At 35.7% G+C, this 72,089-nt stretch overlaps 4 protein-coding genes and 4 non-coding genes across 11 annotated transcripts in view; 1 reads left to right on the top strand and 7 right to left on the bottom strand.

The window, feature by feature from the left end:
* The first annotated feature begins 37,918 nt into the window (after positions 1 to 37,918).
* Positions 37,919 to 61,565, top strand: LOC129281999 (degenerin mec-10-like). Of its 3 annotated transcripts, none has more exons than XM_054917931.2 (12): positions 37,919 to 38,252; positions 43,114 to 43,189; positions 44,044 to 44,392; positions 49,475 to 50,174; positions 51,660 to 51,766; positions 53,219 to 53,382; positions 54,189 to 54,396; positions 55,272 to 55,344; positions 55,837 to 55,894; positions 56,588 to 56,661; positions 57,120 to 57,195; positions 58,678 to 61,565. In XM_054917931.2, exons 1-12 carry the CDS (start codon positions 38,224 to 38,226, stop codon positions 58,834 to 58,836), a joined length of 2,073 nt encoding a protein of 690 aa, XP_054773906.2. In that variant the 5' UTR covers positions 37,919 to 38,223; the 3' UTR covers positions 58,837 to 61,565. The 3 variants fall into 3 exon arrangements, 2 of the variants coding, with proteins under 2 accessions (XP_054773906.2, XP_063968852.1); XR_010296426.1 differs by having other exon boundaries at positions 38,026 to 38,252; positions 57,120 to 57,643; positions 58,534 to 59,512; XM_064112782.1 differs by having other exon boundaries at positions 38,026 to 38,479; positions 58,678 to 60,297.
* TRNAP-UGG (transfer RNA proline (anticodon UGG)) lies at positions 38,567 to 38,638 on the bottom strand. The gene has a single exon. It is a non-coding gene; the product is annotated as a tRNA-Pro (tRNA).
* TRNAP-AGG (transfer RNA proline (anticodon AGG)) lies at positions 38,961 to 39,032 on the bottom strand. The gene has a single exon. It is a non-coding gene; the product is annotated as a tRNA-Pro (tRNA).
* TRNAP-AGG (transfer RNA proline (anticodon AGG)) lies at positions 40,040 to 40,111 on the bottom strand. Its single transcript has one exon. It is a non-coding gene; the product is annotated as a tRNA-Pro (tRNA).
* Positions 41,198 to 41,269, bottom strand: TRNAP-AGG (transfer RNA proline (anticodon AGG)). Its single transcript has one exon. It is a non-coding gene; the product is annotated as a tRNA-Pro (tRNA).
* LOC129281202 (lysoplasmalogenase TMEM86A-like) lies at positions 44,664 to 46,185 on the bottom strand. The gene is made up of 2 exons (XM_064112787.1): positions 46,103 to 46,185; positions 44,664 to 45,437 (listed from the first exon to the last, which is right to left on the bottom strand). The coding sequence occupies exons 1-2, from the start codon at positions 46,103 to 46,105 to the stop codon at positions 44,760 to 44,762; spliced, it is 681 nt and encodes a 226-aa protein (XP_063968857.1). The 5' UTR covers positions 46,106 to 46,185; the 3' UTR covers positions 44,664 to 44,759.
* Positions 46,425 to 48,151, bottom strand: LOC129281201 (lysoplasmalogenase TMEM86A-like). The gene is made up of 2 exons (XM_054917143.2): positions 48,061 to 48,151; positions 46,425 to 47,852 (listed from the first exon to the last, which is right to left on the bottom strand). Exons 1-2 carry the CDS (start codon positions 48,061 to 48,063, stop codon positions 47,163 to 47,165), a joined length of 693 nt encoding a protein of 230 aa, XP_054773118.2. The 5' UTR covers positions 48,064 to 48,151; the 3' UTR covers positions 46,425 to 47,162.
* A 5,524-nt stretch (positions 61,566 to 67,089) lies between the features above and the next one.
* LOC129282098 (thioredoxin domain-containing protein 15-like) overlaps positions 67,090 to 72,089 on the bottom strand; it is a 20,397-nt gene continuing 15,397 nt past the window's right edge. For both annotated transcript variants that reach the window (XM_064112784.1, XM_064112783.1), the window contains exon 4: positions 67,090 to 70,566. In XM_064112784.1, the coding sequence (XP_063968854.1) occupies positions 70,277 to 70,566 (290 nt within the window). In that variant the 3' untranslated portion in view covers positions 67,090 to 70,276. The remainder of the gene's footprint in view (positions 70,567 to 72,089) is intronic.

Genomic DNA, 72,089 nt, shown 5'->3' with positions numbered 1-72,089 from the left:
TCACTGCTGGGACACCATCGTTGCTGATTAGGCAATTGATGAACGCTATTCGCGATAAATCTATTCGCATGTATAAAGTTGACTTTCGCACGTGTTTATGTTTTGACCAAGGCGGAAGTGGAACGCTAATTGCATTATGGACTGACGTCATGAATAAATTACCCCGAGTCCAATCTCGAGTGCGTCTGCACCTACGAATTAGCGGGATAATTCGTAAAATAATGCGCTATTTTGCAAATAAACCCAAGTTGACTTGGGATTGCAATCTCGAGATTAATCCTACGAACTAGCGCGATAATTGCGTCTCCACTGCAAACTATCTCGAGATTTTTCAGATCGGGATAATTTGCCGGATCAGAAATAGCGCGCTAATTTGAAAACTCGGGATGGTGCAGACGGCCCTAAAGGGAAGTTAGTGTAAGTAAGGCCAAGAGGGATTAAGATAATGAGGCAGGCAACATAATTATCTATATCAAACCTCAAATTAGGTGGTTTCAAACCGCCTCGATCACAATAATCCCCGTTAAATTACGAGAACATTTTTAGGCTAAAAAATACCCATTAATTATTCCTGCATTCACACCGCCCCGAAACATACCCTTCGGGATAAATTCCCGAAGTTAGGAGCATGCGCAGTATGGTCGAATAAGCAGGCAAGGCGCGAGATTCAAAACCACTAGCCCAGCAGCCACCCACAGCACCCGCGCCCAACGACACGCTGGACTAAAAGTTCCCGTAAATTGCTTTCACATCGCCAAAATACCTGCGACCTTGGAAAAATCCCAGCGAAAGTTCTCGTAATTTCGCCAAGTACCTACTATTTAGCGGGTATTTTCTTTCGGGGAAATTACGCGTAGTTTGCTTTCACATTACCAAAATACCTGGTATTTTCTGATCGGGGTAAACTTCCCGATCAGAGAATACCTGGAACTGACGAACTTCGAGGCGGTCTGAAACCACCTAAAGATTCAGAATTCAATGTTCAAAGGCTAACATTGCACATAGCATCTAGGCCCATGATATAAAGTATCATGTACAGACATTCAGTGTACATCAATTCAAAACATTTATTTTCACGATAGATTTGCCCTTTAAAGAGACCTGTAAAGAGCTCCCCAAGATCACACAACAAAAAGTCATGATCAAACACATCCTGTCACCATGGACAGCAGATGAATAAGAATAGTACTCTGACCACCTGATTGTCTAGCTGACCGACAAAACTATAATCATCGGCCAAGATGTAAATTGGAATGATTTTGAGGATCAGTGTGTAATATAGCAAAATAAGTTTGAAGGAGCAGAGTTTTGGGGTATGCAATGCACAAAATCCTGAAAGTTTCAAGTGAGCAAAGCAAGCGAACAAAAAGTAAAGGGCTGAGGGGGGAAAAGTTATGGGGAATATAGTGTATCATTTCCTAATATTTGCGAGTAAGCGACGCATGTGAACAAAAAAATACACATCTCTTAAACCATTGACCATGATTTGACTTCAGAAATAATGCCTATTTTTATACTGTATACTCTTGCTGGAATTACAATGTATCTCTGGCACTGGAATCAAAATAAGTAATTAGTTCTGTCATATATATGGCACCTAAACTTATAACCAATATCAAAAGAAATTCAATATGAAATATCATGTTGAAATATGTTTTGTCAGCACACACAACTGATTTGTTAAATATTTGAAATAAATAAATAAATAAATAAATTTGTTCTTATGGTCCAACAATGCTCCATCATCAGCTTTACACCAGTGTACTCAGATGTTGAGAAGAAGTTCAAAACTCACCCTCTTTTTACCCTTATCTTGCCTGATTTCAAACGAACAATACACCTTTTTCACCTGCAGGGCTTAAAAAACTGTTATATTTACCATATATATTTTGGTCTGTCAATCAACTATACACTTACACTGCTAGAATTGGAAATAATGGCAGGGCTTTTCCTTTTAAAATGGATAATGAGGGAAATCTCCTTCCTAATCCTATCACTTCAATGGCCTTCATAGTAAATCTGTGATTAGTTGACACAGATTAGCATGCATAAAATAGTCACTATTCTCCTTGTAAAAGAGATATTGTTTGCATTGGGCGATAGGTTAGCTTTCCAAATAGGATATAAGTGTTACGAGAGTTATTCTAGTTCATCCTTCACTGAACTTAAATATAATTTTTGATATCATGCCAACTTGAGCTTATTAAAGTGACACCAAGTGAACTTGTTGTAATTACAGTATGTTCTACAGCTGTAGCACTTTTCTACCAGTAAATCAACAGCCCACTGATGGGCCTCTGCAGTTTCCCAGGAGGGCCAGAGGTCAACCAAATATCGTTTTGAAATTCAACAATGAAAATTGTTTCTGATATTTAAAAAACAAGAATAACAAATGGATCCATTCAGTGCTTTTTACAAAAGGATAGAAAGTGCTTCTTGAAGCATAAAGCAAGTTAATAAAAGTGTTTTCAGATGTCGTTTGCAAGTTTGTACAACATACCTAAAGTTGGATTCAACACATCAACTAGAATTTTATTTTACCTTAAAAATGGAATTGACGATTTGGGATACTAATTAAGTTATCATTGAGTTAAGATAAGACTCGCTTTTCTCCCCCCCCCCCTTTCCCTTGCTCCCTCTCTCTCTTTCTTTCTTCCTCTTCACTATCGAGCCCCTAATCTGTCTTTTAACCCTACATGTATCTCTCTCTCTTCCTTTTTACTGATCTTGTCTTGTTACCCACCCAACAGGAAGGAACTCACTGTCAGCCAGCTAATTTGCAAGTGTTGGTGGTTGTCGCATCAACCATCTACTTCAGAAAGGGTCGAAGACATCGTTTGGCGGCCCTCGTTCAGTAATGAGGTTGTGACGAGGAGATCGCAGGAAGAATGTGTCCATTTCTATAACAGGAAGATGCCTTATGAGACAGAAGCTCCTGTTCGATCTCGAGATGTAAGATTAATGTCCTCTCAGAACATTTCCTTCATTAATTTTCAATTTTGAGTCCCTAGATGTGGCCTATTTTACTGTGAGCTCCTCACTTTCTCCCCCCCCCCCCCTCCTAGTCTGCTGGGCAAACCCTTCACTCGAGTTAAGGGTCTGAATGTGCAGCCTACTCATGCCTTGTGTACTGAAGGCTCTGAACAGCAAGTTTTGTATGTGCTAGTCTTTGCGTGGAGGCAAACTTATTGATCAAAGTTCCAAACAGGGTCTGTGCCTTCAGACTACTCCCCTCCTGCCCCTCCCCATTCTCCTCCCTATTTTCCAAAGCCTCCTCCTCTTCCTCCTTTTCTCATTCTCCATCTCTCGAGTCTATTGCCCTCCTCTCTTTCTTTTCATTTGAGCTACCTCACTTCTAAACATCAATCCATATTCATCTGCACAATGTCCCTTCACATATCAACCTCTAAGAATTTGTCTATAATAATGTACACATTTAATTGTCTGTCTCTGTTTCTGTTGAAGTAAATCTCTCATAGGAACTCAGCTCATATATCTAAATCTTTATATATCAATCAAACTTGATTTCTATCTACATATCTTTTTACCAGATGGATTGATCTTTATATATCAATCAATCTTGATTTCTATCTACATATCTTTCTACCAGTCTTTCTATTCATCTATTTATCTACCCATTTATTTTGTATCCATATCTATCTGGTAATATATATCCTGTAAATGTATCCATTAATTTATGTATCAACATCATTATCTATTATTCCTATCTCGGTGTAATTTTTTCACCTATCCAGTTATCTATCATACCACCAATCTGGTTAACTCACTTATCTGTCAATCTTTTCATATCTCTTTCTATGCAACTGTTTAGTTTTGCATAGGTCTATGGGACGATCTTCCTTTTTTTGCCCTCCAAGCAAGCTTGATGTATATATAGTGAATCACTATATTAATAGCCTGTAACAATCATGACTAAACAATCTGACATTTAAAGGCGAAAGCACAGACACAAGCACCACAAAAACATCAAATTTTATTGATGGTGATCAATAAATCTAAATACAATCTGCGCCTTGTTTATAACTACAGAGTGTCTCTCAATTACAACATACTTGCAGAAATAGATATCCTACATGCTTGAGAGAGATTTTATTATTCCATGAAGTAAACTAGAAAAGATAAAACATCAATTTTGTCTTGGCAACTGAGAAGTATAAACAGGTTACTTGGCTATTGGCATGAGAGTGACGTCAAAATCAGGATTTCCTCTGCCAAATCACATTGAGGTAATTTGATAAAAAGCACAACGGATGTCTTCTTTCCGTAACATTAAGGAAGAGATGTCTGGTGATGATTTCCATGCATTTATCTCATCGTTGTTTTAAAAGTTTTGCATCCAAATGCTAAGATTTTTACAGCAAATAGTAGGGTTAATTTTATATTGTTGAGGTGCAATTCTTATGAGGAACATTTCTGTCATACTATCTTTGTTGCCAACATTACTGACACCATTAACATCATCATCATTATCATCATCATCAGTATCGTCATCATCAGTATCGTCATCATCAGTCATCAATATCACCGCCACCATCATCATGTTCATTATCATTATCATCATCATCATCATCACCATTATCATTAATCAACATAATCACCACCATCATCATCAACATCATCATATCTTAATTTGTATTCAATCCTTGCCCCTCCTTGTTTCATTTATGAAAGCTGAATGAGAAAAAGACATTTCCTATATGTATTGATAAGGGTATTCCCCAAAATGCCAAAATGATGCAAATCTATTGTTAATCAATGTACTTTGTGGTAATACATGGCCAAGATTTAAAACCATCTCTTTTACATGAGAGATGGAATCTAAATAAAGTTATCTTGTATTTTATAAAGAGTGAAAAAAAATCTCATCTATGGAAAGCCAGATTTCATAATCTAGAACATGTTTATACTCTCAAAAGACAACACAAAAGCATGTTTCACTACTATCCTCAACTATTCAGTATGCTCATTTCATCTTTACAAAGGAACAGCATGTACATGTATGCAATCAAGAAACAAGAAAACAAATTATGACTAGAGCGGCTTTCCATAGTTTTAGGCACCATTTCATGAAGCTTATACTACATGTAGCGCTGACAGGTTGTCATTCACTGAAAACAGTTAAGGGATTGGTTTATCTTAAGCCAATCAAAACCAAGGATTTCACTGACATTGTCAGTGAGCTGACAACTTTCATGAAACACTCCTGATTCATCGGAATCAATCACAACTCTTTTAGGTATCAAAGCCCAGATCAATCAAATCTAATTAGATCTGTGCCCTCCTTTTAAATCCATATTAACAAAGCCTAAGCTTGTAGGAAGGAGTCTACCCGTTCTGATGTTAAATGGGATATAGGCTGTTGGCCGAAAATCCTAAACGGTCAGGACATAGTCTCTCTGGACTATATAATTTCCTTTCATAATCCACCATGCAACCCTGCCAGAATTTATAATGGATTTGTTTTTGAACATGTATGGATTGGAGGTTAACCAGAAACCAATATCATTTTTATTCTCTGCTGTTAACCTGAGAGGGGTCAGGTGTCTTTTTTTTATTATAGATTATTATCCATAATTATGAGGAAAACATGAAAACAGATGGAGGGGGAGTCTCATAAAGCCCTGGTGTACATCATCTAAAATTCTGAATGTATGACACCACAAAACAGGAAAGTTAATATAACCAGATGATTAAAAACAAACAACATGAAAATAAGGAAAAATATCATACTGTCATCAACTTCAGAAATTATATAAAATGTGGGGGGGGGTCCTCAAAGAGGTAAACATACCATCCAACATCTAAGAAGTTCCTGGAAATGATAAAATAAAGCCAATACTTTCTACATCACCTACATATCGCATACATTCGTAATTCCGAAGCTTCGTTATTCCGAAAGTTCGGATATTCCGAAGGTTCGTTATTCCGAAGGTTCGTATTTCCGAAGGTTCTTAATTCCGAAGGTTCGTTAGTCCGAAAACGAAGTGAGGTTCGTAATTCCGAAGGTTCGTTAATCCGAAAAAGAAATGAGGTTCGTAATTCCGAAAGTTCGTTAGTCCGAAAACTAAATGATTAACTAACCTTATTTCGTTTTCGGACTAACGAACCTTATTTCGTTTTCGGATTAACGAACCTTCGGAACAACGAACCTTATTTCGTTTTCGTATTAACGAACCTTCGGAACATCGAACCTTATTTCGTTTTCGGATTATCGAACCTTCGGAATAACGAACCTTCGGAATAACGCCACAAATGTTCGGATTAACGAACCCTTTTACGTTTTCGGATAAACGAACATCGAGGTATAGGCAATTTGCGTGTTTCGGAATTACGAAGTGTAACCCCTACATATATGCTAATCCTCATTATGATTGGATTTCAAGTCTGTATTTTTCACCAAAAACTCAGCTGGGTTTATGAGCAGCTCAACATGACACCAATATCAAGCAGAAGATATGAGTGTTATGGGGATTCAGATCCTTGAGACTGTCTGGGAATAATTCATATATTTTAGTTGAAACATTACACATAAAACCTAGTTAAAATTCGAGTAGAGAACTCTGACAGCTTCATAAACAAAACTCTGAAATTGATAGCCGGCCACAGCCAAACCACATAAACCAATTTTTTTGTGTGAAATTGTCTACTCTAGAAACTATTATTTCTGGAGGTGTAGACTACGTCATACCTTCATTTACTCATTATATTCCCCTGGGCATCCATTAACAGCCCCATTAAGCCTGTATCCTAGGCTTTCATTACAAGATCTGTCATGGGATGATGATGTCTGTGTAATAACAGTTTGCATTAATGGAACCTCAATTGGGACCGGAGGAATCAGCGAAGAACAAAGGGACGGAGGAAGATTCTCTAGAGTCAAGATGAGATGAATGAATGGACAAATAATATCTTTTTAATTAGATCCCCCGACTGGGAGTGCAAATATTACCGTTGTCTGGGAGCCTGTGAGGCTTTTATCTTCCTTGTTTGTAAACTGAGCATTGTTTGAGATGGGATGCTGTATTGTTATCATATCTCTTAATGGATGACAGAGGAATTTAAATAAAGAAGAATGTGGTGAATAGGAAATCCAAAGTATTTTTCAAAATTAAGATAATGAAAAATGCCTTTAGGGCCGTCTGCACCATCCCGAGTTTTCAAATTAGCGCGCTATTTCTGATCCGGCAAATTATCCCGATCTGAAAAATCTCGAGATAGTTGGCGGTGCAGACGCAATTATCGCGCTAGTTCGTAGGATTAATCTCGAGATTGCAATCCCAAGTCAACTCGGGTTTATTTGCAAAATAGCGCACTATTTTACGAATTATCCCGCTAATTCGTCGGTGCAGACGCACTCGAGATTGGACTCGGGGTAATTTATTCATGACGTCAGTCCATAATGCAATTCGCGTTCCACTTCCGCCTTGGTCAAAACATAAACACGTGCGGAAGTCAACTTTATACATGCGAATAGCGTTCATAAGCAACGATGGTGTCCCACCAGTGAATGGATTTTGGGAGAGACCAGACCGAAGGGGGAGGCGCTCATCGACGATGGTCATATTCAATAACAACACTGACAGCAGTGTTGTCTTCCTTCGCAAAATGTGAGCAAATAGCATTTCTTTCCTCCTTCTCTCCCCCTCTCTCTCTCTCTGTCGTTGCCTCCTACTCCGCCATCATATTTAACGAAGAATACATCACTTCTTCACTCGCTGAGCTGAGAGGATTGTTGCATAACACCGGTTGAATTCGGCGAAAGTGCTAGTGAAAGGAGTACATTGCTTGCATATCGCGGGAAGTTATTCAAAAGCGCGGGCCGTTGAAACTCCAAGATCCGAAAGTGCGCATGCTCGTAATATCGGGCTTGTTGCCTCGCTCGAGCCATAGACCTATTTCGTAATAGGTCTATGCTCGAGCAGGAATCGCTCTTCGTGGGATGGTGCAGACGGGGTTTCTTGAATCTCGAGATTAATCGCGAAGAGGGCTGATCGGGCTAAAATCTCGAGATTGAGCAAACTCGGGATGGTGCAGCATGGCCTATGGACAGCATCTTGTCAAGGATATTTGATGCGAAAACAAATTAAGGGAAAACAGTCAAGTCTTTGGATCATATATCGGTTCTAAATGCAAAAAAGTCTCCGCCATGACAGAGGATTACATGTAAAGATAGTGGTGAATACTAAATAGTAAGCATAGGGTGATTTTGCTTAATAAAACAAATATAACAAAAATTTCAATCCAACAATGCCTTTGGAAAAATCTTTCCAAGGATAATCATTAAAAAAAATAAATACAAGATTCTTTCTGTCTTTCCCCTCTATTACTACCACTTTCCTACGTCTCTCTACTAAATAATTTCTCTCTTTCTATTTTGTTTTCATTTAAAGTACAAGCTACAGTGTACATGTACAGGCAAAATACCATTTACTCTCATAAAATACACCAAATTACCCCATCATGTTACATAAAAATCCATTGCACAACCTGACAGAATCGTTCTAAAGACATTACAAGTGCACTGACAGCACAAATGCCTCTAAAATGCTTCTACAACATTCCCCTCTTTATTTTACAGTGCAGTTCAACAATGTTCTCAAATTATCCCGATATCCATCTTGGCTCACTTCAGACGTCTACGAGCTGATGTCTAAAGAGGGAGCGATGAACTTGCAAATTTGAGAAAATGCTTTAACGAGGGCTGAAGAAAGAAAGAAAAATCATGGTATCAAATGTCAACACGACTCCTTGAAACGACCATTATCCACTCCCTACATGTACACCAGGGGCATGGAAAATCATAAAGACGACAGAGTAAAAATCACAGGACTTCCCTCGAACAGAACACACAGAATAACACGTTCCTTTTGTATTCTTTGTTTGCCTACAACAATTCGAGGTACTATTTCTCTCTCCATAGCAAAAATTTTCACACAAAATGGCCTAGACCTCAAAAAAGCCCCAGTTCAAAAGACAAAAAAAAATCTTTGGAAATGTACTCATTGTTCTTTTTTGTGAAGACATTTTACGATTCTAAGGCCTAGTGGCAAGGATGAAGGCTAAAGTTATCGATCATGATGTTCACAATCCTTTTCCACAAATTCCCCAATACTAAACTGATAAAAATTAAAATATACCAAAGAGGAACTACTAATTCTTAATGTACGAAAAAATATATGAATTGCAGTCACGTAAAACTTGCCATATCATTTTTTAAAGATTCGACACATAAATAAGTTTATAATTCATATCAAAGATATTGTTATGACACACATCATTGGTTCTGTCAAATTAACACCATGTTTCATTTCATTTGAACAAAAGTAAATTTTAAATATTTTGATCACAATTATTGTATTTTTTAATTGAAAGTCTTCCTTCATAGATAGCCAAAAGTTCCATATTTAGTATCCATGGTGTACTATATGAGTCAATCAATTTTGAGGGGCAGAATAGCGTAAGGAGAAAAATTAACGATAGTTGCAAGCTAGTGAAGCGAGCAAGCAAAAATATAATTTTTTTCTTTTTCATATGAAAATCTACTTTTTAGACAGATTACAACAAACATGTACCAGTAATATAAAAACAATAATTTATATTTCTTTCTTTTTGACTTGGTCTCTGAAATTTGGGGGATCAGGAGCCCCCCCCCCCCATCTGTATGCCAGCATGTATAGATAGACAATACATCTGTAAAAAAAAAAGGGAGCACAAAAATGCACGCATAAGACATCACTCCACACCACTTGTTCACGTTTTCAGTAACAAGTCATAATCTGTAAATTCTGGAATTAGGTCACTTGTTGCATCAAATCACGGTATACTTTTGACGATTCTAACAAGCACAACTCAAATCTCAAAGCAAGCTATTTTAGAAATCCGTCATTATCTAAAACTGAGCAAATTCTGACACGTTGCCTCAGGTCATTCACACTATAAATAAAATATACTGTATGGATGTGTCAAGAAAAACCTCCTACCCTATGAACAATAACAAAATCTCAGTCTGAAAGTTGAAAATTGTGCTCATTTCAACTGATCTCTATCCCTACTTCACACTACAGTGATAATATTTTGATAATGATTTTCAAGATATTCATTTATTTAATTTGTTTCCCTCATTCATTCTTACTGCAGCAATCAGTTATACAACATCCCTCCTTGGAATTTATATACAGTATCCCTTTCAGTTGCTACCACCAGACTCTTACAAAACAGAAGAATAAGAATTGTTTGAGTCATTCATTGTTCATTACACCACTTTGGCACAACAATGAGTAGATCAAAAGTACTATTAAGTGTCATTGATTTATTCCATTTAATTTCATTCGTCTAAACTGAACAACATACAGCTCCTCATGCCGATTGTTAGAATGAATCAGAGTCTGTCTTTCATTACTTATTAAGTTGACTCACTTTGATATCAAATAAGATTTCCCCTCCACGTAAACTTTGTTCAACTTTCTAAAGTGAGCATCCTGAAGACGATCCACGGCCATAGACAGATATCAATTCCACAGCAAGTAATAAATTGGAAGTTGAACAGGAATCGTAGGCGGATGGAAGCAGGGAACGTAACAAGGAATCAATTTTTTATTGAACTTTGGCTACAGGAACAGTATGAACCTGAGCGTCTGATAGATTATCAAAAAAGCTTTTAATTTATGATAAATGTTATCATAATCATCACCATCATCATTTATGTCATCAAACTCTAACTATCAGCATTACACAGCAGCAGATCCAAGATAACCCAGAATGGGGCAAAAAAAGAATCTGACTAGCCCTCTCCCCCAAAAAATAATAAATAAACAAACAAATGGATGGATGGATGGATAAATAAATAAATAAATAAATAAATAATATGGGCATGTGCCCCCTTACCATCCCCCCCCCCCCCTGATCCATACCTATCCCAAACATTTAGAGTTAGCAATCGTACCCCATGCTCTTCATCTCTTGGAGACTGAAGAATAGGGGTGTGTCAGATTCAAGCACAACACCATCAAGCAATAAAGCTGTCCTGAAACGGATCATATTGCAAGTTGACCAAGGTCCAGAACTTCTACAGGATCACCTAAGCCCCTAAGGATTAGTATGGGCGTGTCCATAACTATAATCATTTTGTTGAATCACAGTTAGCACACCTGGACTGAGTATCAATGCTATGTTCATGTATTTATCACCTGATCAGAGTCAGAGGGGAGTTAGAATCATTCATGTTTTTTTCTTGGGAGAGATGATATCTTGAACAATGCAGACATATCCCGACAAGACTTCACAACTGAGAATTTCTACGACCGAGCGTAAGCATGCTGAGACCCACATCTTTCTAAAATTCACCAAGGAAATGCTTCACTCAAAAAATATATATCATACAAAAAAGTTTACTTAAAAGATTTTTGTGCTTTAAAAGTACCATACATCAGTCAGAACAATAGCAACATTGCATCATACAATTATACGGGTTCTTTTATCTAAACTCAAATAATTGATCTAATTTTTATTTGACTATCTGTTCAGCTAATATCATACAATTACAAACAGTTTAAATTTAGTAATCATGAGTAATTTAATTTCCAGCTGATGAAAAAAACATTCTGTGACCTTACAAAACAATTCAATCTTCATAAAACTCTCCAGAGATTCAGCAAACAAAACTAACCAAAAGAAACAAGAAAAGAAAAAGAACTAATGAAAAGAGACAGACACAAAGAGAAGGCCTCATTACAAAAATCAAATATTATTTCAGCATTGTCAAACTCGGCAACTCCCACTTCAAACAATGTTCATTACATCAGACAAATATAAATCTGACTTTTGTTATCCATTTTCTACCAGAATGAAAATAAATATATTTTCCTTTCAGAAACAGTTTAAATGCTCTTCTATGGATTTGTGATTTTGATTGTTACTTGGAGGCTTGATAATTTGAAGCTTGGTAATTAGTGATCAAAAGATGTATTCTCTCATTGTATACCTGTACATAATTATACTTAGCCCTACATTATTATCTGGTTTACATTCATTCATTGATAATTTTCAAGCCCTTGAATTATCATATTTACATTCTCATTCTGCACATAAACATGAGTCACATGAAATATTTACATAGGGGTTTCCTGAGGCAAATAACATTGTTGAGTTTGAGCTGTTTTTCATGTACCTGAAAGACTTTTGAATAAGAATGTGACGGAGGGAAACCATAAATCAAACACCAACGGGAGCTCAACCATGACTGGCTATTGTCTGACAATGTCAAATTACCTATAATCAATATCACTAGTACTGTCAATCCATGCTTTTGGAATTCTCATGAGCAGCTTGCAGCACGTTTATGATGAGAAATACCGATATTAAAGGAGAATGAAACTCTTGGAGCAAGTTAGCTTTTGTGAAAGTAGAAAAATCAAAGAAAAAGATCAACAAAACTTTGAGTAAAATAGGACTAGCAATAAAAGAGTTATGAGCATTTGAATGTCGAGATCACTAATGCTATGGAGATCCTCCCATTGGCAATGCGACCAAGATCTGTGATGTCACACACGTACAACTCTCCCATTTGGACACTGAAAATATACCCCAAAACATCTCTTTTTGCTCATTCTAATCATATGACAAACGATTCATCAATGATATAATGTTGTGAAACCTCTGTACTTGTCATCTCATAAAGAGAACACCTCACCTTGTGATAGACTCTATAAAAGTGAGAATATAAGTGAAATAAGTACTAAAGTAATGAGGGAGTTGTACGTGTGTGATATCACAGATCTTGGTCGCATTGCCGTTGGGAGGATCTACATGGCACTAGTGATCTCAATATTCGAATGCTCATAACTTTCTTATTATTCATTCAATCTTCCTCAAACTTTCAACAATAAGTTTCTTTGATTTTTCTCTTTGATATGGATTCAGCTGGTTTCAAGGGTTTCATTCTCCTTTAAAGTACAGCAGCCCAGTACTGAGATTTCATCTGATGTGAAAATTGTTACATCTGATAGCAATGTGTTTTATAGCAACCAGACAGACATAAGGTATTGGTTTGGTTTCATATTTTGACATCCTGTGAACCAATAACATAGGAATTATTATCTTTATTTTGAGATGGAACTTCATTGAAACTCTCCACTGTATATGAAAGAATAGATTAAAATGACACTGTACAATGTTGTGATAATACCTACTTCCTCTTAAAGATTTGAAGGATTAAAATTAGAAAAATAATGGAAGAACCATGAAGAATCTTTTTTCAAATTTTAGATGGGATAGGAGGAAAAAAAATATGTCAACAGTCATTTCAGTTTTAGCAGTAGTTTAAGATCTTACGAAGTTCCATTGAGTACTTACAGCAATAATAATCATATACACATCAACAGCACTTTTTTACATTAAAATCTACAGACTATGACACAAAGCCATGCCAAAAAATGAGTTTAAAAAATGCAGAATATTATCTTTTCAACTCCCTATCATTCAGAGAAAATGACAATAAAGACAAATAAAAAAGAAATTGATTACTTCTCGACTTGTCAATTTAACATCAAGGTACACTTATATATATTTTTCTGTTTATGTAGAATATGAAACTACATCATCAAATTAAGATGGAGACACATGCACTCTTGGAAATGTTTTGACCCACTTATCAGGTTCATGCGCCAAGCAACCTAATATTTTTACTGAGACTTCATTGATGACCTAATTTGCCAATTAAAAATATTATATTAAAACAATACAAATTGATAAAATCAATTAACTTGAAGAAACACTCACCAAAAGAAAGTACAAAAGATCTTCCCACCTCGGACAATTATCTCCCAAACCGCAAAATGTAAATAGAAGTCACGAGATGAAACAAGGATACTGAAATCAAAACTACGACAGCGCCCCTTCACTCCAGAGTCTACAGAGACAAATTTTATGAATCACAGATTTACTTCTGCCAATTCCAATTCTCACCAACTAGGGACCACAGGATCTCCAGCGGGCCAAGTCAAGTATTGTTTTAATCCAAAAGTATTGATCCAGATTGCGGCAGGACTTTTGCAAAAAAAAGGAGACAAGAAGCCGTGTGAGGACCATAAAGACTGAAGTAAATCTAAACAGAGTTCCTTCGCAAAGCAAATCAAATCTCCTTTTAAAGTGACGTTTGTGGGTAATTAGATGATGGTGGCAGACTAAAAATAAGTAGGGTGTACTGAGTCAACTTTGAGAAAATAGTAAATCTGGGAGAATCATAGGGATGACTGAATCATTACAAAAGAAGATGACAGTTCTGGATGGTTGGTTGGAGAACTCAGTGTTTCATTCATGATTACTCTGGCAACAACAAAAATCCATATCTGTGATTCACCAAGTGTGCGGGGTTTATGAAATTCTAGTATGTCTTTCTGAAGAGAATCCCAAGTGTAATGAGGGAAGAAGTTCAACTCTTTGGCACTCGCTTCATATTGACGCCGGTGTTGGCAAAGAACAATTTCTGACAGTTTTGACTGCAAAAGTTTATCACTTGAGCAACTTTGTTCTTCGGAGTGAATGTTGTTTTCAAGAGAAGAGACTGTAACGATTAACAGTGCATATGGCAAATGTAGTCGTGTAATATTCTTCCAAATTTGCTCACGAATGTTATCAATTATTGACTTTGTACAAAAGAAAATTATTTCCTCCTTTCAAATTTTACGTCAAACCATGTAAGTCAAACATCAAATAGGTGCCTAGAAATGTTCACATTACAAAATGTCATTTCAATATTTCAGTTTGAGTCCTAAAAAATCCAAGATCAAAATCTGATCAATTAGCTGATGAAGTTGTTGGAACAAATATTTCAGATGGCACCGTATCTAAAAACAATTATTCAGAAGTGAAGCAAGAAAAGCAGCAGAATAGAAGCAAATATATCCAATTTAGTCACAAAGTGAAAAAGTATTCAAAAGTGAAAACTACATATCCAGATATCCAGATCTATGAAACAATGCTGGTAATGCTTTCATTTGAGAAAACTACATATTGCCACAAGTTGAGCTATTGTAACACCAAGGAGCCTGCAATGTTTAACTATTTCAGTTTTCAAACAGAATAATTATGATCCAAAGTAAAATGAATAAAAATAGAACAATATTCCTCCACTTGGCTTGCTTCCAAAGTCTATTTCACAGGACAACTGCAGAGACTCTCAAAAATTAGATAGGAAATTGCTTTATATTCCATATAAATGGTTTGTCCAAACTGGTGAATGAATCACTCATAATACTCACAAAAGAAAAAGTATAGCCTCAAGTTGACCAGAATAGAATCTCAGATCTTGTGGACTCAGAGTCACTTAAAAGTTTATTTTAACGATATTTCACCATCTGAATGCTTCCTTTTCTTGACAAATTCGGTGCAAACTCTGCTCTCTCGTTAAATGGTGAAGTAAAACTTGCCAATCCTAGAGCTTACTAAATCAGTATAACAACTACTCATTCGAGGAGACAAGACCCTATATCACAATGTTATATAGCTCTGTGAAAATGATCCTTTCCTTCAAGGAAACTTTAAATGTCACTATAAATTTCGAATTTTTCATTATATCAGAATCCCTCCTGCATCTTCTGCCGGTAGACTGGCTGCCAAGACAGGTCTGATAAAGTAAAAGCAACACTGATGAATCAATCCTTGTGCTAAAAAAGCACTAAGTTTTATAAATCAATTGCCTCAAAAAGTGTCTGAGCAGATCCTCAGAGGTCCTGGGAAAACATTCCTCTTTCTTCTGGGGAAACGAATCCAGAGTCACCTGGACGTGTAGGCTATATTCCTCTCTCAGGATCCTTCAGATGTGTGTCTCACCGACAGATCGACAGATCCGCTACTGAGTACCTCTCAGAAGCTGCAATGTCCAGTACATTACACTGCAGGACAGGAGAGGGATATCTGCAAATAGACCCCTCTCAATCTTGTGTAGTGTAGTCTTGCAATACAGACCTACTGGCCTGTGCTCAAGAAGAGGAATGATGATAGAGTCGCTGACCGGCAATCGGTAGATGAGAGGTTCATATCCCGCTGGTTAGGCCTACAAGATTTTTTTCTGATTTACTTTGCAGATCGAATATACAATGTACTGGGTGCAAGCCTAAAATTTGAATCAAGGAATGATATTGATGAGAACATTTTGAAGTCAAATTTCAAAATCATCATAACACAATAACTTCAATATGAATTAGCTGCTGGTTTGAATAAATTGTTTCTTTTTATTAAGCGAAGTAGGATTAAAAAGAAAAGGTAAGAACATGAGCAAAAAGTAGCATGTTTTTTCCATGGAATCATGTAACAATTATTGTACTTTACATAAACTATGTTTATCTGTTTGAATTCCAGCTCACAGTATGACCCATGTAAGTTATTCATACCACCATTCCAAACAGTCTGATTAGGAAAAGTATTTATCACCTCATTCTACAGTTTAAAAAAATATATGTTATAACACTCACAAGTTATACCTATCCAACTTGATTTTATGAGACAGGGAATAAAATAAAGTCTGTTTTATTTGCCTTTATTTTTCAGACCTAATCGTTATAAAGTTATATTTATTTATTTTGATTTTTATTTTTATTTTGATTTATTTATTTATTTCCGTTCAAACAAAAGATATAATCCAAGTACAGTGTAAATACATGTTCAAAATAATACATACTCAAAATAATACATACAGTTCTATAACATTTCATAACAAATATTGAAGATAAAATTATCTGAACGGAGGGACTTGCCAAGAAAAGCAGAGCTTGTAAAAATGGCTTATATGGCTTCAAACAATTAAGGTATACAGTGTAAGTCTTAAAAACTACCTACGTCAATGCAGACATTAAAACCTGATAACAAAACACCACATCCATAGCAATTCAATTAATTGTAATCATGTGTGCATTGCTTAAGGTGTTCAAATACAATTAATTTTACAGCAACAGTGTTCAATAAATGTGTTCAATAAATTTGATTTACAAACTTAATAATTATACCAACTCTGCTTAATTAATTTCAATGTTTAATCTCAAACAATTATTTCAAGGAATGTTATTGAAATTATGACAAAAGTGCAGTGCCAGTTTGTGTCAACAGAAACAAATAGTATGTAAACCACAGCACATGAAATCAATTATAAAACACCTACACAGTCTTTGTACACAATGAGCAATGTATTGTACAAACATAATTCATTTGGTGTCCCAATTGTTCTTTAAATAGTATTTTTTTGTCATTTTATGTATTGAAGCAAATTGTAAGCAAAGAGCAATCCTTACCCTATACCACACTGACACACCTTTGTGGCCAATTTACACATAGGTGTAGTGATAACAAATTTGTACAACTTAAAAATTTATAATTTTCATACATATCATAACTTGGATTTCTTTCAAATTTTCACCTTTCTGCATCGCCGATTTGTTTATTTTCTTTAAAAAAATCATATTGGTTGCATTCCTATTTGAAATTAAAGGAGAATGAAACTCTTGGAGCAAGTTAGCTTTTGTGAAAGCAGAAAAATCAAAGAATAAGATCAACAAAAGTTTGAGTAAAATAGGACTAGCAATAGAAGAGTTATGAGCATTTGAATGTCGAGATCACTAATGCTATGGAGATCCTCCCATTGGCAATGCGACCAAGATCTATGATGTCACAGATGAACAACTCTCCCCTTTTGGACACTGAAAATATACCCCAAATAATCTCTTTTTGCTCAATCTAATCATATGACAAACGATTCATCAATGATATAATGTTGTGAAACCTCTGTACTTGTCCTCTCATAAAGAGAACACCTCACATTGTGATAGACTCTATAAAAGTGAGAATATAAGTGAAATAAGTACTAAAGTAATGAGGGAGTTGTACGTGTGTGACATCACAGATCTTGGTCGCATTGCCAATGGGAGGAACTACATGGCATTAGTGATCTCAATATTCAAATGCTCATAACTTTCTTATTATTCATTCAATCTTCCTCAAACTTTCAACAATATGTTTCTTTGATTTTTCTCTTTGACATGGATTCAGCTGGTTTCAATGGTTTCATTCTCCTTTAAATTGCATTAAAATTGGATCCATGTTGTAACCAATATTAGCCAACTATTAATACCATCATGGGTGTAGGGAAAAAATGGCAATTGATTATCAAATCAGAGTCTGTTAACAAGACTACCACTGCAATTACTGCACATGTGCATAGTAGTCTGATCTGCAAACCCTTCACTTGAGTTAAGGGTCTGAATGTGCAGCCTATAATGCCTTGTGAACTGAAGGCCCTATCGAACAGCAAGTTAGGCTTTGCGTGGAGACCCACTTGTTGATAGTTTCAATCAGGGTCTGTGCCTACAGAGACTATGCGCATAGAAAGATCTAGACACAGAGAAAAAGAGCGAAAGAGGTGCAATCAAGTAACAGCTGTCTATAGTGACTTTGAGAGGACATTGAACGCCAATACATCATCATTTATTTCATTTCTATATTTATGCACAGCAGGACAACACCAAATGGCTTGTTGTGTTAAAAGCTCCATGCTTGTACCAATATGAGTCAAAGAATAGAGCCAGCCATGAATATGTGTGAAAGCCACTCCCAAACTCTTTGAAAAGAAAAAAAAAAGACAGACAACATTTTGATTTCATTCATTTTTTCACTTCTGACTACGGCATGAATTGATTTCAAAAGGTTAAGAAAGAATTTTTTTCAATCCAGGACTCAATAAGATGAAAGTGTTAGCAATCGATCACATTGCAATGGCCAATAAAAACTTGCCGTGATGTGCATTTCAAGTTCATTGCTTAGAAATTGCAATCAATTGCAAGTCTTTATATTGTGGGACCAGATGCTAGATATGTACACTAGGGTGAGAAATGGTAGATGTAATTTGAGCAGTAGACATATGAAATCTCTACTGCTCAACACTCAGGTAATGCAGACACACCACTACCACACTAAAACAATATATATATATTCTACCTTGATGCATTCATTCAAATTAAGATTTGAATTGTGGAATTGTCTTCCACAGTAAAAGTTACAATTAATTATGATACCATTGCCATCCATGAACTCCTTGACGTGGCTGTTCAGATGAGCATTGCTACAATATAGTAACTGTATTGAACTTTACAGCTATATACCTTCTTCAGATTGCCTTAAAATTTTCATTATTTTCATCATTCCCAGAATCACAAACAAACATTATTTTTAGTGTTTCATCTTTCAATCTCATCAGTGCCTTTAAATGTAAAAAATTAGACATTTGTGTTTATAAAGTCCTGGATTAGTGGGGACAAGATAACTAAAACTGACGAAAACATAACTTCAGTGAAATTCATAATTTAATGAAATGAATGATTAGGAAGATGCTAAAACTGATCAGTAATTCTTCAATTTCTATTTTGCTACTAAGCTAACTACTACTACTATGACGACGACTACTACTACTATTACGATGGCGACAACGACAACAACTACTACTACTACTACTACTTCTACATGTACTACTACTACTACTACTAATACTGCTGCTACTACTACTACTGCTACTACTACTTCTACTACTACTACTCCTACTACTACTGCTACTACTACTACTACTTCTACTACTACTTCTACTACTACTACTACTTCTACTACTTCTTCTTCTTCTACAACTGCCATACTACTACTCCTTTTTTAACACTAAAAAATGTCATACAAGAACTCTCTAAAACCAATAAGTAAATTAGTCCTTGCCTTGTTCCAATTTGGATGGGTTATGTATACTTCCCCTTCCCCCTATAAAAATCAAAGAATACATGTAAATAAATCAGAAATCTGGAACAAGACCTTCCTTCTGCACTGAATCAAATTTCATTCAAATGTCTCACAATTCATATCCCCTGACAACGCACTCTAGTAGAAGAAACCCCAATTATGCAGCCCCGTTGCTCAGGGACTATCATCATATCACCATGGAAACAAGTCGGAGTTCGCAAATGATGAAAATGGGCATCTGAGCATGCTCAGTGGGGGATTACGTGAGTGGAAGTAAAATGAGCCAATTATAAAGGTGTACTGTTATTGATTTTATATAAACACATGCATCAAGAAGTAGTGATACTTAATGAAGGTTCAATAAGTGGAGATTGCTAAGGGCAAATAAATTATAACATGATTTACATTTAAAGGGAAATTGCACCCTGACATAATAATAAAATTAGTGGAAATATTGAATATGGTTTATAAATTAAATCAAAAGATATATCTATAATTTATTTTAAGTTTATATTTTGTGTATTCACTTATTTTATAGTAGCTCCCACATACATGTCATCATGTAATATAAATATGATAAATAAATCCGGGGACATAATATTACTGTACATGATACATGTATGGGGAGCTTGCAGCTGTTCAAAAATAAGACATCATAAGTTTATGATTTATCATTGCATAGCAATTTAAAATTTTGATTAAAAAAAAACATACTGCTTCCTCCAAATGTCCATTTGTTTTATCTGGTTTTATAAAAGTATGTGTGACATTAGGGTACATTCCCTGTTAAGATTCTGATCTAGTTCTTGACTAGGTATGCAATTATGTATTGATATTATGTTGAATTTTGAGTAAAAATATAAAATGAATATCACTGATACATAATTCATAATTTTTGATAAATCTCAACAAAATGTTTAATCATCACGGTTACATTTAATTACATGATTGTAAAGGAAATTTAAGTCAACCGTTATCAGATACCTGGATCTGATATTGGAAAGCCAGCCTGTCTTACATAACATCAAGGAACCTGGATACAGTAGGGAGTAATTTCACGAAGTGTCTTGTCATTGATTTTACTGACAAATGTGCTACCAGCCAATCGGATGCAAGGATTTCAGTAGCTTGTGACAGATGTCAACGAAAAATCAACGGCAAATAGCTTCATGTAACATTCCCCCACAACTCCTTCTGCCGCTCAACAGACCATAGTTTTAACGGGCATTTCCAGCGGTGAGTCACAACAAAGGAAGGTGACGAATGAACGAGGGTCAGTCCCATTGTATGCAATTCATAGCTTTGTGACAGCGGTTATACAACTGTCTACGGCACGTTCCCATAATTTCAATATCTGATTGCACACAAAAGATCCATAGACAATGCAAAAAGACATTACTGTGTCACAGGTCAGTGATTCTGGGAGATGCAACAAAGAAAAAATTAGATTAATTATTGATCCAAGAAGGGTGCTAATTTGTAGCAATTGTTACTTTTGACCTTTGACATCACGCTGATCAATTCCATTCTTGACAAACTAACTGATCAAATTTAAAAAAAAGTAGCTACTGACAATGAGATATATTGATATGTTTAATATTTCATTATTTGAATACTTCTCTGCTGGTGACAGAGTTAACATGTATTCCAAAAAACCTGCTCATAATGAATGAGCAAACTTCAATGCATTAGACTCAAATCTACACACATTGCTGCAATGTCTGGCTAGATTCTGACAAGCTTCCAGGTCGTCCCCAAAACCATTGCTTGAAATAATTATTAGTACTCACAGAAGATTTTGGGGCACTTACGTTAGCCACAAAAGTCGGAAAAGACTGCCTGCTCCACAAAGGAAGACTTCACTGAACATAGTAAAGTGGTATCAAAGAGAATGTTGCCTCTTCATGAATATGAGGACAATATAAGTATATGTATCTCTTTTTATCATCATTGTTTGACTTTGCTTCTAATGTGTTCTTGTGTTTAGCTAATCATTATCATTATATACTTGGCAAGATCATGATGGAAGTTTATTCTGAATCTCAGAAGAACAATGGATTAGAATGGAATCATATACAGTTCACCTCTGTAATTCTAAAAAGAACTATTCAGCCAATTAATTAATACTCTTTAGAAGTCTTAAGTAGTCAATGGACTCTTTGGTCAGTGATTACATTAGTACTAACTGGGTCTGTTCAGACTGCCTAGAAACTTGTCAGTTCCAGGTATATTCTGATCGTGAAATTCGCCCTGATCAGAAAATACCTGGTAATTTTGGCAGTGTGAAAGCAAATTATGAATAATATTCCCGAAAGAAAATACCCGCTAAATAGTAGGTTCTTGTCAAACGACGAAAACTTTCGTGGGGATTTTTCCAAGGTCGCATGTAATTTGCAGTGGGAAAGCAAATTACAGGAACTTTCTGAGTTGGGTGTGGGCGCCGCAGGTTGCTGCTGAGCTAGCAATTTTGAATCTCGCACCTTGTCTGCTTATCAGACCATACTGCGCATGCTTGTAACTTTGTTTCAGGGAGGTGTGGATATTTTTTAGCCTGAAAAAGATCTCGTAATTTAACAAGGATTCTTGTAATCGAGGCAGTTTAAAGCCACCTACTATGCATCCTCTACTCTCTTTCTTACCATCCATCCCTTCCTCCCTCTCTCTCTCTCTCTCTCTTCCACTTTGTCACTACCATCGTTCCTTTCTAGTCTTCTGCCTTCCATCATTTCACATCCCTTCACCATCTAACTTTACTCCCTTCGTCCCTTCATTCCTAATTCCTCCCTCCCTTCACCCTTCCTTCATCCATCCCTTTTCCCTTCCCTTCATATCCCTCCCTCATTCTATCAAAGTCTGATGATTGACACAGTAGTTGGTATTAATTGTATCAACTTTATCAGAAGTAGGCCTACCACTACCACTATTATCATCATCATCATCATCATCATTGATCATCACCACCACCACCACTGATCATCACCACCACCACCATCACTACAACTATCATTATCATCAACACCATCATCATCAAAACCACCACCACCATCACCATCATCATCATCACCGCCACTACTACCACCACCACCACCACCATTATCATCATCATCACCATCAACATCATCATCATCATAACCACCACCACCACCATCATCATCACCATGCACCAACATTATCATCATCATCACAATCACGACCACAACCACCACCACCATCATCATCATCATCATAATCACGACCACAACCACCACTATCATCATTATAATCATCATCATCACCATCATCATCATCACAACCACCACCACCACCATCATCATCACCATCATCATCAATCATCATCACCATAACCACCACCATCACCATCATAATCATCACCAGGTCAACCACCACCACCACCATCATCATCACCTCCACTACCACCATCATCATTATCATCATCATCATCATCATCATCAATCATCATCACCATAACCACCACCACCATCATCATCATCACCAGGTCAACCACCACCACCACCATCATCATCACCACCACCACTACCACCACCATCATCATCATCATCATCACAACCATCAGACTAGAAGCAATATGCATCCTTTACTGCACAATAATTATCAGATGGAGATCTATATTTTCCCCCTGATTAAACACCCGTGATTAAACATAATTAGAGCATTAGACTATACTTTAGTCAGTCTACAACTCCATTCAAATCTGTGTATTAAAACAGAGATTAATCTCAGCATGGCCTGTGATCCGAACCAAAGGCAAAGGCATGTTTGATAAACCTACTAGTGGTTTTACTTTGTAAAGAGATGCTACGACCATGGATTTGTTAGTGAGAATTCTCTGCTAGAACGAAATGTTTCTCAATTCTATTATACAAATCGTACAAGCAGTGAACGTAAATCGCTCAATAGCTCGCGCTGTACGCAGCCAGCGAAATTTATATCAGGAAACTGCCGGGCGCCACATCATGAACATCACGGCCCTTCACCGGTCTCTTCTTCTCACACTTGACAGTCACAAATTACCCCAAATCATGTTACTAAGATGCAGGTATTCACTTTCAATCACAAAATATGTATGGATTTTCATCTTACCTTCGCTCATTTTCGATTGGTATTTTATCCTCCGCGTAAATCCAAATGTAGAAAGTTTCTCCCGGCTGCTGCAGTCCTCTTGTCGTCTGCAATTTGTTTACACCTGCGCAAATAATTTGAGCACGTTTATTTGAGCTAGACTGATTACCAGGGGTTCGGTGTAATTATTCAGATAATGCCTATGTTGAGCTTGATCGAATACGCAAGTCAATTCAGTTAATAAACCTGATAAAGGCTAATACAATAATTTCGTGCTTTGAAAGTGCACGATGCATCTACGTATGATGCATCCACCCAATTCAGAATTAATTATCAACAATTTTAGGTGGATGAAATATCATTAAAATCAGGCTTGACTCCCTATAAAGTGAATTAAAAAGAATAATTACGATCAGATATGAAACTTTAGTTATGAAACGTTAGAGATTAGAGATTTATAATGTGTCACTGTGGATAGGGCTATCCTTTGAATAGTGTTGTAAGTCGTTTGCCTTGAACCCCAAAATACAATCAGAAATCAAATCAAACTTCAAAAAGTATACATGGCACTTTTTGCCAAATTGAAATGCAGGGGAAGAATGAGACATTGGAGATGGAATGGTAAGGCCAGATCGCAACTCACAAGTGATTCCCCCCTTCAGATTTTATATTTGGTTGGGCAAATGTCACATTGTGGGATCCGATGGAAAATCTGCACGTTAAGCCAAACATAAAGCCTAATCTCCAAAACTAAATAAACCCTAATCCTTATCTTCACATTATTCTGAATAAAAAACTCTATTACAATCCTAACTCTATCCCTATGCCCTCTGAGATATTAAAACCGGAGTAATTGTCGCAGGAGCATATGTCGTGTCACCGTGTCACCGACATGATAGTCCTATCTTGTAAACAAAATAATTTAGTAAAGAATAAAAATTCGGTTATGCTCAGACAAGTAAACTGAATGCCCTAGATATGTATAGGGGCCGCAAAACGGTTTTGAAAGTGGCGGGGCTGACCCTGCCCCCCCCCCCCAAAAAAAAAAAAAAAAAAAAAAAATTAGATGGTAAGTTGTTTACATTTTTGGACAGGTTTATGGGTTTTGAAGCCCTCCGATTACGCGGCCCCCTACCATGATAATACTTCAATACAATATATGTATACGATCGATGAACAGGCACTCAACAGGCACTCAACTCAAGCCTACAGCATCGTGGACTTAAAGTAAAGTAAAGTAAAGTAAAGTATAAGTCATAAACCTCACCCCTCAGGGGGAGTGAGAACGGGAACGATTTTTAAAGAGGGAGTGCTGGTTTGCTAACAACCAAAAAACAAAAAAACAAAAAAAAAAAAAGGGGGTGTTCATTCCGAAATGAAGGTGATTTTGGGGGAAAAAAATCTTTATAAACCTAAACGACGACATGAAAACACCACAAAGAGGCACAAACACTGTAATGAGCGCTATCAGCATCATATCAAAATGTAAAGTGTTGCTAAACAGGGCACGGATTGTCCTCTCAGTAAACGCAGATGGCGCTGCTCTTAAAAGATAAACACTGACGATTAGCTTCGATCTGCAAAGAATGGTGACAGAGATAGCACCCAATATTATTTGCCAAATAGTGAAAAGGGGATGGAATTGGAAAAGAGGGCAAGCAGCAAGGAAGGTATAAGAAAAAAGTGGGTCATTCAACTCTGTGATCACAAAATGTAGATGAGTTTGGAAATTATTATTATTTATTTATTCATTTATTTTGTTTTATTTATTTCATACTGCAGGGTAGGCCTGTTCAGTTCTTAAAACTGCTTTACAACGGCGCCCTGCAGTTTAAATTACATGTCAAGATAACTATGAACAACAACAACAACAAACAACATCAAAAATACAAAATACAAAATATCTAACATCAGAAACAATTAACACCAAAATATAGAATGGGAAGTGACAATTTAAACATACATAGCATTGTAAATCAATGGAATACCATTATTATTATATTATCATTATTATTATTATTATTATTATATCAAAATATATATCACAAATCTAGTTCTTCATTTAAAAAAAAGGCTGAAATTGTTGTTTCGTCGCAAACAAACAAACTAGAATATATCAGCTTGTACGGCTTTTTCAAGCTCATTTTAATTTAAAAATGCAACTTATCAGGCTATCGTGAACGAATAAAACAAAAATCGGAGGAAATGGAAAATGGATGAAATGTGTATTTTTTATATTATTATTATTATTATTATTATATCAAAATATCTATCACAAATTTAAATATTCATTCAAAAAGGGCTGAAGTTTGTGCTTGATTGCTTCGCTCGCAAACGACAATTTTAAGAATTTAAAGCTGGAGGTAACAATAGCAACGCTTTGTATCCTCAGTCAAAAAGCGCTATATAAATCCAGCAATTATTACATGCCATGTTTCCCTCTCATTATCTTGGCTCATTACACCACTGATTCTGGAATGATGTGACATCAATATCAACTCCCTGTATTAGCATTATTAGAACATCAATTACAAACACTTTAGTCACACCGAAAAGTGTATTCATGGCCACATTCTGGCATGAATATCGACCGATGATGCAAACAATACATTGATCGATGTAACCAATCGATTTATTACAGAACAAATAAAAAAGATTCGGTTTTTGTAGTTTCTTCTTTTTTTTCTTTTGCCTTGGTTTCTTTTCTTTTCTTTTTTGTTTTCATTTGTTTTATTATATTTTTCTTTTCTTTCTTTTCTTTTCATTCCTTTCATTTTCTTTTTATGTTTGTTTATTCTTCTACTCTCTTTTCTCTTCCCCTTTAATTCATGTTTAATTCATTAATCCCTCTTTCATTGTTCTTCCTTATTTACTGTATAAGTATTATGGTATAGTATTTTTAATTTACATATATGTAGTAATGATGGTGTTAATATTGAAATTTGACGGAATGTCTTAATTCATTTCAGAATATGCATGTAAATCGTAAAAGGTTGGACTGCACGATAGTTTTACACATTCTCCACTCCGGGTGTATTATTAGGTATGCACAACGACAACTCGTTAATGTATCGAGTAAGCTTGTCGCAACCGCGGTCTAGATTCGAACCCTTGACCTTATAAAGGAGATGCAGACATTGCCATGCGCACAATTTTTCTTACAGAGGCAAAAATAGGTGACTTATTCGAGAAAAAATACGCTAGGGAAAAAGGTGACGAAAACTTTTTTTTTTTGGGGGGGGGGGCAAATTCCAAAGGAATACATATTGGGAAATATTTGTTGTTGTTGAGAAATAGCAATTTGAATGAAAAAAAACGGCTTTGAGAATAACTAAAAGGGACGGCCCTACGTCCATCCTTGCCCTGCGCTCGGCTTTGGATTAGTAGGGCGCTGTGAAGACTGTTTGATTTTATTAATCTTTTGATCAGATTAAAAGCCTCTTCACCACTTGTGATTTGGTATCCCGCCTCCCCCCCAAAAAAAGTCCCCGATCCTTTCGACAGAATTACTTTATTATTAAAAAGCCCCGGGGGGCCCTGACTGCAGATATCAACAAACACAATTGGTTTGGGTCAAAAGAAAAACGAGAGAGAATCGATTGGAAATAATTTTTGGATTCTTTGGATCTTTGAACCTTTGTCATTTCGATTTTCCGATCAATTTTAGGGCTTGTTAAGATCCGCCCATGAATAGATGTCAAACTTTGTTTTGTGAATCACATCGCAATAGGTCTCAAGGGTCTAAAAACATTTCCCGTAGACTCGCGTGTTAAACTGGCACTTAAAAAATCATAACAAACAAGGATGAAATTCGGGGGTCGATTGTTTGATACCGATGGATAGGATACATATCTGACAATCCATATCTGACCAGAAAAGGGCCCCTCGACCGGCTCATTTTAAAAGTCAAATCGGCATTTATGAAGACATCTCTTGAGGGATCAAATTCATCACCTGAAAATTTAAAATAGCCCTAATCCTTCCGCAAGTATAGATATAGTTACAAGATTTGTGATATTTCTTCCCAATTTGGGGAAAAGAAGCTCAGTAGTTACCAACTATAGATTCTGTGTTAGATGGACAGTCATATTCATACACTTTGTCAATCAGCTATATCAAAATAAATAAAATTGAGAATGGGTTGGCTCGAATGGATATCTTTTGCCTTTCCATTGTTATTAGGCCCGTGCAACCACTAGTGTAGAGTGTCTTGTAGATTTTGGTATTACTTCGTGCATATGAATTGATTGGCCAGGGTGGTATTGATTAGATTTGCACAAAAGAACATCAGAAACATTTGTAATTTTCTTTCTGTTATCGATTGAGAAGCACAAGAAAGTAATTCCGACGACATCGGACAAAACTATACCATAATCATGATAATGAAGGCATACATCCCATATTTCCTTCTGTAGGGATAACTGAGAGTTGGGTCCCTCCTCGATTGATGGCCGATAAGACAGACCACCCCTTCTCCCTCTCCTTCTCCCCCACGCCTTGAATAAGAAAGGTAAGGTGCAGTGTTTGGCATGCCAATATGTTGGGTAGGGATATACCAGCATCAAGGAAACGCTCAAAGATGATGATGATGATGGTGATGGTGATGATGATGTTGGTGGTGGTGGTGATGATGATGATGATGATGATGACGATGATTTTGATGACGATGATGATAATGTCAAAGCTGATTATGATGTATGACGATGACTGATAATAACTGCAATAAATTGTGACGACTGATGATGAAAAACGAGTACGAGGGGTAAAAGATGAATGAGAAGAAAAGAAAGCGACAAGAAAACATTTTGTTTCGTTAAACAAAAACAAACAAACATTATGTCAACTTGTAATGCCGCTTCAAGCTTATTTTTATTAAAAATGCAACTTATCAGTCTATTTTTAACGAAGAAATAAAATCGTCCTTGCCCCTTCCCAAACTCTCCATGCAGACACTGGTGCATGGCCTTCATTACAAAATGATTTCCTTTTCATCACCTTCTTTCAGCATCAGCATCCCCAATAAACTAACTGCGCAGATGCGCCTTTCAGAAGAGGCGAGGGGTGTATTGATTACCCCTAAATTTACACCCAGTCCGCTTTGGTGTGGTGACCACGCAGTCAACCACAAATTCTAAAATATCCTGTCCGGGGCCGCCCACGTCAGGATTTCGGGGATATTTCTTTGGAATTTCAACTTGAACTTTGCGACCACCACCTAATTGAGGCGGTTCAAGGTCATGTAAGTATGAACATTAATGAATAAATCAATTTCAAGGGCAGGAGCAGTTCGGAAAGCAAGGAATGATACGACAGAGTAGGAACTGTTGCCTTCTTAAAAAATACACCTTAATTTCGACCGCTCTGAGACGCCACTCACCCTTAATGGACGCCATTTCCTCGTATGAAATCATACCGATATGCGTTTAACTTTTGTAAACAAAACTGCTATGGTTACGATGACATAAAAACGTTGTACAACTTTGGAAATGCAACTTTCCAATTTTAGGCATTCAAAATACTTCTGTAAACTCTTTGTTGAAAGGAAGCTGTATTATACGCATATTCATATATTGGTGAAAACTGCAACTTTAGCTGCTCGTATTTGGTGAAATCATATTTGATTTTGGCAATGTGCTAAAATTATGGGAAGATGAAAGTGTAAAAAATTTTGCATTTCTTATGTGGTCTTTCCTTATGCTTTGATAAATATAAAGTATTTACTTGGATAAGGAAAGGTATTTATTTTCCCCACACAGTTATCATGGTTATAAATTATTCCATCGTTTTATTCATTACTATGTACACTCTGAAAAATATTGGGAAAATGATCCATAAGGGTAATTATATGTCCAACCAACATTGAGAATTTGTTTTGGGCATTTTTATTCATCCAGTGTGATGAAAATTTTACCTATTTTTTAACCATACTGGACAATAATGCTTCACACGTTTGGTAAAATTGGTTGGACTCATAATTACCCTCGTGCTGGTTAAAATTTTACCCAATATCTTTCACAGTGTAGTTTACCAAGATTTCCGTCAGCTAATCAAATCACGGTATTGGACCAGAGTTTAGAATTAGAATATGGGCCAATACATATTGATCCAATTTCTTAAAATGATTTTGAAGTATTTTTTTAAAGAGAAGTGGAAAATTTGCAAACTTTGAATAATTATAGATGTTGATGTTCACAGCGACCTCTTGTTCTATTTCCATGAAAAATTTCCAAGATATTCTTTCTTTGAGTTAAAGGACCTAGAATTACATACAAGCTATGATCCAAATGTAGATTTTTTTTCTTCTTTTAATGTTATTTCATCTTAATACGGTAACCATCATCATCCGAAATTAAATCACGCAATTTTTTGGAAGCCGCATTTAAATAATAAGTAATGAGTTTAAAAGTGGGTAGAATTTAAATTCTAAATGTTTGAGTAGAAATATTATTTTCACTCTTCCTTGGACTGATAGGAAGAAGAACCTCGAAGGGAGAAAATTCAAAATGACTATGGGCTGAATTTCAATATTCATTCTCAGTTAACTCCTCTTCGAGTGCTTCTCCACATCACTCTGCACTGTAAAAACTGTGGTGTTAAAACTGACACCAGCTGCCAGTTGGTGTCTATTGGTGTCAGTTGGTGTCACCCTGAGGTGTTAAAATTACACCCTAGTGATTGAACATAATGCCAAAGAGTGTAAAAGTAACAACCAAAGGTGTTGTAATAACACCTATAGGTCTTAAACTAACACTGTCAATTTAACACCGGTGTAAAATAACGGGTGTGGTCATATATGTATCACGGTTAACACCACGGTTTTTGCTGTGTGAAAAGGAGAGAAATTATCTTTCCAAAATACTTAATTCCATTGCACAGTAAATTCACTCTTAAACGATATCATATTCTCATCTTTGATTTGGGGAATTTATGCATTGTTTTGTAATGTTTCATCAAAAATTGTGGTAACATAGTTTGTTTCTATCTTTGTTTCATATACTGTATGCCTCCGCTGCTTACGGAATTCAGCCGTTATAGATCAATGTTGAGCAAATTTGATCCATCGAATCTGTACGTTTTGCCCAATATGTCCGTTAAAGAAATAGATAACAATTATTTAAAAAACGAATAAGATCTACGTCTGATGTTCCAAGCTTATGTCACTTTACGAGAAAAAAAAAACTATTTAAGGTAGTTGCACGTTTAGGGTTAAGGGGTTGTGAGTAGTGAGTTATAGTAAGACCCCCAACAAGCAAACGATATCTCGATTAATAAACCATTTGTTGTCAGTCATGGAAAACAAGTATTTGCCATGGGTTTTTTTTTTTGTTATTACTATCAGTAATGTCCAAAAGTTAATACACTAGTTCTATTCTAAAATTCACGCTGGTGTGCCTGGTTCATTTTGGTAAAACGTGGATTTAAACAAAAAAGTTGAAATGTTTTAAATATATACACACATTAAAACAAAGTAGTTAAGATAATGACACGTGTGTCAGTAGTGTTCTTAACATTCAAAAGTCAGTCAGCTTTTATACGAAAAAATACAATATTGTGAGATGAGTTTAAACTAATCAATGCGAACCAATATGAACTAAAAAGTAGACAAATAAACACTCTGTGAATTGTGGACTTTCATTTAGAAAAACAAACTGCCAGCTCACGAAGCAAAATTCATCGATTAAAAATCGTGAGAGAAAAAGAACAAGAACATGTAAAAAAAACGAAATTAAATAAGTAGAATAAGAAGAGGAAAGATGAGGAGCAGGAGGAAAAGAAGAAAAAAAAAGAAAAAGGAAAAGAATAAGAATAAGAAGAAAAAATAACAACAAAAACATCATCAACAACACGAAAGGAGGAGGAGTAAGAGCAGCAGGAGAAAAAGAAAAGGAAGAACAAGAACAAGATACAGACAAAAGAAGACAAAACTGTAGGGACGCCAGTTTCGAGTTTAAGTTTCTATCAACCTGAACATACCTACCTACTTCCAATTGTTGAAATAAAATCATTGTTTTGTTTGTACAATTAACTAAATCAGTCTTAACCTTATAATATGTAATAGTTTAATCAAGAAATTGTTGCCACTAAAGAATAGTCAATGTGACTAGATATATTCATTGTCAGCTGAGTGTAATTCATAATCGAGTCCCATATCATCTCGTCAGAAATAAGTGTGCTATCTGATATTATTGCAAGCAAAATATATTTGTGACATATACATGTATATTATTATTAAAAAAAAAATGAATATCCATATTTTATTGTTCGAAAAAAAATCTGAAAGTAGAAATATCCTGAAAATTATTTTTGCCTAATTGATCGTTGGCCTGTCAGCCACTGTGCAGCGCCAGATCGATGTAGCTCTATCCTTTGAATTGTTGAATGCAAAACAGGGTAGCAGCAAGTCCCATCTTTATGGTTTGACGTGACCGGGGCTTGAACTCCCAACCTCCCGATTGTGACACGGACGCTATTACCAACTGAGCCAACACACCGGTTAACCTAATTAGAAGTTGCAATTAGGAGACCTTTTTATCTTGTCATTTTCAACAAGCTCCAAAATAACAGCTATTAAATGAACACTTTCTAAACATAGAATTTTCACTTGTTAGTAACAGTTTTATAATAAATATAAGAAATATACAAATTTCACGACATTAGTAATATTCATAAACTTTAATACTGATAAGAATGGTAAGGATCTCGACCTCATTATATTCTTATGATCAGATGATCTATTAAAGTGTATCAGTCTTGAGATAAAATCAATAACTTATTCCATCCTTTTCAAAATTCCCATTCGTGCCCCCAGCCCCTCCTCCACAACGTACATAATTGCACTGTAAACAGAAAAGGCAAACAAAAGATCCCATTCGCTCAAAGTTTTCAGTAGGCGCAGAGCATCCTTGACTACTTGACTATTACTTCCATTCATGACTCTCAACCGGGGGCGCCTCACTAAATGACGGGATGGATAAAATTTTGCGTTTCTTCGCAAGGGTGTGTGTTATTGTTTTATTTTAAGTATTTGTTTCGTGTGTTTATATGTAATATGTATTCCTTGTTTACACATATTCAATTGATTTACGAGAAGTAGTGAAAATATATTCAGGGAAACAGAATATGAAAACAAAAGTCATCATCTTACACACACAATTATACTCTGTTAGTACTCAAGTCACATTTGCAGTGACCAGAGATTATACACATACACTGTCATATGCTTTCCAGACTACAATGAAGGATTTTTACCACCGAGCAGGTTGACTAAATATATAGGATCATATATTTGTCGGTATAGTTTTATATAAATTATTTCGTATACATGTACCAAAAGTGAACTTACCGATTGATGGTAAGATCAAAAATCCTCATCGGCTTACATGCAATTTCATTTGACGAATATATACTGGGATAGGGTCATGTTTGTTTGTTAGTGGTGGATCTGGGGGTGTCCCCCATCCCTAAAATACAGAGAGGGCCTCAGTATTTTTAAACATGGGGTATTAATCCAAATGTTTTTTTTCCTTCTAAATATTAAATATAGTTTTTAAAACTACTTTCAGAAATTAAAGATGAGTATACGGAATAACCTTTCCCATAAAAATAACCCCCAAAATAGTGACAGCTGTAAAGGATGATTTCAGCGGCCAAACTGTCTCCCTCTCTCTCTCGGTTCCATCTGAAATAAATCTGAAAACCACTTCCCCCTCGTCGCGGATCCAGCTGGACACAAAGTTTATAGAGGCCGACTTTTGTGCAAAACAATATATGGCCCCTAAAATGGTATTGTGTTTGATCCGTATGGATCCGCGCCTGCCCCCCTCCCCCCCATCTTCCCCGGTCTTGTCCGGTCCCATTCCTCTTCCATTTTGTCTCTTCTTCCCCATTCGTACTTGAACAAAGGCATTGCGACGTAAGAACCAACTGCGTGAATAATTGAATTATCGGACTGAAAAAAAGACAAACGTTACAATAATATTGCAAAAAGGGTCTCGAACAACACACACACAAAAAAAAAAAATCGAAGTTCATTTCATTAGAATGAGCAAGTAAGGCTAAGATTTCAAAGAGAACTTCGAGGGAAGTGGGACGTCTTGAATAATTCATCATGATATCTTACTCCAAGGAGTAGTGAATATACTGTCCTTGTTATTTTCCAATTGCCAATTCTAAAGTTTTTATAAAAAATATATTCTAGTGTCTAGTGTTCGAATGCAAATCGACAAAGAATATGTAGACTTAGACTCAGTGGCGGATCAATGGGCGGGGCTCGCCCCGGAGGAAAATTCTGAGAAAAAACAATGGTGGGGTGTATTTGGGGTGGTATTTCTTCTGGGGCCCTTTTCATCCCTAAAAAAAAAATCGACGGAAAATTGGCAAATATGCTGACCTTCTACTTTCTATTGCTTGTCACAAATTTTTAAGAGAAAAATAACCCATCCCGCTCCAAAAATAATGGATCTGCCAATGACTGTTTTATAGAAAATGTTTTTAATAACACATCCTCTTTGAAGAGTCTCTACATTCGAAGTTAATTTCATTGGAATAAAAATTCGACTTAATACTGTAAACATCCCAAAGAAAACTTCAATTATCTACAAACCAACAAAGATATTATTTTCTTTGATAACAGCCTCTTCATATATTATTTTTAATTAGAATTTTCCCAGAAAGATAAGGCGTCTGTATCTTTTGAAGATATAATGTGTGAGATATATAAAACTTTCACATTTCGTGAATAGACCGCTGTCATAAAAATATGAATCATTTCAACATTTAACGCTAAAATTGCAAATGGTCTCGTTAAACCTTTTCAGTTAACGCCCCACCACACAATTACGATGGTTGGCTGATTAAAGACTATCAAGGGGGTCTTCCGTATTATTGATTTTGCTCTCGTATATATCTTTTCAGATAGTGATCCTATATTTAACATGTATAAGATGTAAATCGTGACACGAGATACACCCAGTATATTATTTATACCATTATTATTTCATTCGAGCGAGAGTCGGAGCAGATTTGGTCACTTCGCTATTTCAAATGGGACACTCAATGAATCTGATGAAAACATGTTTATACACTTGCTCATTCCCGTTAATTAATTAATTTATCAATGATTCATTTAATATATCAGTTTAATTATTTCTTGAATTATCTATTCATCTACTGAATTGTCCAAAACGAGTATTTCAGAAGGATTAGGGGAAGGGCGAAGGTGGTGATTTAGAGTAAGCAAAACTGTATTGTCTTCTTAAAGGACAAGTCCACCCCAACATTAAGTTGATTTGAATAAAAAGAGGAAAATCCAACAAGCAGAACACTGAAAATTTCATCAAAATCGGATGTAAAATAAGAAAGATATGACATTTTAAAGTTTCGCTTAATTTCACAAAACAGTCATCTTGGCTGGTATGCAAATGAGGAGACTATGACGTCATCCACTCACTATTTCTTTTGTATTTTATTATATGAAATATTATAATTTTCTTCTCATTGTCAAGTGATACAACGATAAATTCCTCCCTGAACATGTGGAATTAGCATTGTTTAATACTATATGGTTTAGTCAAGTTGGTCCTTATTGTTATATATACACAACAAAAAAAGTAAGTCCCCCCTAAATCAAATTGCTGTAACTTTTGAACGGAATTATTTTGAGATATGATATTTCGTAGGTGTTTTACTACACTCATTAAGCAACCTCTGGGGAAAAATGAGATTGATCGGTTTAGTCATGCATGAGTAATTACAGATTGAATTAAAAATGACCATTTTTGAAAGTCACAAGAGTCGTTTTTCAGATTGTGCAAATACAAAGCTGGGCAAAAGTTGTTTTTAGGTGAATTTTATGGTGTTAATGCTGTTTTACTATCCATCATTTAGCCACTCCACACACAATTTTGATATCGTATGTTCATGGTTGAGTGAGCACAATAATGCAGGGGCCGCGGGGGGGGGGGGGGCTCAGCCCCCCACTTTTTTCCAAAAGCATGTACAAAAATGTAAAAATGACCATACGATTGTGATTTTTTGCATGGTCAGCCCCCCCCCCCCACTTTGAAAACCGTTCCGCGGCCCCTGTATAGTTACGTATCATCAAAGGGGTTTATGGTAGTATCCTCTACAACTTGTTAGATCATGTTAAAATTTGAAAATGTTGGTGGTTCCCACGATTATAGGCCCCTCCCCCATTTTAAAATTCTGGATCCACCACTGATTTGTCCATAAATTAAACTGATCATGAGAATTTGTAAGAAAAAATACATTTATGCAGTATAAAGAGTATTCATTCCTAAGTTTTCGAATGTGCTCGCTCAACCATGAAAATTTTAAAACTTCGGAAAGTGTGTGGTGATAGAAATGATGGATGATAAAAACAACAGCAATTAAAGTCACATTTGAAACCGAATTTGCCCCCAATATTCACTTTATTACCATTTAAAATGGGTCTGTGACATTGAAAATACCAAATTTCCCACTTTGATGTGTGCTCACTCATCCATAGATAAACATATCGCTTTCATTTTGGCACAGAATTCTGCCCATAGGTTGATTAACATTACTGCCAAATGACATTGCTAAAGACAGCCTTGAAAAAAAGTTCCACCACATTGAATAGGGGGTTACTTATTCTTAAACATATGCACCCATAATGTACACAAGTCTATGAGAGAGGAAGTCAACATTTTAACAAATATGAAATGAGGGTTTTTTTCATGGACGGTTTTTGTTACTTCTGCCAACAGTTATTTCATGAAACTTCGCACATGGCTTCAGTGTAACACTATCCAAAATATGCGCACACCAAAATAACCATTTGATACGGCACAGAGTGGGGCCAGGGCCTTGAACTTTCTTCTCATTTGCATAATTTTCGAATATTGTGTGCTCACTGATGCATTAAACATCGGGATTTTCATAAAAATCAAATCAAATCAACCACGCAAGGAGGTTTGTGATAGATATCCATAGTTACAAATTGCATTTTTTCCAATAACGTAAAAAAAGAGCTGATCACATTCCACATGTTCATTCAAGCGTGAATGTTTAATTAAACACCTTTGAATCATTGAAGCATGTTAATTGGTCATGAACTTAACGAAAAAGTTGAGAAAAGATCATTTTCAGTTACCAAAATGAAACAATACTTGCCTATGATATTTGAAAATCGTATCTTTTGTTTTCAATAAATGTTCATTGAACCGTGAAACAATTAATATTGTTGAAGATACTCTTCCCAAAAATAACTGTCATCATATTCTATCATTTTTATTGATAGAAATGTGTAAAAAATCTAATTATAGCAAATTTGGACTTGTGTTCATTCAACCGTGAAATTTAGCCAGAAAAGTTGTATCGTCTTTAAGAAAGTACCTTTTACAAGCCTTCTGACTATTTTTCATGATGAGAATGTGGAATTAGTTCCAATAAAAATGGAATCAAAGTCATGATATTTGGCTTGTGACTTTTGAAAAGTGACATTTTTGCCTTCTGACGGTGCTCACTGAAGCATGACGTAAAATACGTCCATAACATTTACTCAGAGGGTAGCCTATAAAATTACCTACACGCTTATGTAAAAATATATTAAAAACTCGCATTGGTTCGGAAATTATAGATGTTTGTTTAAGGGGGGACTTACTTTTTTTGTTGTGTATAGATAAAAAATGAAATACTGTATAATTCAAACAATAAAAAACAAAAGAAATAGTGAGCGATGGACATCACCGACTGACTCACCTAGTTGTGCAAATCACTGTTTTGTAAAAAAAAATAAGCGAAACTTTAAAATGTCATAACTTTCTTATTTTACATCCGATTTTGATGAAATTTTCAGCACTATGCTAGTTAGATTTTCCTCTATTTATTAAAGTCAGCATTTTCCTGGGATGGACTTGACCTTTAAATAAATAAAGGGGAGCAATGAATGCAACCGGTTCCTAAATCATATTTCGAAGTTAACACGTCCCCCAACCCTTCAACTACAATGAGACCGACCGAATTCTTTATTGAAATATCCCTTTTACTATTCGGAACATGATTACATAATATTCAAGAAAGCAGCATCGAACTTGCTAGTTATTTGCTTAACCACATTGATAGAAAGGGGCAAGAAAATCGATTTCAAACAAAAAAGAAAGTCTCACAACTTGGTGCGTCAGTGTCCGCCATATTGTCGAAGGTATGGTTACAACCAAAACAAGTCTCTGCGAACCATTCCTACTATATATTTTCATACAAGGAGAGGAAATCAGAATGATATTTGAATATGGATACAACTATGACTAGAGTAAACTACAGGTGCTAGGAATATAGAGTTGCTTGAAATGCTTGGTTGGGTGCGTCTTGCATGAAATGATGGACTATAGCAACGATCAATATCCGTAAGTTCTCTTACACCCTGTCAGCAAAGAAAGTAACTAACAATATCAAATGACAACTGAATTTCGTTAATTATTAAATAAGTTGTACGCGAAACAACAGTGAACAATGTAATTCGCTCTCAGTAACCCATCATTTGTTGTAGTAGTATAGTAGTAATACTATAGTAGTAGACTAGTAGTAGAAATTGCACATGGAAAACATAGCCTTTCGTCCACTAATAATGTTGGTAAGTAGCGAAGTCGGTACGTTTCAGGAGATTCCAATGGGTCAGATCAAACTGATCTAAACTAATAATCAAAAATAAATTTCGTTTGGGCTTGTCCGGGAATCGAACCCGGGACCTCTCGCACCCAAAGCGAGAATCATGCCACTAGACCAACAAGCCTCAACTGTTTGTGTTATTTTCATTATTATTATTTTCCTTTTCATTACTACGTTGTAATGGTGTTACAGTTGAAGTTAAAAGAACGAAACTTCAAGAATCTTTTACCGCTGCTTGAATGTTTGAAGGGCTGTGCAGCCAATCTCGAAGATGAAAAATAACTTGCCTGCTCTAAAAACAGTATCATAAAGTTGGTCAGAGCGTTTTAGACAAAACGACTTAACAATTTGATTTAAAAAAATGGAGATTATGTCTCTGAGAAAACGATTTTTTAAAAATAAAAAACACAGAATTTGAACACAGACTTTAAGAAAATGGTCTAATGGGGCTTGTCCGGGAGTCGAACCCGGGACCTCTCGCACCCTAAGCGAGAATCATGCCACTAGACCAACAAGCCTCACTTCATTTAAAGTGTTTATCATACGTTTGATTTCAATTCAGGTACGAATATTATGTAGACAACTTTCCCTAGTAACGCTTGACGCTGTAAAAGGGGCAGTACTCTGGAATGTTGCCACTTCAGCTGTATTAAAAATCATTACTCCGAACATGGACCTATAGGTCCATGCTCCGAACTACGGTATATACCACGTTATATACGTCCTGATATTAACCCAAAAGACCAACATTTAGTCTTTTCCTTGATAATAATCCATATGCTCTATATGAGTAGTCTCTTAATATTTTCATAGTTGGCTACATCTATATGTAGAGAGTGTTCGATGTAGAAACACCAAAGGGCAATTTATACTACATGATAAGTGTATGAATGCAAATAAATTGGAAATGGGATCTCAAATCTTCTCAGTCGTTTTGTCTAAAGCGCTTTGTGTGAATAGCTTTGCATTTGTTCAGTAATTATGTTTACATCAATATGATTTCGACCTTTTTGTTCCTTCTCTTTTTTCTTTCCTGTAAATATACACGCATATATGAATAAGTCGACAATATTTTCTTCATCTCCAAGGGGGATCCACACTTTACAAGCTTTGCTTTTCAGTGAACCCCCTCATTTCCATTTATGTTCAATATTATACTGTTTTTTGTTTTACGAAGTAAGAATGCTCGTCTGTAAAATTGTACTTGATTTGTATTACTGTATTAACGGAAATGGAATAAAGAATTGAATTTAATTGAAAAAAATATTCATAAAGATGAAAAAAATCTTTATCGACATTGTACTTCCATTAAAAAGCCGTAGTGATGTAGGCCAACATCCAGTTGAATTTCCGAGAGCGATATTTTTATTCTAAAAATGTTTCTATCGCATGAGAAAAGATTTCTACAAACAACTTAATTTTGATTTTTTTTTTCGAAATCAAAGATAGGTCACGAAGATAAGATACATTTGAAACCAAACAGAACCAGGAGTGGGGACAGCTTGAGAGAACAAAATAAATGCAAGGACTTGTCCGGGAGTCGAACCCGGGACCTCTCGCACCCTAAGCGAGAATCATGCCACTAGACCAACAAGCCTCTGTTGATTATGGTTACTATGTCAGTCTGATTAAGCTCAGGTTCGATTTTTCTAACAAGGCGACGAACGACGTTTTTAACAATAACAATAATACTTAATTGCTTATATAGCGCATATCACTGCCAAATGCGTCCATATGCGCTCAATTAGAAATTATTACCCTTGCTTTAGCACCACAGCCTTTTACAACGCGGTGGCATTTCAAGGAATAAATTCCTGCCAGGTACCTATTTATCTCACCTGGGTGTAGTGCAGCACAACGTGGATAAATTTCTTGCCGCAGGAAATTACACCATGACTGGGATTTGAACCCACGACCCTCTGTTTCAAAGTCAGAAGACTAATCCACTGATGGGCCACAACGCTCCAAAAAGGGCAACGCTTTTAAAAGGGCAGTCCTCGGGGGTGCCACGTTAACATTGTCCAATGAATGATAAGCCACTAATAAAAAAAATCATCACATTACTACTTGAAAAGACACATGTTTATTCATATTTTACTATTTTCAGAGAGTAATTTCATTTCATAAATATATTTCTGAGTCATGATAGTAGGCCAAGGGGTATATGTAATATATGGATAGGTAATATGTATATGTAATACAATTTGGACCCTACACAAATAAGGATTGATCATGTGATGTTATAAAGATAAACAAACTTCCGTTTAGCCTATATAAAAAAAGTAGGTATACAATGAACATCCGAAAGTGACACGTTATAGGCCTATTTTGATTCTACACTCTAAACTGAAATGGCAAATCAACATTTGAAAGGTTGGTGAAGTGACAACCTTTCCTAAATGATGCATTTACCACTTAAATGGTTCAAACCAACATTTAAATTGTGGAATTCAGCTTTATGCAATGTTTGATATAATAATTGGAAAACGTTTTCACTCCTCCAACCTTTAAATCATCGTTGAATAAACATAAGTTTTTAGAGTGTTATGTTAATATCGTATTATATACACCCCACGTTTTCCAAACAACTGATTCATTAATGATTTATTTAAAAAAATAGGACTTCTGTAACCATGATCAAAGATCGAGTGCGGACAGGTTTAGAGAATAAAATGTGTCCGTAGGGCTTGTCCGGGAGTCGAACCCGGGACCTCTCGCACCCTAAGCGAGAATCATGCCACTAGACCAACAAGCCTTGCCTGGTCGGGTAAGGTCAAGTACATACCAGATTTGTTTCTGTTCGAAAAAAGGAGATTCCGCAAGTCGACAACTTCCCATAGCAACGTACGAGCTTTGGTGGGAGGTGCTTAGTGACGATTTGGTGCCACGTCGAAAGGACTTTCCGACTCTCTCATCTCATGAGAGCGCAAAGGGGCAGGCCCATAATGTTTAACTGGACTTTTTAGTTTTGGTAGTCGTTAAAATAACATTAACTTTATATGACTAAGGGGTTATTATTTTCACTATCATGATCATGTAGGCATAGGCCTATTTGTGTTTAGCTTTATTTCTCAGAGCGACAGTTCAGAACTTCAGATTAAATCATTTGGAAATAGTACAAACATAGCCAAGTAGTCCAGGAGTTCGGATTTATTGGTTCATAATTAAATTATCAGACATGACCCTTTTTAATCTTTACTTGACTGTCAAATCCGCTCTAACAGCAAGTTGATTTGCGAAAATCGAGCAAGCGTAACGATAAAATTTTATCGAAATCGAATATAAAATAAGAAAACGACATTTAAACTTTAAAAGTAAAGTGATGTGAAAAAAGGGAATCGACGACACCATACACTCACTATATTTGTAATATGTTTTATGAAAATCCAAATACTCTTATGTTTATTAGTATAATGTATACGATTATTTGATTCCCCGTTGGAATTGAGGAAAATATCAACGCTTATAATACTTTATGATTTTGCAGCCAGCTTTGATGAAATTTTCAAAGCTATGCGAGTCTAATTTTCTAAAAATTTTATGAGAACTTTGAAACCTAGAGTTTAACCAATAATAAATACTACAATTAAAATTGCAAATTCCTCATAATCATCAATAACAATTAAATTGCTAACTTCTGTACGTTCATTAAAGTCATCTTGAATTCGAGACGAGAGGGACCAATATAAATTCAATATCCGACAATTCCATATGGTTAATTTCAATTCGTATTTAATTTATTATTCTTATTTATAAGAAATATGGTGATGCGTAGGAACGTAACTTTTACATTATTTTGTAACTACCATGGTAAAAAAACTCAACAGCCAATTAATTTCAAGAAATCAAACGAATTTGCCATTGGACGGCAATACATCATATGTATAATGGACATTTTTATGCAATGGAACCCAGGGCCCTGAGAACGATTTTTTAACTGGGGATGCTGATGTAAATTTGACAAGCAAAGAAAAAAAAGGGTTTCAATACTAAACGAAGGTTATTTTGGTCTCAAAAAATTTGACATGCAAAAACAAAATAAAAAATAACGGGTTTCATTACAAAATAAAGGTTATTTTGGCTAAATTCCCCATTCTTTAAAAGCTACCAGAATTCCAGGGGGGTGATGCCTGTGGAGAATAATACACGAATCACCCCCAAGTAAAATCTTGGGGAAGCTTGAGACCCCCGATTCCCAGCGCCATGCGGGACCCAGATAAATCGGAGATTAATGAAAATATGTTTGCATTATTATGTTGACAATTTAGATTTCGATTAAATTTATTTATTTTCCGTCAACGAAATACAAACAAACACTACAAAGTCAAATATTAAATCAAACATAAAAGTACAATATTAAACATAATATTCAGTATATAGATCAAATCAGTGACCAGAGTCAATCTGATTAAGCAAAGAAAAAAGGAACAAAGCGGGGGAGGCTCCCATAAATCTATGATTCATAAGACCTATGCCAATAATTCCGGGCAATAATTCAATTGAAATTATATTTAGTGCTACGTATGAATGAAGTTAATCTGTGAATCATATATATTTAGAATTTATGTAAAGTTCACCATATTATCATTTCATTTTCAGGTACAGCAATGAGAAGAAACGCGTGAGTGTTGGCCTAGGGGTGCCTCCCGGTGATGACATGGCTGGAGTGGAAAAGGTATCAAAATTTGGTTGCAATAGCGCAGTAGGGACAGTAGTTTGGTTTAAGATTGTAAGAAATATCAAAATTCATTTTTTGTTGTTCATGCATGTTCATGACATACTACATCATTTTCACAAAGGAGATTCTTGTTACCTCCATGTTTTCACGTAATATTTACGGCATATATGAATTGCATGATTCTTGTAAATACAAAACTTTTGTAATATATACCATACTATTTAAAACCAATCTCCTTGTTACAAAAACACGAAGTACCTAAAGAAGGGTATATTGAAAAGAAAAAACATCGGTTATACAGTACATATGAAATAAAGGTGATCCGAATTAAGACTCACTGTTAATATATATTAAAAAAAATCAATAAATTTAGATTTATCTGGATATGAAAGAGCAGCTCCTTATCTAGCTACGCTCCCTTTAAAATGGTATATACGCCAAACTATAAGGTGATATGCCTGTATAATCTCTGATGAAAGAATAGAGAAATGAATATAATTTTCAACCATGGCAACGTCATGATTATATTACAGAAAAATTGTCAAAAATGAGGGATTGTCTGCCCCCTCCCCCTCCCAGAAAAAAAAGGATCACACGAATGTCTAGGAGTTTATTTAGCCATGAGTGGAATAACAAAATGAACATGTTTATCAGTTTCACGTAAATAATTTTGCAAATTTTTGTTGGGGATGATAATCATAATTCTAGAGAGTGTTTCATGAAACCATGGATAATAGGTCCATGATGAAACGAATAGTCGGAGCCTTCAAAAACACTTTTGTTCAAAGCCAATCAGATGCAAGATTACGGTGGCTGATAACGGTGCTCTCCTTGATCCTCTTACAATGCAGGCGTCACCAAGGGCTGCAATGAACACCCCCTTTCAAGATGTTGAGCCTCCGAAGCGGGTGACCTATGGGAGCATCTTCACTGACTTCGCGGACTCGACCACCGCCCATGGCCTACCGCGTGTCATCAGCGAGGCCAAGTGGTACTGGAAGATCTTCTGGCTGCTGGTCTTTTCCGGTGCTACATATATCTTCTGCAGACAGGCCTGGGATATCCTCACGGACTATCGAGGCAACCCCGTCAACACCAACATCAGGATCCAAACCAGGACCTATGTTAGATTTCCAGCTGTCACGGTCTGTAACATGAACCGGATGCGCAGGTCCAGGCTTGTCGGGACTAGGTTTGAAGGTAGGTCTTTAATCATAATTAATGTTAACGAATAAAATAGATAATGAGCTACTAGTACGACACAGGAATAACAATCCTTTCTTGGGATTTATCTAAATATTTCTGACAATCATTGTCTACAGCCATTGTAGTTTAGCGGAACATCCGATGGAACAGAGGCTAAAGCTTTTTATCTTATGAGTAACCAGTTTAACATTTTATAATTGCACCCAAGATGCTACAAAATTCGTATTTTGTAATGACGGCTGTGAAATTGTTATCATAGACCTTGTCTGAGTTCTTCAATTAAAGTATTAGAATGTTCACATGATTAAAAACACTCCCTGTGTCTGTTCCTTCTGATATATCTTCGTAAGCCTAAGTGCACTTAATCATTTCGCAATTGATCGCCACGCCCGAACACGGAGAGAGCAATTCCAAGCTGCCCTGCGTAGTAAGTCACCATGATGATTGTATTGGCATACGGCACTGGCGCACGGAACTTATTGATCCCTAAAACAAAATCTGAGATGAAAAACAGGATGGCACCAACTGCAGACCAGGTCCAAGTTTCTTGATTACCAGGGAGTGGAGGTCGTGCAAGTGCCCTCCAGCACATTGACATGATCAGGGTCGTGTAGAGGATACCAAGGCCAGTTAGGTTATGCCTTGTAAAGCCGGAACCAAGAACGCTGTATACGCCGCATCCGCAAATTGCGGAAACTGCGAAGAGCTTGGCGTTGAAAGGTCTCAGGCCGAACGCAACGATATAGCTGGCATGGGCCATAGCAAAGTGGAGAAGGCCGAGGATGAAGAAATCGGGGTCGTAGTTATAGACGAGGAAAGCGTCTCCGAAGCCGGATAGGATCAACCCGATTAGAATAGAAACGTCATAATGCGTTTTGGGTTGGTGCGTGGCGTGGCGGATGGTATCAACGACAAGCAAACCGAGACATAAGATTGGGAGGGTTTTGAAGATGATGGCGACCCATGATGGTTCAGGTCGGAAAACGACATAGATAGCCGAAAATATGGTGTAAGTGAGAACACTGCGACCGTAATCTGCCTAAATAAAATAAAAAAGGATAGAGAACAAGGAATATAAGGATAATCAGTTTGACATGACTGTTTAAAGCCCGGTGCAACACTACACAATACATTTTTCAAAGAAATTGTCATAGCATTTGACATGAACTTTCCAACCATAAACCCTTTATGATTAAAATGAGAATAGTGGTATGAATGCCAGCAAAATTTCAGTCTGTTTCGAGCCTCCCTGGAGGAATAAAAGCAAAATATTTTGGTATTAATCATTTTAGAGTCAATGCAAGCACTTCGTATAGTCAGTATTATCTAAAGATAACATTTTGTTCGTGACCATCAATAGTGTAAGAAATACATTTTTGTACTTGTTTGCTACTGCTTTGTGATCGTACACGGAGAAAAGTTCAATAATTGATAAGTATTGGATTTACATATTTAAAAATCAAACTTTTATCACATAAGCGGTTGAAATGCCTTCACTTAAGTACTGCAGGCCTACGAAGTGTAACCCCCCCCAATAAACAATACAGCAAACGTATTATTTCTATTTTGTTTTTCAATCTTCTAAATTTGTGACAAAGATCATATAACCACTTGTGATTTATTTTAGATACAAGTATCTACATCATTAACATGTAGCACCTCGAAATTGAATCTGAGTAAATTGAATAATAAAAACTAACTTACCATAATCGGTGTGAGACTCACGTGTGCGGTCCAAGATTAAAAGAAATCATATGACAATGAATTGCTCCCGGATCAGTTCACAGGTAACCATTCAATGGTATAAACTTTATACGATGATACTAGGCCTACTCGATAAAAATGATAGCAACAGCAAACACAGCCAAGTGGCCCAAAGAGCACATGATTTGCAGACTGAATGTTTACCTATGTTTTTTTCTCACCGCTTCTCACGTTAACACTCCGTACGCCCACTCCCTGAACCTCAACCATGACGGATCTCCTTTCATTGTGGTATCGATTGTATTATTTTAGACAAAAAAAATAAATGTTCAATTCAATTTATATTTTTTCATTTCCGATTTGAAAAGTACAAAATACAAAACGTAATAAAATAAAGTATTCAGAATCAAAGACAAAAAAGACAATAAAATGGGAAAACTGCGTAAGTAATGTCAACAGACCTTGTACAAGCCCAGCTCCCTTAACATTCAAAGCATACTTAATAAAAGATAACACAATAGCCATTATGTATACAATATATCAATAAAAATTACAATTTATAGGAGAGAAAGATCTATCGGCCTACATATTTCAGATAGAGAAACCGCTTCAACTCATTAACAGTGTGTTACATCATAAAACTATTTTCCCATGACTGTTTTCAACCACACGCATTGGCCATGGTATAAAATGGAAAGCAGTCCGTTTCATTTATTCATTTAATAAGTAATTAATCAGTTTAAGGTTAAAACAATAGAATAGATTAACATTATGAAGATACTGTGATAAGTACTTTCACCCGACTGAGCACTGTCGTCAGGGGAGGCGCCACAGAGGGTTTGGAACCACCCCAAGACTTTTCACTTAGCGAAAAAAAAAAGATAGAACAAAATATATAAAAGAGAAATATGCGGAGTGTAATATATTATTCGATTGATCAAAAATTAGTGCAACTGTAGGTCAACCCCCTCCCACAATTAAAATAAAGCTCCTACGTGGCCACGTCACACAAAGTAGGCTGGAAAATCGTTGTGAATTGTAAATATCGCATTAGTGCGTTTTACGTATTAAAATCTCGATCAAGAACTGACAAAGCAATGCCTAACTGTCCTGCGTAGTATGTTGACATAACCAGCATCTGGGAAGAGGGAATTTGCGTGTAGAATCGGTTCATTGCGAGAACAAAATCGGATATGCAGAAGAAAATAGCTCCAACAGGTGCTGCCATTTTAGTCAAACTCCAACGGTTATCGGTTAACCGAGCTCCTGCAAGTGCTCTCCATCCCATGAGCATCAATAGGACCGAGTATAGACCGCCGAGGGACGCCAGATTATGCTTGACAAGTCCTTGATAGACCATGCTGTATCCTAAGCACATTAAGGTGAAGCATATGAGGAGGGTCTTGACGTTGACAGGTCTACATCCGAAGGCTGTGATGTAGGAAAGGTGGGCCAGAGCGAAGAACAGAAGCCCGATGACAAATAAATCGTGGTTGTTGACGTAAACCAAAGCTGCATCGCCGATGCCTGAGAGCACGAGTCCGGCGATGATGGCGATATTATATCTGTATATTAAGTTGCTATGTCGGACGGGGCTCAGGGTGTCGGTGATTACAAACCCACAGAGGCAGGCTATCGGCAGGCATTTAAGAAGGATGGCGATTATCGACGGCGGCGGGGAAGCGACGACATACGCGACGGCGAGGACGAAAAATGGAGCAAGTCTGACACGGACAGTATCCAAGCTCGCCTGTTAAACATCCAAAAGAGAAGGAACATTGTCATAGCTGTCATGCAGAGTAGGGATTATTTTTCAAAGTTCAGATTAATGATAAAAAAAAAAAACACGAACGAATTTAAGTACACAAGATTTAGTGATAAATAGTTGGCATAAAAAATTGAATAACGTTAATAATTAAAAACCAAGGCTACAAAACCTAAGAAAAAATAACACCTACCATTCTGTTGATCAAATCACAACAATCGTAGAGAATGGGGATACTATAATGTCAACTGGTTACTGATAGATCTTGCCAGGGAGTTGGGAGTACCTGATCTTGCTTTAGAAGATTTTTTTTTCTTTCAGGTGGAGCATATGGACATACAACAATGGTCCTTGGGCCGAGGAAGAGCCGCGGTTCCAAAGTTCGGGAAAGATTAATCTGAGTGTATATACGTACAAACATTGTTAATCTGGTGACTCATTATATATTTGTTTTAATCGATTGATTGGATTGAAGGGCCGTATGGTGCAATTAAATTGAATCAATTGATTAATCTTTCAACCTCGCAAAAGGCACATGTCATTCAACAAACTTTGTGTGAAAACAAGATGACAAAAATATATGAAATAAATCGTTATAAATATATATATATATATCAATGGGTACCACAACCTTTTTCCTGCATACGAATGAAACGACCCTCTGACAAATCAAAACATAAATGTCGATGATCACGATAATTTGTGCACATAAACCCGCTCTTTCGATCCGCTTTCATATTGTTGGGTTGTATATGTATTTCCATCGTCATCAAATATTTGTCCGGTGGGTCACTATCCACATGACCTGCAACTCCGCGCCCGTCGTCCAGAAATGGCGATGACAGGGTCTCGTATCAGGCACCAAGCCGTCGACTTATTATGGAAAAGGGGATTGGTTTTTCAGCAACTTAGGGTAGCCTTTTCTTATTCGACATGCCATCTAGATTTGCTTATTCTGGTTATGAAGATCTCTGAGGTTGAAGAACATGATAGAAAATGGCAAGTAAAGTGGGGGAGGGGTGCAGACTGTGGGAGCAATTGGAGATTATCAGTCTACCAAAATTATATGTCATAAATGGGTCAGATAAAAAAAGAGTGGTTTTGATTAAGAAATTAGATTGGAAATTAAAATATGTTTCGGTATTATGTAATACAACAATGACTATAATGATGAAAAAATCCTAATGTGACGAATCTTGACGTATTCAGGTTACTCTACCTTTGTTTGAAGGGATGTGGCATGGAAGTTTTTTTCTACCTCCATGGATGTGGTAACGTGATCGAAATTTGCATGAATATATCGTGTCATATAATGATGTTCAGAGTGTATAGAAGACAAATTAGCAAATTTGAACTAGAAAAGGAGCTTGAAAATACGATTTTAGAATGGTGCATCATTGTTGATGAAATGCCAATCATACATTCAAGTGTTAGCATCGATATAAACGAGAATTAAACGAGGCTTTTCTCTGATCTTTATTGCAATCAATAGTATACGTACAAGCTTTCAGATAACTGTGCAGTGTAGAACCTCCATGGTCTGACAACATGCAGACAACCATTTTGTTCAGGTGTCTTATCATTCTGTTTTTCTTCGGTGTCTCCAGGGCTGGTAGAAATCGACGGAGGCTTCCAGGACGACGGAGACAGCGCCTACTCATGGTGGTTCGATTTCTCTTCCGACTTCTGGAATACTTGGTACTCGTCCGGCTATACCTGGGGAGAATACGGATCCAGTTTCAGCTCCAGCGTTGGCCCTGGGCGGAAGAAGCGGGCCCTGCCCTACGATAACCTCTTCGAGGACTTTGAGATGGTCCCCGACATGGCTGAGGAGGACTTCGACATCGAACCGAACCTCGAGTTCAAGGGCGCACGGCAGCTCATCCACGGGAAACGCGTGGCACGTGCAGGAGGGTCCTCGAGTTGGTGGACCACCAGCAGCAGTTGGGGAGGAGGATTGAGTTCTTCTTTCACATGGGGGACAAGCTCCTCCTGGGGATGGGGTGGCGGTGGCGGTGGTTACTACTCCTCCAGCTCCTACTGGAATTACTGGTTTGATGACTGGGACAGTTGGGGCAGCGACTTGTTCGGCAGTTTCCAGTTTGAGTTTGATGATTACTATGATTGGGCCGATTTGGTGCAGGGCGAGAGTGATTGGCAGGGGTTCTATGATAACTCCAGAAGTGAGGATTTCAGTGACATCATAGATGTAGCCAACCCGACCAAAGATGAACTGGAAGAACTTGGTCATCAGCCCGAGGATTTCATTCTCCAGTGTACTTTCGATAAGAGGAATTGTAATTACACGTGAGTCCATTTTGTTATTTCTATTTTTTCGTCATAATTATTAATTAGAAAGTTAAGTAACGAATAGTTAATTAATTCATTTAATTAATTGATTAGTTCATTAATTAATTTTCATCTATTCATTCATTCATGTATACACTCACTCACTCACTCATTCAGCAATTCATTCATACATTCTTTCATTCATTCTTTCATTTCCCCTTCCTTCCTTCCTTGAGTTCCTTCCTTTCTTTTTTTCTCTTTCCTTCCCACTATCTTTTTTCTTCTTTCATGCATTTGTTTATTTGATAATTTATTTTTAAATGCTCTTGGTTTTTTGTAAACTTTCAATAATTCTGCTTAATGCCTTTATATCGACAGAGAATTTTAAGCTATTACGGTCCAGTCATTTCAAGAAAACCGACTCCAAACTGACATATGATGATGTCGATCGAAATAATTGTAATAGATTTGACCGGCTTGTATCATCACATTGGGTTGTCGCGTCGGGTCGGGCAATCGTGCGTATAAGCCAGTTCGTAGTTCCTTTCTGCGCATGATCAGAGGAAGGTTATTTGTACTAAAGTGACATGGTGGTTTAAAATCTAATGAGATAAGCACTAACTTTGATGTCTTGATTATTCATATATTCTTTTGAATTGTGTTTTTCATTTACATCCAAAAAACAACAATGCGTCCACGAACGACTGATATTTCACAGTTTGCCAAGTACATTGTGCAACATGCTATGATATCCATTCAAAATAGAAATGCAACAAATACCTTCATAAAGTGTTCTTTGGTGCGCTATTCTAGTCCCCTGGTCTATTCAATTTCTTCATCCTGCTATATAAGGCATGCTTACGTGATATCTTGCTTTGAAATCTGCCTATCATAATGAAATAAATGAAAGGTCATTTGACCAAAATTTTCCATGAAGTAACTACGAACTGGTCTATACCCGACGATTCGAGAAATTTTCACGAAACATCGGGTAAACTGAACCCGGGCAACTCTTCGTGAATTTAGGGTGCTCTATTCTTAGATGGTCGGGTAAATTGGATCCGACGTGGCCCTTCTCTGAAATGGTCGGGTAAAACGCATGGACCCGACCTTTTGGGAAGTTTGGGGGCCCTTTTCTTGAATGGTCGGGTTTCGTGATTGCATGGCCCGACGCGACAACACAATGTGATGACACAATCCATTTGATCGATGTGTAGGAGATTTCGTTGGTGTAACTTGAAAGTATGAATAACTGCGCTTTGATTGGCTGAGATAAAATTCCTTATAAAGTTCAACCATTTTATTGCTATCATTCTCCTCCTCCACCTCCTTCTTCTTCTTCTTCGTCTTCTTCTTCTCCTCCTGCTTCTTCTTTTCTTCTTTTCTTCTTCTTCTTCTTCTTCAAAGGGGTAGCAGTATCTATATTGTGAATTATCATCATAAACTTCATACACTATTTTCAGATTTGTTGTTTTTATTGCGATTTATTTTCCGTACCTACAGCGACTTCGAAATGTTCCAAAACAGAGTGTACGGAAACTGTTTCACCTACAATCACGGCAGAGACAATACAACAATCATTGAGACCACCAAATCAGGATCTGCATATGGTAAATAGGGAAGGGAAAGGATGGCAGAGAGAATGAGGAATGAGAGAGAGGGAGGGAGGGGGAAGGGAAGGAGGGAAGGAGGGAGGGAGGGGAAAGGAGGGGGAAGGGAGGGAGGGGGAGGGGGAGGGAGGGAGGGAGGGAGGGAGGGAGGGAGGGAGGGAGGGAGGGAGGGAGGGAGGGAGGGAGGGAGGGAGGGAGGGAGGGAGGGAGGGAGGGAGGGAGGGAGGGAGGGAGGGAGGGAGGGAGGGAGGGAGGGAGGGAGGGAGGGAGGGAGGGAGGGGAGGGAGGGATCGATCGAGGGAGGGAGGCAGGAACGGCCGGAGGGTGAGGGGGAAAGAGAGGAGGCATGGTGGGGAGGGATGAAGACTATTAAGTTTTTAGGGAACAGATACAAGGACAAAAAAAGAAGGTGAGAGAAAAGAGGTAAATCATAAATGGGAATTCGTAAATGAAATAATGAGCATGAATGAATGTTAATGCACGTGTGGCTATATGAAATATCTATATGCGTAACAATTTGGATGACTTATGATATTGCAGTGCATTGTGGATAATTAGGCACGATGAATTATGAATATTATTATTCATTAAAGGAAAATGAAACCTTTTGGAACAAGATAGCTTGTGTGAAAACAGAAAAATAAAAAAAAAACAGATCAACGAAAGTTTGAGAAAAATCTAATGAATAATAAGAAAGTTGTGAGTATTTGAAGTTTAAATCATTATTGTAATGTAGATCCTCCAATTGGCAATGCAACAAGGATGTATGATGTCACATGTGAACAACTGTCTCATTACTTATGAAGATATTTCACTTAAAATGCCTCTTTTATCACATCTATCAGTAGATCATGAATTCTTCTATAGGAGGGCTTGTAAATACAGATTTAAAGGAATATATCATAGATAAAGAGTTTGTATTACCATAAGAAAGAGCAAAAAGAGACAGTTTGGGGTATTTAATAGTCCATCAAAGGGAAAGTTGTTCACATGTGACATCACACATATTTGTCGCATTGCCAATTAGAGGATCTCCATAGCATTAGTGATCGCAATATTCAAATGTTGATAACTTTCTCATGATTTGTCCGATTTTTCTAAAAATTTCTTTAATCTTATCTTTTTATTTTTCTATTTCCACACAAGCCCACTTGTTCCAAGGGTTTCTTTCCCCTTTAACCATGTCCATCTTTTGTCATTGAATAACTGAAAATTCAATGACAAAAGGTAAATTTCATATATATTACTTTTATACTTCATAAAGAATTGCGAATAAATTAAATAAATTATGAATATTAACGAATGGACAAACATCTCAACTCCATTTCCGAAATAGAGGCACATTAAATGCTTGAATAGGATAAAGTCATGTACTCATCCGTCATTATTTTGTGAAGGAATGTATCTATTTTTTAGTTATGACCGATAGAAATATTTTTCTTATGTCTGCAGGTCTTCACTTGACTCTTTTTATCGAGCAGCCGGAGTATGTTGGTATCTTTTCACAGGAATCAGGGGTGAGGGTAGCTATCCATGACCCTGCCGTATTCCCTCTACCAGAAGACGATGGTATCACTGCTCCTACAGGGAGAGCTACATCCATTGGTATCCGCCAGGTGGGTACCCTTTTTTTTTTGGGGGGGGGGGGTAGCACAGAAGAGAATTTGTAATCGTGATTTTTAAAGTGTAATGAGGGAGATTCGAAGATAAAATATGTTTCATGAATTCGTCATCATAAGTATTAAGGCTATCAGGTGCGATGATATGGTCCATGGGGAGTGGGGGGGGGGGGGGGAGGAGATTACCTCAGTGCCGCGTATTTTCTCTCCAATGAAAAAGGGTATGAAAAATTTTACGGTCAAACCCTTTCTTTTCATGCTTTTCAAAGATTTAAGTTCCTTCTTTCCTTATTTTCCGGTCTAAATGTTTAGTGTCCTCTCTTTGCAAGGCTTATAAGCAATATAATTTTATTACCACTACCATCGTCATTATTGCATATCGTATTCTTCATCCTCCTCCTCGTCTACATTATCATCATCACCATCATCATCATCAGCATCAAAATCATCATCATCATCATCATCACCATCATCATCATTATTATCACCATCATCATCATTATCATCATCACCATCATGATGATGATCATGATTACCATCACCATCATCATGATTATCATCATCATCATCATCACCATCATCATCATCATCATCACCATCATCATCATCACCATCATCATCATTATCACCATCATCATCATCATGATTACCATCACCATTATCGTCATCATCATCATCATCACCATCATCATCGTCGTCGTCGTCTTCATATGATCATGATCCTCCTCCTACTCATCATCCACTCCACCACCACCATCATCGCTAACATCATTTTCCTCCCTCCCTTTCCTGCATCCCCGTAGAATCTCATCAGCAGACAAGGAGGAAAGTACGGTAACTGCACCGAGGATGGAGCCGAGACCCCTTACCAACCCGCGAGCGGCTACTCCTACTCCACCCTCGCGTGCAAGCGACAATGTCTCTTGGATGAGATGTACGACAGGTGCGGCTGCGTCAATGACATCGTCGAAGACGATATCGTTCAGTGCAGTTTCTTCAATTCCACCCAACGTAAGTTGAAAGAACATCTCAACTATAGTCTCACAGGGACTTGATACCGTTAAAGTCCGAAGTCGAGTGAGCGAGGCGAGTCAGATTACTGAGGAGATCTGACAATATTCAACTCCTTTCGCTCGCCAGAGTTTGTCCACCTGGCTACCGACGACGGACTTCCGTTTTTTATTATCTTCATTTTTTAATTTGTTTTTCATCTATTTTTATCTATTTTCATTATTATTATTATTAATTTTTATTCTTAATTTCTTTATCTATTATTTTTATTCATTTATTTATTTTGGGGTGAAGGGGGGGGGGGGGGACTGGACTTTGTCTTTACACAGAGAATGTGCCTTTGACAACATCGACAATGACTCTACAATTTTGAGGGGCTGTATGATATGATCATTGAACGATTTCCTAAAGTTTACAAGCGAGTCAAGCGACCGAGTCAAAGTTACCATATTATTTGCTCCCTAATTTGCACTCTTTTTATGAAAATGGCACTCTACAAAAATTTGAGTCAAAATTTACCCAAAATTTGGTAGAAAGGGAACATGCATGTTTGCTTTGCAATTTTTCTCCCATATTGGGCAAATTGCATGTTTTAAGGGTAAATTTCAGCGCAACAGTAACATGCATGTTCCTATTTTACCAAATATTGGGTAAACTTGTTTTAGAGTGTGTATAGGACACAAAATAACGTTTGATAAGTCTGATAATTAATACCAACTGGAAACTATAGGGTTTCTTTTTTAAGGAAATCATAATTTTTTTCATTCATGTGACAGTCAAACATGAAATTTATATCTCTGATATGCAAACTACAATTTGTATAAAATGATTGATTCTTATTTGATTTTCTTGTTGGTTATTTTGTCTGTTTACAGAGCGTTGTCGTCAACTGATACAATCTTTGAATGATGAGGGAAAGTTGGATTGTTACTGTCCCAATGCCTGCATGTAAGTCATCATTTCCACTACATAATGTTTAATCTCAACTTTATATAAATTATGTAGTATGAATATAGTTTTGTTTTTGTTTCACTACATGGCCTTCATTTTTATTCATGTATCCAAGTATATACTCTCTAATTTCTTCTGATTGGAAATAAATCTTTCAGATTTTTATTGGGGATGAAACAAAGTGTCAAAGACGTTTGTTTACACTGTATTTTTTTATGTTTACTATGCTCTTTCTTCATGCATTAATGGTGACGAAAACCAGCCTTGTCAAATGAGCTGATATAATAAATTGAACTTGGCATACGAGGAAACAAACAAGATATGATATCGTCTCTGCTAAAGTGTCACATTCATTCCATTGGATTTTTTATTTCATCACATTCGTATTCATTGATATACCCCCTTCAACTTTTATCCCTTTGGTGATTGACATTGACTCATTGAGTTTCCGTTTGCTGAGTCTATTTTCATGTTGCTTTATTTACACAGGGAAATGAACTACCTTACCTCAACGTCTACGTCACTCTGGCCATCTGAAAGATACGAGGTGTGGAATCATTGATTTATATACTTTTATCCATCTTTATATATATATATATATATATATATATATATAAATATATATATATATATATATCACCTTTTGTGATTATTTTATATATATATATATATATATATATATATATATATGCACAGTAAAAATGCTGTTTATTTTTTTTTATACAACGTTGTTTACTATATGAACCTTACAATAGTTACAAACGGTTTCAACAAGTGTTTAGAATCTCAACCAACAAACTTTGATCATTAATATTGAATTCATAATAAATCAAGCATGGTAGCATGGTTGTTTAAACTGTCAATACAACTACTGTAAGGTTCATTTTAAACAGCGTTTTTACTCGATCTCTCTCCCTCTCTCTCTCTATATATATGTATTTGCTTAATTATTTTTTTTACTTGCAGATAAGTTAATTGAATTTGTCGACAATGCTCTGACTTTAGGAATGCATTTTTCATAGCTGAGAAAACGATTCTGTGTTTCCTAAAAATCTGAATGAATTGTTATTGCTGATTTCATCATAGGAATTGATTTAGAGTGCAATGTATATCTACACCTCGAGGGGTGGTTTCAAAATTGAGTGCCCCTATCACAACCACTCTGTCATTCGATCAATTAAAGTTGAAATAGAATTTTGTTGTTGACATTTTCGTTTTGTTGTGTTTATCCTCTTCTTAGCAACATCTTTACACGAGGGTAGCCGAGAAGAATGATATTGCGGCTCGTATTCTCCAGAATGTAGAATCTACAAGGTAAATTAATTCATCTGAGAAGTTAAATCAAATTAAATTAAATTAAATCAACTCCACCGAGTAAACGAATGGATCATGAATACTGAAATCCATGTTTTGTATTTTAACTTGAACCACCAGATATGGACAGAAATGCCAAAAGAATATACAAACTTTACTTTGAAACATTAAATTTTAATCAAGGAAAGAGTCCCTGGTACTCCCAGGTTAAAAATAAAGACAATATCGTGTTATTAGGAGAATTTGATTGTCAATACATATTGTGCTATATCCATCCACTATTTTTTAACCATTCATGATAGAGATTTTGAAATTTAAGTGTGATCAATATTCTTCAAAGATTAATGTAATGTTCATTTTTTTCAGAGGAAATTTTTAGTATTATAAAAGAAAATTTGCGCCCCAACAACAATGTTTTCTGACATTCTACTCATCTCTTTTCACCACTTTGAATACAGGAAAAACCTAGCCCGTGTCCGAATCTACTTTGAAGAGTTGAATTTCCAGTCAATAGAAGAGATTCCCGCATACACGGTATTGATTCATAATAGTTTCATTTTTTTATTTTGTACACAATTCATGCATGAGGACTTCCTTACTGAAAGTTAAACTCTGAAAAAGAAACAAAATGAAAGCAGTGAAGGTTTGATAAAAAAAATTATAATAGAAAGACTTATTGAAGTTATATATGATGAATGAGAACATTTATTGTCTGTCTCAATGACCGATCGAGTTTGCTCGATTACCCCATCAAAGTCTTAATATTCCGGTTTCATTCTTTTGTTCCTCCTATCAGCATACCACAGATAGGTCCTCGTTTTCTATTAGAGACTGATTGTCCTTCTACAAATGCACTAAATGTAGATATATATAAAGCGCCACTCAAAATGAGGAAAAATACATTTCCTCTCCAATCTATCATTACTTATTTTGAATAGCGCCATCCTCATGTTAAATAATCTCATGTGGATAGAGATTTATTGTAAGAGAAAACACATTTGTTCAAGAGGAAGAGTGGTTCATAATAGCAAGGAGCTCCTTGATAATAGATGACTCCCACTCCCTCCCGAATAAGATTTTTTTTAATGCTCGAAATTTACGCCAGAGGTTGATTGATTTGTTAGTTTATTGACTGATTTGTTGATTAATTAATTGATTGGTTGGTAAACTGACAGATTCAATTGGTTGGTTGATTGCTTGATTTTAATATTTTATTGGTTGATTGATTGTTTGATTGATTGATTGATTGCTTGCTTTCTAGGTTGGTTGATTTTTTTTGTTTTGTAATAATATTTATTAATCATTCAGTTCAAAGTAATGGTACATTGTAAAATATTACAAATCAATATTAACAAAACACTGTTCACAAATTGATTGATTGATTGATCGATTAATTGATTGGCTGATTGATTGGTTGGTTGATTGGTTGATTGCTTGGTTGGTTGATTGATTGATGGTTGGTTGATTGATTTATTGATTGATGGTTGGTTGATTGCTTGGTTGATTGATTGGTAGATTAATTGATTGATTGATTGATTGATTAATTGATTGGTTGGTTGGTTGATTGATTGGTTGATTGGTTAATTGATTGGTTGGTTGGTTGATTGCTTGGTTGATTGATTGATTGGTTGGTTGATTGATTTATTGATTGATGGTTGGTTGATTGCTTGGTTGATTGATTGGTTGATTAATTGATTGATTGATTGGTTGATTAATTGATTGGTTGGTTGATTGATTGATTATTGCTTGATGACTTTGTTGCTTGATTGGTTTCTTGAATTACTTATTGATTGACTACTGATTGCCTGGTTGAATAATTGATTGATTGATTAATATGCTGATAGATTGGTTGATTTAATCATTCACTGATAGACCGACTGGCTGATTGATCTATTGAATTCTAGTCTTTGCCTCGCTAGGAGAAGTTTGTTGAATATCGAAAATTGTAAAATGAAAGTATCATACTTTTGTTTTAAACCAAAACCGTTGCATATTTTTCTCCTCTTCTTATATCAGTTTGGATCATTCCTTGGTGCTGTTGGTGGTCTCCTCGGTCTCTACATCGGTTTCTCTGTCGTCACCATCTCCGAGATCATCCTCCTTTTACTCTTCCTCATCAAACATACTTTCTGTGGGGCCTTCTGTAGCAATAAGGTTCAACCCGTTAACACATGAGCGTCGGAGACTTTGACCTACCACACATGCATGTGGTCACACTGTCGTACTACTATTATGATGATAGCATATATTTCAAAATCAGATTCGTATCATGCATGGGGGGTGAACGTGCAAATCAAAATCAAAATTTATAGTCAATTCGGTATTTTTACATGATTACTGACAAATCGAGGGGGCTCCCCCCGTTCTGCTACCCATGATACACATGTGAAAATGAATATTAAAACATTTCTATTAATCGGCAAAGAGCTGCACAGGTTCTTGGGACAGCAAATGAACATAACTTATCACCTTATCGTTTGCTTGAGGGAGTAAGAAAAAATTACCTATAATTGAGTGTGTATTATAATTGAATGTGAATATGGAGAGTAGATCAGATAAGTATCTCGCCGGGGTCTACAGCATTGAGGTATATTCAAAATTGAAGTCATTTACATTTGAGGTTTTGTGTTTTATAGGATTATGTCCTTTTATTTTGTGCTTGCCTGAGAACGCAATACCTGCCATTTGGAATATGATAAAATCCTACCGGGTACATCAATGTTTGGCATGTTAGGGGCGATTTATTAAAATGCTGAAATCGATTAGAGACGAAATGAAAAATCAAGGTTCGGATCAATCCTTAGCGCAATGGTAAATTCATTTTAATTCAATTCAATTTATTTGGCAAATAATACAATAAAAATACAAAGAAAATACAGATACATGTACATATAAATGAACCAGGACCTCTTAAAACAGCCTGTGCTTGAGGCCCTAAAAGTATGATTATGAAATGCAATAAAATACGAAAAAGGACATCAATGATAAATAAACAATTAAGCATCACAAGCTAAATGCCTAAACACTAAATTTTTTTTTTGTTTTGAATAATATTTTATTTTCTTCCTCTTTCAAATCAAGTTTACAATCACAATTCATAGATTCTTTGCATGTATACAATGTACAATCAATAAACAATCAAACAAATAAATATATCAATATCAATGAGATTACAAATATTTTGAAATGATTACAAATTACAAATAAAATTAAAACTGCCAAGTTTTTCTTCTATAACATTGTGAAAGCAGAGAAAAAAAAAAAAACCCATCTCAATCGACAAAAAAAAAAATACTTTGCAAAAGATGACTTTTTCCCTGAATAGAAAATAAATCTCTTTTGAACATATTAATTGTACAAGAAATAGATAAAAAAAAAAGGGATAAAATATTTCAAAGGTTAATTAGAGGAAGATTATTATCCTAAAAAAAACGTCACTACACACTCACCTTACCCCCATATCCCCTCCTCCCCCCTCATCTCTCTCCCCAGACACTCACACAAGCTCACTTCAAACGCACAACCACCCACAGCTCCCCCCCCCCCCCCTCTTCCCCATCACAGAACTCACACATCCATCTACACACGTACACCCACACACGATGCATCCTGCTCTGGTGTAACTATTTGTATTTGAACAAATAAACAAAACAAAACAGAAACAAAATGAAGCAACCAATACATCCATTAGTATTAAGAAAGGTGTGCATTGATTTGTTCCCATTTTCTTAAGTGCATCCCCAGCTTCCCCTTTTTAAACGCTATTTGATATTCCGTATCTCTATACTCTTTAACCAAATGTGCCACTTTCTGTACGGTTGGCAATATTCCCTGTTTTCTTGAACTAAAAATAATATACTTGATTAAGAATACAATGCAGTTTATTAAAGTTACTCTTGTAGTATTTCCAGATATCCCCATGAAAATTGTTTTCCAATTGTCACTGCCAAGTTCATTCAGTTGAAATATTTTACTCATCTCTTCCCATAATCGCTTAACTTCAGGACAATAAAAAAATAAATGTTGGTAAGACTCAACTTCTTTTTTACAAAAGGAGCACAAATTATCTGTCTCAAAACCAAATTTAAAAAGTTCCCTTTTCGTGTACACAGCCCCTTGTAATTGTTTGTACTGAAATTCTCTGTGTTTATTGCATAGCATTGCACATTTCAGTCTCAGAAATACTTCTTTCAGTTCCCCCATTCCCAAATCATATTCGGATTGCCCATCTGTAACATGAAATACATAATCAATTTGAAAATTTTCAATGAAGTAGTCATATATTCGTCTAGATTTTATATCACATAGTTTCTGAACATGCCCACGTATCATCAATTGAATTTCAAAGTTATCTGTATCCATTTCCATAAAATCACCTTGTATCCACTCTTCTGTTATTACTGAAAATATCTTTTGAATTTTGAGCAAGTTTTCAGATGAAAATGTTTGATTATACCAGTATGAAACTGGTCTTAATTGACCTCCAACTATTATATCCGAGACCTTAACTATACCTTTCTGAAATAATTCAATATCAAAAAAGGTCTTATTATTGAGGCATATACGCTTGTTATTAAAAATAATGGGATTACTTTTCCCTCCAAAATGTCTACACTTATCCAATTCGTGCCATGCCTTCAGCATATTTATGTAAAATAATGGTATACCTTTCAAATTCATTCTAATAGTATCATAATCACACAAAAATATGATTCGACCGCCTAAGGAGCTAAAAAAATATTCGAAGGTTGCTTTCCAACCCGAACTTTTCCCTCCATCTAGTAAACGTTTAATCCACATTATTCGTTGGGTCTTAACAAATACCTCAAAATTTGGAGCTCTCAGTCCTCCAACAGAATAGTCTTGATATAGAACCTTGCGTTTTATTCTATCTCTTCCTCCCCAAATAAAATTGAAAGAAATTTTTTCTATTTCCTTAAAAACGTCTTTTGGGACTGTCATGAGGGAAGAAACATAATTTAATTTTGAAAAAGCATACATTTTCAAAAGTTTTATTTTACCATACATTGTAAGATCTCTTTGTTTCCACCAACCAATAAGTCTTTTAATTTTACTCAAGATTTCCTTATAGTTCAAATCATCTTTGACTTTACAATCTCGTGCGAAATATACCCCTAAGATTTTAATATGTTGTAACCAATGTCCAAGAAGTGGTAAACCAGGTCTATCTCTTTCTTCTCCCAACCATAAAAAGTTTGTTTTATCCATATTAATCTTCAATCCACTTAAATTTTCAAAATCTGAGAATATTTTCTTTACTCTATGGATCGAATTCATATCTTTTAAAAACAAAGTAATGTCATCTGCATACAGCACTTGTTTTATTTCCCGTTTCCCAAATTCTATCCCTTTAATATTAACATCTCTCCTAATATAATGAGCTAATAATTCAATCGCTATAATAAATAAATATGGAGAGAGTGGATCCCCCTGCCTTACTCCTCTATTAACTTCAAAATATCCCGTAGAATGCCCCCCGTTCAACACGCAACTACTAACATTATTATAAAGAATTTTGACCCAAGAACACAGATTTTTCCCAAACCCAAAATGTTCCAAAGTTTTGAATAAAAGTTTATGAGAGATACAATCGAATGCCTTTTCAAAATCCACTGCAATTAAAAAACCTAAGGGTTGATACAAAGACTGAAAAAACATATCATCAATTAACCGAACTGCTTCCCCAATATTACGATCTTTGACATAACCCACTTGATCACAATGAATAATATCTCCTAAGACCTCTTTCACCCTTGTCGCTAATACTTTTGACAAAATTTTATAATCTACATTCAAAAGAGTTATCGGCCTGTAGTTTTTCATGTGCAAAGGATTTTTGCCTTCTTTTTCAATTAGAGTAATTACCCCCTGTCTCTGAGAATTTGACAACATTTTAACTTTAAAACTCTCATTGAAAGCTTCAACTATGATTTTTCCTAAAAGTGGCCAAAATGTAAAGTAGAACTCTGCGGTGAAACCATCATTGCCAGGAGATTTATTCCATTTCATTTCCTTTAAAGCCTGAAAACATTCTTCATGTGTTATTGGATATTCACAAAACTCTATATTTTCTTTACTCAATTTGGGTAAATCATTAAAAAACATATTTTCAATATCATCACTAGTTTCAAGATTTTTACATGCATATAAATTTTTATAAAACTCCCGAATGATTTTTATAATACCTTTGCAATCTCGCACCGTTTCCTGATTTTCATTATAAATCTCCTTAATCGCGCTTCTCCTTTTATTGGATTTAAGTAATTGTTCAAAGAATTGTGAATTTCTTTCTCCTTCTTCAGACCATTGGGCTCTTGAACGGACCTTTAGACCTTGACGAGAATAGTCGAAAAGTTTATCTAGTTCCTCTTTTTTTAATTCAATTTCGTTTTGGATGTCAATATGAAAAGTGATCGTCAAGCGATATTCTAAATCTTTAATTTCTTTTTGTAATTTTTCAATGTGATTTTTTCTGAGTTTTGCTCTTTCACGGGAAAATGCCATTATATATTCTCTTAACTTCATTTTCATAAAATCCCAAAATTTAATTTTGCTTGTTATTTGGTCCCGCCATATTCTTTCTATTTCAGAAATCTTCATCTTTACCCCGTCTACAAAATCTTTATCAGCGCATAAACTGCTGTTAAACTTCCAGTACGATCTCCCATATGCAAAGCTTTCGACTAAATTATCAAACTCTACCTGAACTCCAGCATGGTCAGGAGTGATAGAGGGTAAAATGTCTGAACTTTTCACGTCTTTTTCTAAATTCGAGGATATAAAAATATAATCTAATCTGCTCTGAACAAAAGGATTATTTTGTTTGAAGGTAAATTCTTTTTTGTTAGGGTGCCGCTTCCGCCACACATCAATTAGATTTAGCCTATCAAGAAAATCCACCAATGAATCTTTATATCTATTTTTCGAAATATTACTTCCACCCATGTAATCTAAGTTTCGATTCATAGCAATATTAAAATCTCCTCCAACAATAAGAGAATATTCTTGACTAACAACAGAAGATAAAATTTTGTCCAAATCAGACAGAAAATTGCATTGTAAGTTTTCTTTATTCCCTGTGGGGAAATATACACTACCCAATATAATCTTTTCACCTTGACACTTCCCTTTAATTATAACATATCGTCCTTCTTTATCAATGATAATTTTTTCTTTGAGAAAATCAACCTTTGATTTAAACATAATGATAACTCCCCTACTGTGGTTACTCCCATGACTGAAAAACATTTCCCCCTTCCAATCAGCCTTCCATCTACCTTCAGTGTCTTTTGTGCTAAAAGTTTCCTGCAGAAAAATTATATCCCCCATCATCTGACACCACTGAAATATTTTATTCCTTTTGATTTGATCTCTCAGCCCTCTGACATTGACCGAAAGTAGTTTTAAATTACCCGACATCAATTAACACAAAAAGTCTAAACCTCTGACAAAAACTTTGGAATAAGAATATGAATGATAATGATATTACTGCAAATTGGTAGCTTGATTTTTTTTAACATGACAAAATAACCTGTTAAACTAAAATGGGGATAAGATAAATACAGATAGACACCAGAACTGGAAAACACAACACACAACATATCATTCCACTTCACCCCAACAAACACAGCACATACACTTCTGCAAACATACTCAAACACATGCCCATAGACTGTCCCTACCATGAAACCCAAAGAAGAAAGACTTTTCTTCATATCCTAAAAAAAAAAAAAAAATGCAAATTACGAATAGGCCTATTTTGAGGCCTCTCCCATCACTTCTGTGATTTTAAAACTAAAATTAAAGAAGATTCAAAATTATTTTCACAAAATTTATCACTCCCTTCTAAAAAAAACCTAGATTACCTCACTCATCCCAGTATTTATATTAAATATAACAGTTTTTTTTCCTATCTTAAAAATTGGTTTTAACATTTCATTGATAGATATACAAACTTGAATATTTTTCAGTTAATTTAAAGAAAAAAAAAAATATTTGTGACTCTTATTCCTCTTCATATAATATCTAAAAACTCAAAATCTTTATGCAATATCTTAATGTTTTCTTTAAAAAAAAAAAAAAAAAAAAAAAAAACTTTACTATCCTTTCTTTTTTCTTTTCTTTTGAACAGAAATAAAAATAAAATTATTATTCCCATTCATGCGAAAAAAGATTAAAAGGAAGAGAGAAAAAAAAGGGGGAAAATGCATCCTTTGCAAGATTAGCCTACATTTTATCTGCTTTCGAACCTCTTAAAGATGGCTGAAGACCTGCTAGGGACGAAACCTCTTTCAAAGTACAATTCGTTCCCTTGCCGTATCCACCCCTTATTGATAAACTACATTTGGGCCCCGTCCTACAAAGAACCGCGACAGACCTGACTAACCACAATATGGAAGGCCAGCAACGCCAAATTCTACAGATGCACGTTTGTTCCAAAATTTCCCTATAGTTATATGTATATTCACGCAGTCATCATTGTCTTGACAAACAAGCATGCCCCTCCCTATTTATAAAAAGACACTGTAAAAAATTTTCCGCAGATCAATCGCAACTCCCTGCAAGATGGGGCCCAGCTGGATGACCACATACACAGGAAGGTGGTGACGAGGTCTCAAAGATATACGTTCGCCTTCCAGCCTCCCGGGCCAATCAGAGCCGAGAGGACGTGACACGCCATGAATTTAAGATATTCATACTAGTATTCAGTTCATAATTGCAAAAAAACCACGCCCTGTCTACGGGAATCTACTTTGACAGCGCCCTCATTTTCTTTTTAAGAGGAATGAGATGGGAAGATAATGGGATAAGTCGGGGTGAAAAGACTTTTAAAAATCATTATAGTATTTATTGGAATGTGTAATTCATTTTGTGTATTCTACATGTATAATGAATTTTTGAAGGAAAAGAAATGAAGTACGTATTCAAATTTTACACTGTTCTTTATGGTACTGGAGAGTACAAATCATTATTATATATATATATATATATATATATATATATATATATATATATATATATATATGACAGTTAACACCCATGCATTCCAAATTTTATATAATTTGATTTTAAAAACCCCATTGAATTCACATTGTTGATGTTACAAAATTATCATTTCCATAAATGAGCAGGTAGCCAACACTGATGTACAGAAACCTCATATTAGAGAACATTTGTGGTACACATGTTTTATGACAAAGAAAAAATATTTTAGATTGAATTTTGACAGACATTCGGTGTATGCATTTTTGAACGAATTTGCATACATTAAACAAATAATATTTAAAGTAAAATCAAAATTATATTGAATAATGGTATCTATTCTTTACACGAATAGATTACAACAATTCAAACAAAAACTGTACAATAACCACTGTAAACCTTTTATTTATGATTGATGTGCTCTTCACATTTCTTAATTTAAAAATGTTATAGAATGGTATTCTACAATAAAATTTGGAAATTCACTTTATAACAAGAAAGCAAACATCGTTTGTGTTTTCTTTGTAGAGATTGGAATTGCTGACATATATTCATACACATCCGACTTTTTTAAATGTCTTTCGCCCATGTACATCTAATTGATGCATGTAATCATGCATCTCTTTCCCTTTGTTTTCAACTTCCCCTTATACTGTCTCATCTATCATTAATAAATCGTTTAGAACTCCTTTATTCATTGTTATTTTTCTCACTTTCTTTTCGTAAGATTTGTCCCATCTTTATCATTACATTTGACTTTAATATATCTGTTTCTCTTCGTCATTCTTTCGAAACCCTGCTCTATCTCTCTCTCACACACACATAATCTTTCTATCTATCCTTACCCTCTATCATTGCTTTTTTTCATTTCAATATCTATTTCAATTTTCTCTCTTTCTTTGAACTAAGCATGTCCAGTTTCTCTCTTTCGTGTTTATTTACCCTGCTTCTCAATATCTTCACTTGATCTGCTCTGATTTATCTCCTTTCTTTATATCTTTCTCCTTTCCCCACCATCTATACTTTGAAAACCTCTCTCTGGACCCATCTCTTTTTCTTCAACTCTACACAATTAACTCATTTCTTTCCCCTTCCCTCTACTATAGCTTAACCTTTATTCCCATTCTCCCTCACTATTTTTTCATCCTATAATCCTGTCTTGTTATTCTTTCTTCCAACCTCCTGACCGCTCTCTTTCTCTCACTTCATTCCTTTTTGACCGCTTGTGGCAAATTTACTATACTAAACCTATCTAGCGTGCACCACAAATTAGATGCAATATTCAGCTATATGTTTTCAACAAACATAATCTGAGTGATGGATTAAAATTTGAATATGTTTCCTTCATTCATATTGATAACTTAATTTGTGTTTAAATCTGACACCAATATGACAAAGATAATGGAAAACGAGACAAAACATCAGTAAAGAGTTGATTGACTTTATTCACGTGACTTTGATTAGTGGAAAGTGTCCAACATCAATTTAGCAAAGAGAATTGACAACAAGACTAATAGAAAAGGTGGTAAAGAGTTCATATACTTCATTCATGTGAGTTTGTTTATTGGGAAATATTCAGTACAAAGTTATTAAAAGGCACAGAACAAGAAGGAAGTGCTGAAACAACATTAGAATAGACACAATACATTGAACTTGTTCTAACCTCCAAGTCAAGGGGGGTGATGAACAATGGAACAATTAGCTGTGTCTTACTCCATCACTGAATTATAGCAAATTGGTCCAATCTAACAATGTTATAGATTAATAGATAGATAGATAAATAGATAGATAGAATAGATGGATAGATAGGTAAATGGATTTCATTAAACATATTGTCTTGCAGAATTGTACTGAATTGAACATGAATTACAAATAAAAATAAACATTAGTGGCCCGTAAAACAAAGCTTAGCAATTATAGAGCATTTTTCTACAATTGATTCCATCGACTACAATGTACATATCAATGGTAGAAATCAAGCATACGATTAATCCCTAACCTTTCTTTCACGGGACCCAGATATTATTAAATATACAAGTAACATTTGAAATCAAGAGGTCATTTCCATAGTGCACTTGAGTATCCTGGCACCCCAGGAGGGGTAACTGAACTTTAATATCTTCATCCAATGCTTTCATGTTTCATTTCCTATGGCCAATATTCTGAAGTTTGATATAAATAAATCATGGTCTACTTAACTAACAGTCTCAAGATTTTTATTTTGTAAAATAAAAAATACCATGTTCTTCCGTGTTCTAATTACTATATTCCACTTTCTTTGGTCATTTGTATAAAACAATTAATAAGAATGAAAATCTAAGAAAAACTAAGTTCAAATAAATATACATGCACTGCAGTACGATAAGAGCTTGATGAACACATAACTAACACGGTTTGATTGGCAGATTTTCCACTGATGCTTGGTTTTCTTTTATTGGATTCTGCTATGATTGTCATGATTGATTTCGAAGTATTTTTCATATTAAAATCAACTTGGAGGGGCCTAAAAGTTGTATTTTCCATGGTATTCCATGACTTTTTCCCCTCTTCCGTATAACAGAAAACTGGGGACTCTAGGCTTAGTTTGATCAAACTGAGAGAGACAGGAAATGTACATTTTAAAATCAACTGTGTGTGCTTGTGCTAGGTTATTTTCTCATACATTATTTTTCATGGTGGAGAAAACTATTTTATTCATCACTCCAGTGACCTGTTACACCAAGACTTACTATCTTGGTAACTTCAATTAATCTTCACTGTACATGTATGAGTCTGATGTCTTATGTATTTGATAAAATTCTTTAATCATGAAACAAGTTAAAATAAATTTGCTCAAAATAATTAAGACCCCCTACCAAAAAAGAAAAAAAATTAGATTGCACACATTGAAAATGACATTTTGGATGGCATGTAAAACAATCACTTTTCAAAATGAAATCAAATTGCACTTTCTCACATTTATAAACATACAGTATATCTACAAAAAAGAAATCAGAGGGTTATTTGCTACATGTATTAATGATAAATGTTATTAAAGGGATGCTCCGGGCTGAGAATAAAATGATTTGAATAGATAAAGAAAAATCAGACCAACAAAACACTGAAAGTTTGATCAAAATCAGACTAGGAATAACAAAGTTATAGCATTTTAAAGATTTGCATTATCCCGGTGAAACAGATCTAGGCATGTCTTCATGAATATTCAATGAGCAATTAGATGATGTCATATCCCCACTTGTTCTTTCGTATTTCATTGTGTGAAATTAGGTTTATTCATTTTTTTTCTACCAAGAACTGAAAATTGGATTGACAACTGATTTAGTGCATTAGATATTTATTGCTGCAACTTATTTCATGATAGAGGAGACACATTATTCACGCATGTATGACAAATTTCATGTAATAACATAAGAGGAAAGTGGGGATGTGACATCAACAGCCCACCTAATGAATATTCATAAAGACGTGAATATAACTATTTTCAAAAAATATTGTTAAACTTAAAAATTCAATAACTTTGTTATTTGTTATCTGATTTTGATGAAATTGTCAGCATTTTGCTCTGTGAATTTACTATATTTATTTAGATATAAATATTTTCAGCCTGAAGTACCCCTTTAAACCCCAAAACATGATAGGTGACATTGACACAGATTAACTCCCCGAATGTCCAAGAGATTAAGTTCATCAACATGGATCTGCAAAAATACTTTTTTTTCATTGTTTTCTTTCGTGCCAGGCAGCCTCCTAAATATGCTTGACGAAAAAAAAAATAAAACAACATTTTTCGCTGTTGACAGTTTGCACCATTTCAAAGCACTATAATATCTAAACAAGGACTTCTACTACATCACAATTCAGAATGGCCATGCTGTTATAGTTATGGGTTTTGGATTTTACAAGAAACATATTTCATTTGCTAGAATTATCAGTGCCACTCTGCTTGTACAAGCATATGGGCAAGGATCCAAAGTTGATATCTCCACATAGTCGGGAGATCATTATCTGATCTCAGAAGCATCATAGTACACTGGCAACTATGCCATCCTGTTTACAAATTGGATGGCTAAGGATCTCAGGTAGAACTGTCCACATAGGACTGAAGACACTCGTAACCCACTCTCAGCAACGTCATTGTACACTGGCACTTCATCTTTGTCAACTCTGCCATCTTGTTAAAAAGTTGGATGGCTACGGATCTTAGGTTGAAATGTCCACATAGCAATGAAGACAATCACCATCTGATCTCAGAAGAATCACTGTACACTGGCACTTCATCTTTGCCAACTTTCCCATTCTGTTGACAAAAATGATGGCTACGGATCTCAGGTTGAAATGTCCACATAGCAATGAGGACAATCATCATCTGATCTCAGAAGAATCACTGTACACTGGCACTTCATCTTTGCCAAATTTCCCATCCTGCTGACAAAAATGATGGCTAAAGATCTCAGGTTGAACTGTCCTTAGAGCACTGAAGACATTCATCTTCTGATCTCAGAAGCATCATTGCACCATAGCACTTCATCTTTGTTAAATATGCCATCCTCTTGAGAACACAGATGGCTAAAGCTCTCAGGCTGAACTGTCCTCCAAGCACTGAGGACATTCATCACCTAATCTCGGCAGCATCATTGTTCATTGGCTCTTGGTCGTTGTCTGCTATACCCACCTGCTCATAGAACTCTCCCGTCCTCCAGACCTGGATAATGTAATCCTGAATTGCAGTGATCTTAGCTCTGACTGCTGCTCCAACTTTCTGTTGTAAGAAGCTTAGTCCACATAGGAGCAAGAATGTGTTTGAAAACCAGAGGAAGTAATCTGGACCTATAACTGCTGTGGTAGGAACAGGTCCTTCTTGGTCTTCTTCCGAGACTTGTGCAGAGTTGTTCACTGGTAAACCTGAATAAAAAAAAATGAGAACAATAAAAATTATGTTCAAAACTGCTGTTAAATGCAAAAGTACATTATGTTTGTGGTTTTGCAACACAAATACAAACATTAGAATTGGCTACTCCAATACATTTCCATTCATTGTATACATGCTTTAAATTGTATGTAACAATTTGCAACATATTATAATTAAAATCTTCCATAAGACAGCTAAATGAATAAAATTTACCCAAAATATTTAACAACAGGATTTTGCTCAATTTTGTTATATATAAGTTGAAAACAAAAAAAATCTTTCAAACATTAAGCTTAAATTTTTTTCCCTGTCTTTCATCTTTTACAGTTATGTATTAAGATTTAATATCCTACCAATGATGAAAAAAAATCCTCTTAAATTGATTACTTTGGCCAAGTAGTAAAACCTCAAAACCAAATTGCTTGATATAAAGCTGATCTACAAAAATACCAATTCCTATATTTTTGTTCATGGAAACCATGCCCATAAACACTAACACCATTTACCAGAATCAGATAAATTCGGAAATGATATACCACAACACAAACAATCTATAACTGGTGCAAACATCTGAATTCCTGTGCACTTTGTGCAGAAACCTTTAATTTGAGCCATTAATCATCCAATCTTTTCCCCAAACAATCATTTCTGCTATAGGATGCACAATATTGTTGACTGTAAAGAAAGAACTGAGATAGAGTAGTGGTCAATGACATCAAATTTGAATTTGATAAGATAGCTTGTATTCTAGAGATGATTAGACACAATGGTACCACAGCTTTTGTATCACTGTCCTATCAGGCCTAGATTCTTATGAAATCTCCACTGATTTTCTAAAAAAAAAAGGTTTTCCTGAATCATCATACATGGACGTGTAGTTTCCATGTTGTGTAAATACTCCCTTCCTGTCATTCACTCTACCATTCTGTATGAACAATTTCTTTATAAAATTGAAACAATTTTATATTTTAGTGTTTTTACATTGTTACAAAGCAGGGATCAGGGCCCTGTCTTACAAAGAGTTACGATCGATCCAATCAATCGTAACTCTATGGAAATCCATCAGTGTCATAGTTATTTCTACAGGAAATTTGCAAAATGTCCTTTGCAAACAAAGGGGATCACACCAAATTGTCAAGAATCAATGAATTTATGGATATACATTCATATCTAGATTTTTTTGAACAAGCATGCATTTTATATGTTTAATTTGCTGGCTTTCCATAGTTACGATTGATTGGATCAATCGCAACTCTCTGTATAACGGGCCCCTGCTATTACACTTCAGGCTACAGCTGAGATGCATGTACAATGAACAACATGTCCAAAGACCATTACAAAATGTGAATGGTTAATACATAAATTTCATTGAATCATCAAAACGAAGTAAAAATAACAAGCATACTCAAAGAAAACTGAAAACAAATGACTTCACATCTCCAGATTGCATTTAAATTGGTGGTTTAACTTCTTTTGAAATAATAAAAAAAAACTGCTTGGCAAAATGAAAGTTATA

Source organism: Lytechinus pictus, chromosome 18 (assembly GCF_037042905.1).
Source record: "Lytechinus pictus isolate F3 Inbred chromosome 18, Lp3.0, whole genome shotgun sequence".
In the NCBI taxonomy this organism is placed as follows: Eukaryota; Metazoa; Echinodermata; class Echinoidea; order Temnopleuroida; family Toxopneustidae; genus Lytechinus; species Lytechinus pictus.
Note: the sequence above shows the minus strand (reverse complement) of the source record. Positions and strands in the feature narration are given on the sequence as shown.

Excerpts from the sequence above, each read along its gene's own strand:
- LOC129281999 (XM_054917931.2), top strand. The coding sequence starts at position 38,224 with ATGATGGACTATAGCAACGATCAATATCC. Across the intron at positions 50,175-51,659 it reads AAGAGGAATTGTAATTACAC|CGACTTCGAAATGTTCCAAA; the intron begins GTGAGTCCATTT and ends CCGTACCTACAG. Across the intron at positions 54,397-55,271 it reads TTTCTTCAATTCCACCCAAC|AGCGTTGTCGTCAACTGATA; the intron begins GTAAGTTGAAAG and ends GTCTGTTTACAG.